Raw genomic sequence first — 72,089 nt, 5'->3', positions numbered from 1 at the left:
TTACACTTCTCAACAAATGAAAAAAATTCTCTGCATCTGGCATGTGAATAGGTGTTTTTGTCTAATTTAGGGCTGAGGATTTCAGAGGAAAAATCTGATTTTTCTATCACGTCACATTTATTAGATATACACAAATAACAATGCGGCAATATTTTTATCTCAAAAAAGTAAGATAAGTGAAAATTTCAATTAATCTCTATGGATTTGAAATATTAGCATCATATTTATTTATAAAATACTATTACAACTAGAGAAGGGCTTCAAAACTCCGGAAACTAAACTTCAGAACCTCTTAACAATCCAAATTAGCTGTAATTTAATTATTGATAAAAGATAAAATGTAAAGTCACTTTGCTTTAGGGAATAAGGATGTTGACGCTTTCCATTTGTACAGTGTCTCATTGATCTCTCTACAAAAGAACAAGCAGTAGTCATCATTGCAGGGTCCTAGCATCCTTGATAGCGATTCTCCATTGTCAGACTATCTTGGTGAAAATGTTCCTCCTGTTCATCACTTACACTACCCAGGTTATCAGGGAAAAGTCTAGATGAGAATATAATAAGTGATTTGTAAGTGACATTCTATAACCCATATTCTTGTAATTGTCCAATAGTTCATTCACAATGGACATGTACTTGGCTTTTTTCTGTTCTCTAAGAATACATGCACAGCAGCCTCGAAGGAGGACCCAGCAGTAGACTCAATTTCCATCATTTTAGCATTAAATATTTTATCAGTAAGTAGTCTTTTTGATTTGCTTCTCTTAACTTTGTAAACTTTGTAAACTTTTCCTATAGATAACTGAAAACCCTGAGCTTTCACAAAATTATTCATTATGCCCAACTTAATGTGACGCGAAAAGTAAAATGATTTTATTCGGCTCAACCAATGGATTGTACTTGACATTTTTCCCTGCAGCAAATTAAGTTTCTCTCTGGACACTTCTTTGTTATGTAGTGCTTTTTAGTGTCTCTGCTGTCCCAATAACACAGAAAACAACAGTACCTTGCGAACTACCTTTAAGGCACAACAAAGATTCTATTCATGATTCTCCACAGCAACACAGCCATACTTTCATACATTTCTATCATGTCCACTACATAGACCAGAGGCATTAAAGGAAGATCGTTCCTATTATTGAGTAACTCTGCTTTCAGACTACTCTTCGAGGACCCAGTTAATGGTCGCCACTCACTAGTACTGTGCTGAGCACCAAATCCAAATGAAACTGTTAACATCAGTACACATACTGTACATTGAATTTTCTTTTAAAAAAATGTGACCAAAGAAAATTTTCGTTTTCTAAAACTTGAAATTGTCGTACCTTGAGCCTTCCACTCAAACGTTTGGCTTGTTGTTTTGACAGTTTCAAGTCACAAACCAAATCATTTAATTCTTCCTGTTCAATTATTTGAGGTTATTTGTCTTGAGTTTTGGGGTGATACTCTGCTGTAATTTCTGTATCTGCTGACTCGCTGTCCTCCAATTCACTGGTATACACACAAGGTACAGGAACAGGCAGTTCGTCTCCATGAGGCACAGGTTTTCGCACTGAAGACACTTTGGGATATTTGATAGTGTGCTCAGTTTTACTGGACTAATAGTTAGACTAAAATAACAGTCAGTACAGTGGTCCTAATGCTCATGCCATACTATTGGGACAGCAAATGGTATCATACTGTAATTTCCATTCAACCATTCTGTCAGGTTATGCAAGAAATATGAGTTGCCCGGATTTGATCCTGGTCACCAAGAGCACAGTCAAAGTATATTTTCTAAGCTTTCCTTACCAAGGCGTTAATAGGCTTTCTTTGATTTTTTTGTGTGAACTTACCGCATACATAGCAAAAGTTATCAGGATGGTTTACATACCCACACATTTTAGCAGCTGCCATTACTTCATATGTACTTACAAACAGCATAAAAATATGCTCACCAAGATATGAAATAATGAACACAGAAAGAAAATTACATTTAAAATAGAGAAATGAAAACAACGGTAAAATCATCACTTGCACTGGTCACTTGCAGTGTCACTGTGTGAGGGCCACATATCTCCTTATAGTGATCAGCCATCAGGCAGAGTACTGGGACACAGAGAGGGAGGTTCCGTCATGAAGCAGCCCACTGTGAGAACACCCCTTGGTTATTGATGGTCACGATTAGAGATGAGCGGGTTCGGATCGTTGAGATCCGAACCCCCCCGAACTTCACCTATTTCACATGGGTCCGAGGCAGCCTCGGATCTTCCCGCCTTGCTCGGTTAACCCGAATGAGGCCGAACGTCATCATCCCGCTGTCGGAGTCTCGCGAGATTCGTATTCCATATAAAGAGCCACGTGTCGCTGACATTTTCACTTGTGCATTGGAGATTGAACGGAGAGGACGTGGCTACGTTCTCTTCCTGAAAAGCTCCGTATCTGTGCTCAGTGTGCTGCAAATATCTGTGCTCAGTGTGCTGCAAATATCTACGTTCTCTGCCTGAAAACGCTCCATATCTGTGCTCAGTGTGCTGCAAATATCTACTTTCTCTGCCTGAAAAGCTCCATATCTGTGCTCAGTGTGCTGCAAATATCTGTGCTCAGTGTGCTGCATTGTGGGGACCACCAGTATATAATTATAGTAGTACAGTACAGTAGGCCATTGCTGTATCTTGCAGCTCAGTGTCAGACTCAGTTCTAGATAGTATCCTGATCATCAGTGCTCAATATCTGCTGCATTGTTGTGTGACCAGTATACTATATATATATAGTAGTACAGTGCAGCATTTTGGCGACCACCAGTATAGTAGTACAGTACAGTAGTCCATTGCTGTATCTTGCAGCTCCGTATCACTGCAAGTATCCATATCTATGCTGCATTGTTGTGAGCAGTATATAGTAGGACAGTGCAGCATTTTGGTGACCACCAGTAGTAGTACAGTACAGTAGACCATTGTTGTATCTTGCAGCTCCGTGTTACTTTAAGTATCCATATCTGTGCTGCATTGTTGTGAGCAGTATATAGTAGGACATTGCAGTGTTTTGGTGACCAACAGTATATAGTTGTACAGTACAGTAGACCATTGCTGTATCTTGCAGCTCCGTATCACTTCAAGTATCCATATCTGTGCTGCATTGTTGTGAGCAATATATAGTAGGACAGTGCAGCATTTTGGTGACCAACAGTAGTAGTACAGTACAGTAGGCCATTGCTGTATCTTGCAGCTCTGTGTCACTTCAAGTATCCATATCTGTGCTGCATTGTTGTGAGCAGTATATAGTAGGACAGTGCAGCATTTTGGTGACCAACAGTATATAGTTGTACAGTACAGTAGTCCATTGCTGTATTTTGCAGTTCTGTGTCACTTCAAGTATCCATATCTGTGCTGCACTGTTGTGAGCAGTATATATAGTAATACAGTGCAGCATTTTGGTGACCAACAGTATATAGTTGTACAGTACAGTAGTCCATTGCTGTATCTTGCAGCTCTGTGTCTCTTCAAGTATCCATATCTGTGCTGCATTGTTGTGAGCAGTATATAGTAGGACAGTGCAGCATTTTGGTGACCAACAGTATATAGTTGTACAGTTCAGTAGTCCATTGCTGTATCTTGCAGCTCGGTATCACTTCAAGTATCCATATCTGTGCTGCATTGTTGTGAGCAGTATATAGTAGGACAGTACAGTAGGCCATTGCTATTGATATAATAATATTACTGACATATAATTCCACACATTAAAAAATGGAGAACAAAAATGTGGAGGGTAAAATAGGGAATGATCAAGATCCACTTCCACCTAGTGCTGAAGCTGCTGCCACTAGTCATGGCAGAGACGATGAAATGCCATCAACGTCGTCTGCCAAGGCCGATGCCCAATGTCATAGTAGAGAGCCTGTAAAATCCAAAAAACAAAAGTTCAGTAAATGATGACCCAAAAATCTAAATTAAAAGCGTCTGAGGACAAGCGTAAACTTGCCAATGTGCCATTTACGACACGTAGTGGCAAGGAACGGCTGAGGCCCTGGCCTGCGTTCATGGCTAGTGGTTCAGCTTCACATGAAGATGGAAGCACTCATCCTCCCGCTAGAAAAATGAAAAGAGTTAAGCTGGCAAAAGCACAGCACAGAACTGTGCGTTCTTCTAAATCACAAATCCCCAAGGAGAGTCCAATTGTGTCGGTTGCGATGCCTGACCTACTCAACACTGGACGGGAAGAGGTGGCTCCTTCCACCATTTGCACACCCCCTGGAAGTGCTGGAAGGATCACACACAGTCCAGTTCCTGATAGTCAAATTGAAGATGTCACTCTTGAAGTACACCAGAATGAGGATATGGGTGTTGCTGGCGCTGAGGAGGAAATTGACAAGGAGGATTCTGATGGTGAGGTGGTTTGTTTAAGTCAGGCACCTGGGAAACACCTGTTGTCCATGGGATGAATAAGGCCATTGATATGCCTGGTCAAAATACAAAAAAAATCACCTCTTCGGTGTGGAATTATTTCAACAGAAATGCGGACAACTGGTGTCAAGCCATGTGTTGCCTTTGTCAAGCTGTAATAAGTAGGGGTAAGGACGTTAACCACCTAGGAACATCCTCCCTTATACGTCACCTGATGCGCATTCATCAGAAGTCATTGACAAGTTCATAAAACTTTGGGTGACAGCGGAAGCAGTCCACTGACAACTAAATCCCTTCCTCTTGTACCCAAGCTCCTGCAAACCACACCACCAACTCCCTCAGTGTCAATTTCCTCCTTAGACAGGAAAGCCAATAGTCCTGCAGGCCATGTCACTGGCAAGTCTGACTAGTCCTCTCCTGACTGGGATTCCTCAGATGGATCCTTGAGTGTAACGTCTACTGCTGATTGGCGCTGCTGTTTTTGCAGCTGGGAGTCGATCATCATCCCAGAGGGGAAGTCGGAAGACCACTTGTACTACTTCCAGTAAGCAATTGACTGTCCAACAGTCCTTTGCGAGGAAGATGAAATATTACAGCAGTTATCCGGTTGCAAAGCGGATAACTCAGGCCTTGGCAGCTGTGTTGGTGTTAGAAGTGCGTCCAGCATCCGGCGTTAGTTCACAGGGGCTTAGAGAATTTCTTGAGGTAGTGTGTCCCCGGTACCAAATACCATCTAGTTTCCACTTCTCTAGGCAGGCGATACCGAGAATGTACACAAACGTCAGAAAAAGAGTCACCAATATCCTAAAAAATGCAGTTGTACCCAATGTCCACTTAACCACGGACATGTGGACAAGTGGAGCAGGGCAGACTCAGGACTATATGACTGTGACAGCCCACTGGGTAGATATATTGCCTCCAGCAGCAAGAACAGCAGCAGCGGCACCAGTAGCAGCATCTCACAAACGCCAACTCATTCCTAGGCAGGCTACACTTTATATCACCGCTTTCCATAAGAGGCACACAGCTGACAACCTCTTACGGAAACTGAGGAACATCATCGCAGATTGGCTCACCCCAATTGGACTCTCCTGGGCATTTGTGACATCTGACAACGCCACCAATATTGTGCGTGCATTACATGTGGGCAAATTCCAGCACATCCCATGTTTTGCATATACATTGAATTTGGTGGTGCAGAATTTTTTTTAAAATGACAGGGGCATGCAAGAGAAGCTGTCGGTGGCCTGAAGAATTGCGGGCCACTTTCGGCATTCAGCCACCGCGTGCCGAAGACTGGAGCACCAGCAAACACTCCTGAACCTGCCCTGCCATCATCTGAAGCAAGAGGTGGTAACGAGGTGGAATTCAACCCTCTATATGCTTCAGAGGATGGAGGAGCAGCAAAAGGCCATTCAAGCCTATACATCTGCCTACGATATAGGCAAAGGAAGGGGGAATGCACCTGACTCAAGCGCAGTGGAGAATGATTTCAACGTTGTGCAAGGTTCTGCAACCCTTTGAACTTGCCACACGTGAAGTCAGTTCAGACACTGCCAGCCTGAGTCAGGTCATTCCCCTTATCAGGCTTTTGCAGAAGCAGCTGGAGAGATTGAAGGAAGAGCTAAAACGGAGCGATTCCGCTAGGCATGTGGGACTTGTGGATGGAGCCCTTCATTCGCTTAACCAGGATTCACGGGTGGTCAATCTGTTGAAATCAGAGCACTACATTTTGACCACCGTGCTCGATCCTAGGTTTAAAGCCTACGTTGTATCTCTCTTTGCGGCAGACACAAGTCTGCACATGTTCAAAGACCTGCTGGTGAGACACTTGTCAAGTCAAGCGGAACGTGACCCGTCATCAGCTCCTCCTTCATTTTCTCCCGCCACTGGAGCTGCCAGGAAAAGGATTAGATATCCAAAACCACCCGCTGGCGGTGATGCAGGGCAGTCAGGAGCGAAAACTGACATCTGGTCCGGACTGAAGGACCTGCCAACAATTACTGACATGTCGTCTACTGTCACTGCATATGATTTTGTCACCATTGAAAGAATGGTGGAGGATTATATGAGTGACAGCATCCAAGTAGGCATGTCAGACAGTCCGTACGTATACTGACAGGAAAAAGAGGCAATTTGGAGGCCCTTGCACAAACTGGCTTTATTTTACCTAAGATGCCCCCACTCCAGTGTGTACTCCGAAAGAGTGTTTAGTGCAGCCGGTCACCTTGTCAGCGATCGGCGTACGAGGTTACTTCCACAAAATGTGGACAAGATGATGTTCATCAAAATGAATTATAATCAATTCCTCTGTGGAGACATTCACCAGCAATTGCCTCCAGAAAGTACACAGGGACCTGAGATGGTGGATTCCAGTGGGGACGAAGTAATACTCTGTGAGGAGGGGGATGTACACAGTGAAAGGGGTGAGGAATCGGAGGATGATGATGAGGTCGACATCTTGCCTCTGTAGAGCCAGTTTGATCAAGGAGAGTTGATTGCTTCTTTTTTTGGTGGGGGCCCAAACCAACCTGTCATTTCAGCCACAGTCATGTGGCAGACCCTGTTGCTGAAATGATGGGTTTGTTAAAGTGTGCATGTCCTGTTTATACAACATAAGGGTGGGTGGGAGGGCCCAAGGACAATTCCATCTTGCACCTCTTTTTTTATTTTATTTATCTTTGCATCATGGATGTAAGTGCCATCCTGTCTGCCACTGCAGTGCCACTCCTAGATGGGCCAGGAGTTTGTGCCGCCCACTTGGGTCGCTTAGCTTAGTCATCCAGCGACCTCGGTGCAAATTTTAGGACTAAAAATAATATTGTTAGGTGTGAGGTGTTCAGAATAGACTGGAAATGAGTGGGAATTATGGTTATTGAAGTTAATAATACTATAGGATCAAAATTATCCCCAAATTCTATGATTTAAGGAGTGGCACTGCAGTGTCAGACAGGATGGCACTTCAAAAAATTGGCCCCAAACAGCACATGATGCAAAGAAAAGAGAAAAAGAGGTGCACTGTGGTTGCTGGACGGCTAAGCTAAGTGACACAAACACCTCAATATCACAGGAATTATTCATTCTAATCAATGGTATTATTGGTCCAAATCACTGGAAGAAAATGACAAAATCACTGGAATTAAATGGCAGTAATGTCGGGAATTATATCAAATGGCAGTACCACTGGACATATACGGAAATGTGTCAGACAGGATGGCACTTAAAAAAATTGGCCCCAAACAGCACATGATGCAAAAAAAAGAGAAAAAGAGGTGCACTGTGGTAGCTGGATGGCTAAGCTAAGCAACACAAACATCTCAATATCACAGGAATTATTTGTTCTAATCAATTGTATTATTGGTCCAAATCACTGGAAGAAAATGACAAAATCACTGGAATTATTCGTAAACATTTGTAGAAAGTCGCTGCTTTCCGATTACAGAAATGCTCAGATATTCCTGCGAATCCACAATCCCTTCCCAGAGGTAAAAGAAATCGAGAAACCGTTGTTTGAGAACGTTTGTTCTCTTTCCCTTACAAAGGAACAAACCACTTTCCAAGAAGACTGACGTTTTTGGGATTATGGAGACATAATGTTTTTGAATATAAATCCTAAAGCAGGTGGTGTATTAGAGCAAAAGAGTGCAAGAGACCAGCCATGCAGTTTCTGAAATATTATGACAAAATGTTACTGTATTTCATAAGCACTCATTCCTAACTCTGCCAAGTACTGTTTGGTATACTGTATCTGGCTTCCATGAGGTAGTTGTCCATTATTTCAGCCTCCATTGACCTTTTTGAAAGTGGTAGAAGTTATCGATTCTTTTTTTTCTCCCCCCCCCCCCTATTTTTTTATTTTCTCCTGCATAGCCCAGTAAAATGTTGCAATGTTAAGTATTGACTTGTGCCTTCTGGGGGTCCACTTCTTCACCAAACCCAGCCAAATCTCATCCTAACCCTCTGTTCCACGTTCTCTATGTACCCCATCTGTGTCACCCATGTCTGTCTACCCCTCCCCTTTAGATTGTAAGCTCTCACAAGCAGGGCCCTCTTCCCTCATGTGCTTATCCTTTGTCTTACTTTAATAATCTTCAACTGTACCACATCCAGCAGTCTTCTGCCACCTGATACTTATTCCAGTGTCATCTGCTGATGTAACTATGTGTATTTGCCCTATACTGTCATCAACTGTAAGTTGCTGTTTTCCTGTTTGATTATTTATGTACTCTGTAATTGGGCGCTGCAGAACCCTTGTGGCGCCATATAAATAAAGGATAATAATAATAATAATATAGGGTGTATAATCCCCAGGTGTATCTCACACATCACACAGTACAGTATATAGGGTGTATAATCCCCAGGTGTATCTCACACATCGTTCAGTGCAGATTACAGGATGTATAATCACCAGGTGTATAACACACGTCGCACAGTACAGTATACATACTGGTCACAACAATGCAGCAGATATTGAGCACTGATCAGGATACTAGAAGTGACACAGAGCTGCAAGATACAGCAATGGCCTACTGTACTGTACTATATATGTATACTGCTGGTCACCAAAATGCTGCACTGTCCTACTATATACTGCTCACAATAATGCAGCACAGATATGGAATGGATACTTGCAGTGACACAGAGCTGCAAGATACAGAAAAGGCCTACTGTACTGTACAACTATATACTGTTGGGTCACCAAAATGCTGCACTGTAATACTATATATACTTCTCACAAAAATGCAGCACAGATATGGAATGGATACTTGCAGTGACACAGAGCTGCAAGATACAGCAATGGCCTACTGTACTGTACAACTATATACTATTGGGTCACCAAAATGCTGCACTGTAATACTATATATACTGCTCACAAAAATGCAGCACAGATATGGAATGGATACTTGCAGTAACACAGAGCTGCAAGATACAGCAATGGTCTACTGTACTGTACAAATATATACTGTTGGGTCATCAAAATGCTGCACTGTAATACTATATATACTGCTCACAAAAATGCAGCACAGATATGGAATGGATACTTGCAGTGACACAGAGCTGCAAGATACAGCAATGGCCTACTGTACACAACTATATACTGTTGGGTCACCAAAATGCTGCACTGTAATACTATGTATACTGCTCACAAAAATGCAGCACAGATATGGAATGGATACTTGCTGTTATGAGCCACGGCTGTGGCTCATTCCTGTTTTGCATTTTTGGTTATGTATTTTATGTTATACTTCTGTTCATGTTCCCCGTGGGTGTCATGGGGTGTTCGAAGTTCACCCTTAAGGAAAGGGTACTGTTATGAACCACAGGTAGTGGTTCATTCCTATTTTATGTTTATAGTTGTCTTGCAGGCCAGGTTTTCCCGTTGCTCTGGTTTAAGAATATTCTTGTTTGCTGCCAGTGGTGAGTCTGTGTAATTGCAGCTTGTTCCCATGTGTTCAGCCTCACCTGTCTGTTGATTGCACCTCTCAGTTGTGCAGCAGGGCAGCTGCACGACATAATTAATTAAGACTCTCTGTTATATGCTGGCTCAGTGCAATTCACAGATGCTGGTGATATTTCCAGGTTTCTAGACTTCCAGAGTTCTTGCGTTCTGATCTAGTCCCTGCCAGTTCCTGAGCTCCTGTCTAGCAGTGTCTGTCTAGCTGCTTCCAGTGTTGGTTCCTGTGTCGATTCCTGTGTCGGTTCCTATGTCCTGCCGTGAAGTGTTCCTGTCCAGAAGTCCTGTGGCTTTGTCTGTGCCTAGTCGAGTTTCTGGCTTCTTGGTGTCCACCGGTCTGTCGTTTGGGATTCTGCCTGTCCTCCGGTTCTGAGAGTCTGTGTCGGCTACATTGGGGGTTCCTGTCCGTTTGCCAGTGTTTGTACCGGTTCCATGAGTAGCGGCTTTGCCGCGTCCGTCGGCCTAGGCCGCAGTATTCTTTGGTTATATTTTGTTACTGGTGTTTTGCAGAGGGTTCTGCTTATGCTGTCACCGCCGGTACACAACAGTATTGTGTCGGCGAGTGGACAGCATTTCCTTGGTTGTTCTTTTCCTTTGGCGGCGTGCCGCACATATATTTAGTTTTAGGGTAGTTAGTAGCCCCTAGCTTTCTGTTGTTTTAGTCAGAGGTCCCCTTGTTATTATCCTGTCTCGGTTCACGCCTTGTCTCACGCTAAGACCTGGGGGCATCGGAGTTGGGCAGACATAATCCGCCCTTCAAACGCGGCTGCCGTGGGCCCAAGAAACCATAGTCACTCAGGCGTGAACTGACCACACGGGTAAAACAACGGAGGTAGGGTGCTAGGGGCTATTTCCACACCACACCTTATTTCAGCGTCACGTTCTGGTGCTCAGGACTCACTACGCAACATGTCCCTTGTTCTGAGCACCAGGAACCTAACATTATCACCAGCCATACAACAAAAAAGAAATAAAGCTTTTTCTTTTTTGGCCCAGTCCAATGTCTTGTCTAGAATCCAGTCCTGTCTAGAATTCAGTGTGCAGAATCCAGTCCGGTGTTTAAAAATCCAGTCCTGTCTAGAATTCAGTGTGCAGAATCCAGTCCGGAGTTTAAAAATCCAGTCCAGTCTTGTCTTGTCTAAGAATCTTGTCTTAGAATCTTGTCTTAGAATCTTGTCTTAGAATCGTGTCTTGAATCGTGTCTTGTCTTGTCTAGTTTGAAATCCTCCTATGCAAGCCCTGCAAGCATCTCTCTCAGCCCTGAACTCTGCTTTCAGTGCTTTGAAACCTGAGCGGCTGGAAGTTTTGCAGCAATCCTTAAAGCAACTGCAAAACCTTCTGACCAAAATTTTGCTTATTTTGCCAGAAGTTGTTGAGAGTTCATCCTATAAAGAGACTCTTGCTCACAGTATGGTGACAAGTGAATCCTCAGGTTTAATTAAAGAGAAAAGGTTTAAAAGTTTTCTGCGGCCCAGGCTCTCAGAAGAGGAGCATCTGCGTTGCAGAAACTTAGATCTATGTCTATATTGTGGGGGTTTAGGCCACTATCTGCAGACCTGTGAGTTGCGCAAGCCACAGTGTGGTGACAAGTCCTGCCCTCTGGCCAAGTTTAGTCAGGATACAAGACCTACTCCTGTCTCTACTGTGGCAGAGGTACTTGTCACACAACCCACACTAAAAAGCACTCTGTCCTATAATTGGGATCCTTGGGCTAGGGAGCCCCATTATAGATTCAGGAACCAAAGGAGAATGTTTCTCTCCTCTCTTGATTTTCCTGTTGAAGCAGAGTTGCAAGCCCCTGGAGCGGTGCCCGATGCCCGGGGTCCTGGAGTGGTGCCCGATGCCCAGGGTCCTGGAGTGGTGCCCGATGCCCAGAGTCCTGGAGCGGTACCCGATGCCCAGAGTCCTGGAGCGGTACCCGATGCCCAGAGTCCTGGAGCGGTACCCGATGCCCAGAGTCCTGGAGCGGTACCCAATGCCCAGAGTCCTGGAGCGGTACCCGATGCCCAGAGTCCTGGAGCGGTACCCGATGCTCTAGGTTATAGAGGGACATCGAATAGTATAGCTCAGGTGTCAATACCAGAAGGGGTCTCAGAAGCTGTTATCCCAGGTAGAGACTTGAAAAGCGCAACTCCAGAGAAGGTGTCTAAAACCATAGTTCTAGAAGGGAACTCGAGAAGCAAAACCCCAGAAGGGATCTTTGAAGTAATATCCCCAAGTGGGGTCTCGAGAAACAAAGCCCCAAAGAAGGGTCTAGAAGTCGCTTCCCCAGGAAAGGACTGAAGAGGCATAGCGTTAGTGGAGGTTCTGAAGGTTATAGCTTCAGCAAAAGTCCCGGAAGTCATAGTCCCGGGAGAAGTTTCGATAATTATCGACTCAGAGAGGGAGGCCGACGGTTTGGTCCCAGAGAGGGAGGCCGATGGCTCGGTCCCAGTGAGGGAGGCCGACGGCTCGGTCCCAGTGAGGGAGGCCGACGGCCCGGTCCCAGTGAGGGAGGCCGACAGCCCGGTCCCAGTAAAAGAATCCGAGGTTCTGGCCCCAGCGGGGTTCCCGGAGGCCACTGCCCCAGCGGGGTTCCCGGAGGCCACTGCCCCAGCGGGGTTCCCAGAGGCCACTGCCCCAGCGGGGTTCCCGGAGGCCACTGCCCCGGGTGGGGTTCAGAAAGTCACTGCCCCGGGTGGGGTTCAGAAAGTCACTGCCCCAGGTGGGGTTCCGAGGGCCACTGCCCCAGGTGGGGTTCCGAGGGTCACTGCCCCAGGTGGGGTTCAGAAAGTCTTAGCCTCGGGTAAGGTCAATAGTGACCAGGTCCTAGCAAAGCACTCTAGTCAGTCAGATGGGAAGGAAGCAGATCCTGATTCTGTTGATATCTCAACATCTATAATCTTTGATGGAACTTAGTCCAATTTCTGGCGCTTTACAAACACTATTACACCATTTTGTTGTTTAGACCATTTCTGGGCATCACTTCAGAGAACCTTGTGCTCTATCTGATATATTCCTTTAGAGGAGAGCCTTTTGAGTGGGCAACCAGCCTAATGAAAGCTGAAGATCCCATTCTTCAGGATCCCCCGGCATTCAGTGATGCAGTTATTAAGAGATATGGTTCCAAAGAAATTGGTTCAGGTTCCTCTAGGTCACCCATCTTATCTGCTGAGAGTTCACCGTATTCTGTAAATTCGGCACAAGAGTCTCAGCCCGCTGTTTTGACTGCAGGATGTGCTTTTCTCTCTTCTTCTAATAGTAGTACTTTGCCTGAAAGTTCAGCTCCCAAGGTTAAGAAACCAATCTCTGATTTGAACCCAGCCTTGCTGGGAGGTACCATCAGTTCAGACAATGTTTGGGGAATTACCTTGGTTAGACCTCAAGAACTTTGTAAAAAGAAGAAGAAGAAGAAGAAGAAGAAGAAGAAAAAGAAATGAATGGATACTTGCTGTTATGAGCCACGGCTGTGGCTCATTCCTGTTTTGCATTTTTGGTTATGTATTTTATGTTATACTTCTGTTCATGTTCCCCGTGGGTGTCATGGGGTGTTCGGAGTTCACCCTTAAGGAAAGGGTACTGTTATGAACCACAGGTAGTGGTTCATTCCTATTTTATGTTTATAGTTGTCTTGCAGGCCAGGTTTTCCCATTGCTCTGGTTTAAGAATATTCTTGTTTGCTGCCAGTGGTGAGTCTGTGTAATTGCAGCTTGTTCCCATGTGTTCAGCCTCACCTGTCTGTTGATTGCACCTCTCAGTTGTGCAGCAGGGCAGCTGCACGACATAATTAATTAAGACTCTCTGTTATATGCTGGCTCAGTGCAATTCACAGACGCTGGTGATATTTCCAGGTTTCTAGACTTCCAGAGTTCTTGCGTTCTGATCTAGTTCCTGCCAGTTCCTGAGCTCCTGTCTAGCAGTGTCTGTCTAGCTGCTTCCAGTGTTGGTTCCTGTGTCGATTCCTGTGTCGGTTCCTATGTCCTGCCGTGAAGTGTTCCTGCCCAGAAGTCCTGTGGCTTTGTCTGTGCCTAGTCAAGTTTCTGGCTTCTTGGTGTCCACCGGTCTGTCGTTTGGGATTCTGCCTGTCCTCCGGTTCTGAGAGTCTGTGTCGGCTACATTGGGGGTTCCTGTCCGTTTGCCAGTGTTTGTACCGGTTCCGTGAGTAGCGGCTTTGCCGCGTCCGTCGGCCTAGGCCGCAGTATTCTTTGGTTATATTTTGTTACTGGTGTTTTGCAGAGGGTTCTGCTTATGCTGTCACCGCCGGTACACAACAGTATTGTGTCGGCGAGTGGACAGCATTTCCTTGGCTGTTCTTTTCCTTTGGCGGCGTGCCGCACATATATTTAGTTTTAGGGTAGTTAGTAGCCCCTAGCTTTCTGTTGTTTTAGTCAGAGGTCCCCTTGTTATTATCTTGTCTCGGTTCACGCCTTGTCTCACGCTAAGACCTGGGGGCATCGGAGTTGAGAAGACATAATCCGCCCTTCATACGCAGCTGCCGTGGGCCCAAGAAACCATAGTCACTCAGGCGTGAACTGACCACACGGGTAAAACAACGGAGGTAGGGTGCTAGGGGCTATTTCCACACCACACCTTATTTCAGCGTCACGTTCTGGTGCTCAGGACTCACTACGCAACATCTCCCTTGTTCTGAGCACCAGGAACCTAACACTTGCAGTGACACAGAGCTGCAAGATACAGCAATGGCCTTCTGTACACAAATATATACTGTTGGTCACCAAAATGCTGCACTGTAATACTATATATACTGCTCACAAAAATGCTGCACAGATATGGAATGGATACTTGCAGTGACACAGAGCTGCAAGATACAGCAATGGCCTACTGTACTGTACTACTATAAGTATAATTATATACTGGTAGTCCCCACAATAAAGCCCACTAAGCACAGATATTTGCAGCACACTGAGCACAGATATGGAGCGTTTTCAGGCAGAGAACGTAGATATTTTCAGCACACTGAGCACAGATATTTGCAGCATACTGAGCACAGATTACAGAGCTTTTCAGGGAGAGAACGCAGCCACGTCCTCTCCGTTCAATCTCCAATGCACGAGTGAAAATGGCGGCGACGCGCGGCTCTTTATATAGAATACGAATCTCGTGAGAATCCGACAGCGGGAATGATGACGTTTGGGCGCGTTCGGGTTAACCGAGCAAGGCGGGAAGATTCGAGACTGCCTCTGAACCGTGTAAAATGGGTGAAGTGCGGGGGGGGTTCGGATCTCGGAGAACCGAACCCGCTCATCTCTAGTAAAAACTAGTCTAAAAACCAGTAAGAATATGGTTTACAGATAGTGGTAAGTCCAAGTGAGGATTTCTGCAGTTAAACACATAATAGGTGATGGGTATAATTGTATAATATTTTAATTTTGTTGGAATATCGATATTGACCATAATAACCTATCAGATATTTGCTAAATTAAAATAACCAGCAGTATAGTACTATTTAGACATGCTGCAGCATAATATCAATCAATTTAAAAATAAATGCACCACTATAGTAACATTTAGACATGCTGCACAATAATATCAATCAATTTACAATAAATGCACCTCTATATTACAATTTAGACATGCTGCACCATAATATCAATCAAATTAAAATAAATGCACCACTATAGTACCATTTAGACATGCTGCAAAATAATATCATTCAATTAAAATAAATGCACCACTATAGTACCATTTCGACATGCAGCACCATAATATCATTCAATTAAATAAATGCACCACTATAGGACAATTTAGACATGCTGCACCATAATATCATTAAATTTAAAATAAATGCACCACTATAGTACCATTTAGACATGCTGCACAATAATATCAATCAATTTACAATAAATGCACCAGTATAGTACCATTTAGACATGCTGCACAATTATCTCTATCAAATAAAAATATATGCACCACTATATTACCATTTAGACATGCTCCACCATAATATCAATCAATTTTAAATAATTGCACCACTATATTACCTTTTAGACATGCTGCACCATAATATCAATCATGTTAAAATAAATGCACCACTGTAGTACCATTTAGATATGCTGCAGGCACGGCGCTACCCGCTCAGCAAAGGGATGCAGTGCAGGTAGGCGCCGGGCAGGAGAGGCGCCTTCACTGCTCTGCATCCCAGCTGAAGCGCCGTCCTGTCCCCCCCTGCTGCTGCTGCTGCGCCTGCCCTGTCACACTGACAGGCAGCCGCAGCAGCGCGCTGCCTTCTCCTCTCTCCCCTGTGACAGGGAGAGGAGTGTCAGTGATCGTTCGTCCGGAAAGGGGCGGAGCTACACGGACCAAGGGGGCGGAGCTACACAGGATCATGCTATTGAAGATCTGGCCAGCACAACTGTGGTAAGTGGATGTAAAAAGAGTGAGAGAGAAAGTGTGTGTGTGTGTGTGTGTGTGTGTGTGTGTGTGTGTGTGTGTGTGTGTGTGTGTGTCTGGGTATGTGTATGTATGTGTGTGTTTGTATTTTTGTATATACTGTATTTATGTATGTGCTGTGTATCTGTATGCAGAGCCGTAATGTGTAAAAAGGGGACGCTGTCTGCCGTAATGTGTAATAAGGGGGATGCTGTCTGCCGTAATGTGTAATAAGGGGGACACTGGCCCTCATTCCGAGTTGTTCGCTCGCAAGGCGAATGTAGCAGAGTTACACACGCTAAGCCGCCGCCTACTGGGAGTGAATCTTAGCTTCTTAAAATTGTGACCGACGTACGCGCAATATTGCGATTACAAACGAGTTAGCAGTTTCTGAGTAGCTTCAGACTTACTCTGCCTGTGCGATCAGTTCAGTGCTTTTCGTTCCTGGCTGACGTCATAAACACACCCAGCGTTCGCCCAGGCACTCCCACCGTTTCTCCGGCCACTCCTGCGTTTTTTCCGGAAACGGTAGCGTTTCCATCCACACGCCCCTAAAACGCCGTGCATCCGCCCAGTAACACCCATTTCCTGTCAATCACAATGCGAACGTCGGAGCGATGAAAATGCCGTGAGTAAACTTACTTTCTTCATAGTAAAGTTACTTGGCGCAGTCGCAGTGCGAACATTGCGCATGCGCACTAAGAGAATTCTCACTGCGATGCGATGAAAAACTCCGAGCGAACAACTCGGAATGAGGGCCCCTGTCTGCCGTAATGTGTAAAAAAGGGACACTGTCCGCCGTAATGTGTAAAAAGGGGGACGCTGCCTGCCGTAATGTGTAAAAAGGGGACGCTGTCTGCCGTAGTGTGTAAGAAGGGGACGCTGTCTGCCGTAATGTGTAAAAAGGGGACACTGTCTGCCATAATGTGTAAAAAGAGGAATCTGTCCGCCGTAATGTGTAAAAAGGGGACGCTGTCTGCCGTAATGTGTAAAAAGGGGGACGCTGTCTGCCGTAATGTGTAAAAAGGGGACGCTGTCTGCTGTAATGTGTAAAAAGGGGACACTGTTTGCCGTAATGTGTAAAAAGGGGACACTGTCTGCCGTAATGTGTAAAAAGGGGACACTGTCTGCCGTAATGTGTAAAAAGGGGACACTGTTTGCCGTAATGTGTAAAAAGGGGACACTGTTTGCCGTAATGTGTAAAAAGGGGGATGCTGTCTGCCTTAATGTTAAAAAGGGGGGCGCTGTCTGCCATAATGTGTAAAAAGGGAAATCTGTCCTCCGTAATGTGTAAAAGGGGCTCTACCTGGTGTAGTGGCGCTGCTGTGCGGCGTAGTTTGAATAATGGAGACTACTATAATATGTAATATGAATTGGTATTATTTTGTGGCCACACCCCTTCCCCATGAAGCCACGCCCCTAATATTTTTGCGTGCGCCTGCGGCGCGCAGTGCCCCTGTTCTACATACAGGGAGGCCGCCAATGCCCTCTCTTGCACAAAGCGCTAAAATGTCTAGTTACGGCACTGTCTGTGTGTAGGGCCGTAACTAGCACTGCACAGGGTGTGTATGGGCAGAGAGTTCACATCCATAGGCTTACACGGATCTCCTGCAGCTCAGGGGCCCAAGAGGCCATGGTAACCCTCCGGCCCTGCATGTAAAGTATGGGAGGGCGCAAATGCAGGAGGGCGCCGAACACCCTAGCACCGGCCATGATATGCTGCACCATTATCTCTATCAAATAAAAATATATAAAAATATATGCACCACTATAGAACCATTTAGACATGCAGCACCATAATATCAATCAATTTAAAATAATTGCACCACTATGTTACCTTTCTGCTGCATGGTACACTGGGCTCCACAAGTCTGGACAATGGGTGTAGAGTAGGATCTTGATCCGAGGCACCAGCAGACTCAAAGCTTTGACTGTTTCCAGAATGCACAGCGCCGCCTCCTATATCACCCGCCTCCCAGCACAGGAGCTCAGTTTGTCAGTTGGTGCTGCAGTAAGCAGGCACTTTACAGAGGGGCTGCTCCAAGCAGCCCTGAGAAAAGCTTTTGATGAGGTAAAAAGTGAAGACTTCAAGGGCAGCAGCGGTGGTAAATGTTTTGTGACATTCACTGCTGCAGCTCCAGCTCTCCCCAGCGGCGCTGTACACTCCCGAACCCTGGTTGCCGGGTACCTACAGCGGAGGCTCCGGTTTTCTTCATGTTAGACACACACAGCTGGGGCTCTCCAGTATCGCGTGGCCGCGCTTCGGGAGGTGGTAAGTGGGTCCCGCTCGCGGGACCCGGTCTTTATCGGGATCCGGCGTGGTCAGTGGGAGGCGGGCCGCGCGCGCTGGCGATGGACACTGTGGCAGTACAGGGGATTCCACTAGATCACCAGGGCATGGGTGCAGGTCGGGTTTTCTCTTTAAACCACTTCTTATTTCGCCCACAGTGCCCGGTGGTTTTGCCAGCAAGGGGGCTAAGGCTTAGACCTGAAGCCCCTCCCCCAGCCCCAGGGCGCCATTTCCCGCAAATGTTCCTGCCCAGGAGCTGCATTTCTGTCTTTTCCTCACTCCCAGTCAGTGTCTGCGGCGCCATTATCCCTCAGCTCACTGTCCTTGGGACTGCTTGGGCAAATCCTCCTATGTAAAGCTGCCTGGTTGTCAGCGCTGTGCATTTACATGACACTTAAGTATTCTACCTGCCTTTTTAGACAGTGATAGTTAAGAAAGAGTGCATTTAGTCAGGGTTTTATAGTACAATTACCCTGTGATTTACATCCAGTTCTTACTGTGTACTGTCTATTGTCTGTAATAACCTCTGAATTGTACAAACTGTGACCTTCTGTGTGTGCATTTGATAGCTGAGTGTTGTCCATCTCATGTCTTTCACTCAACTTGCTATCCCTATATTCTATAACCTGAGGGGGCTTGGTGCGTCAGATGTTATCTAATATAGGATTTTCACAAAGATATACTGTATTACGTATTTTTCTCTGTGATTTGGTCACCATATCTCTCCTTTATCTCTGCTAGTTCTGACTACACTGCACAGGGGTTTGGGTTTGGGATATTGTGCTGCTGATAATTGTACTGTGTTACCTCATACTGCAAGTTATATCATGTCTGCTTCTGAGGGTAACGGTTCTGGGGTGGAACACACTGCTGGTGTTGCTGAAGCCACAGGCACATATGAGGAGAATATAGCAGCTGTGGGCTCTGGTTCTGGGGGCTCCTTGCCCCCCAGTGGGACTGTGGCAACGGAGGCACATACTGATCCACCGTGGGCTGCTTTTTCCACGCTTCTGCATACGCTAGTTCATAAACTAACACCCCTTATGGGACCCCCAATGCCGGTACAACCGTATGTGGGTCCTGCATCTAACCCGCTGTGGGCGGACGATTTATCTGCTCAATTAAAGAAATTGAACCAGTCCTTGACTACCAAAAAGTCTGACCTACGCTCGCCTAAGTCCAAGAGGTCCTCTAAGCGAGTGCTCGTCTCCTCACAATCCACTGCTGTCACTGACACCTCGTCTGATGAGGACGGCACTTACACTGACCCCACAGGTTCTGACTCAGATACGGCTGATGGGAGGGTAGTTTACATGTGGATGTTCCTGACCTTTTGGAGGCTATTAAGTTAATTCGGCAGATTACGGATGATCCCGAGCCATCCGTTCCTCCTAAGAAACCAGATAGGTTCAAGCATCAGAAGGTGGTTAAACAGGTTTTACCTCACTCTGATCACCTAGTGGATATACGTCAGGAACCCTGGGAAAACCCGGGTACGAAGTTTGTGCCTCAAAAGAGGATGCTGGCTCGCTATCCCCTCGCGCCAGAGCTAAGAATTGGGAAACGCCTCCTCCAGTGGACTCATATGTGGCTAGGATGGTGGTTTCCTCAGCTCTACCTGTCACTACCGTCATGTCTCTGAAAGAGCTTACGGATAAACGTGTGGAGGGTTGTCTAAAAGCGATTTACACCCTCACGGTGCTGCACAAAGGCCTACTATTGCAGCTTCATGGGCTGCTGAGGCTATATAAGCATGGGCCTTGGAGTTAGAAGCTGAAATCTCCTCTGACCATGCTAGACAATGCTTGTCATATATTGTCACAGCTTCTCGTTATATTAAAGAGGCGGCTTCTGATGCCAGTATTCTGGCAGCCAAGGCCTCTACTACGTCAGTCCTGGCTCGCCGGATATTGTGGCTGAGATCCTGGTTTGTGGATCTGGACTCTAGAAAAACCCTGGAGGTACTCCCTTTCAAGGGAGATATTCTGTTTGGGGAGGACTTAAATAAGATAGTGGCTGACTTGGCTACTGCCAAAACTGCCTGTCTACCTAATACCGCTCCTTCTATGTCGAAGGGTAAAGGTATGTCCTTTCGACCCTTTCGTCCTTCAGGTAAAGCAAAAGGTCAGGCGTACCATAAGCAGGCCCGCACTTCCAAACCTGGTAAACCGAAGCCCAAAAGAGCCTGGGCTGCCCGTCAGCCAGCTGCCAAGATGATAAGACTGCCGCATGACGGGGCGGGCCTACCCCTGGGGGATCCCAGGGTGGGAGGCCGGCTTCTAGGGTATACCCAGGAATGTTTGAAGACCACTTCAGATGCCTGGGTACGGGAAGTCGTCACTCGAGGTTACGCCATTGCCTTCAAAAACCGACCCCCTCATCGATTTTGCCAGACAGACGTCCCTTTGGACCGGACAAAGGCAAAAACTCTACACTCGGTGGTACAGACCCTCCTGGATACAGGAGTCGTAGTACAGGTGCCTCTTGCTCAGAGGGGCCGGGGGTACTATTCTCCGCTGTTTCTAGTCCCGAAACCGAATGGGTCCTCCCGGCCCATTCTCAACCTCAAGGCATTGAACAGGTTTGTGAATATTTCCACGTTCCGTATGGAAACCCTTCGCTCTATAGTTCTGGCCTTGGAACCTGGGGACTACATGGTCTCCTTGTACATACAGGATGCTTACCTGCATATTCCTATAGCAGTGTCACATCAACAATACCTGAGGTTTGCTATTGGCAACATCCATTACCAGTTTCGGGCGTTACCTTTTTGGTTTAACAACGGCTCCGCGAGTCTTCACCAAAGTTATGGCGGTGATGACGGTGGTACTCCGCCGTCAAGGGATTAGGATACTGCCGTATCTGGATGACTTGTTAATCCTGGCATATTCCCCAGATCTTCTCCTGTGTCATCTGGATATGACGGTCCAGTTTCTAAAAGCCCACGGGTGGCTCATCAACTGGAAGAAATCCTCCCTGGTCCCTGCTCAGAGCATGGTGCACCTGGGAGCGCTGTTAGACACTCACAACCAGAGGTTGTTCTTGTCTCAGGAGAAAGTCCTGAAGCTTCAGGACAGGATTCGTTGCTTCCTTTCTCGTCCGCAAGTGTCGATACATTCGGCTATACAGGTGCTGGGCCTCATGGTGTCAGCATTCGACATGGTGGAGTATGCTCAATCCCATTCTCGCCCCCTCCAGAAGCTGATTCTAGCCAAGTGGGACGGCCTGCCTCACTGGATCAGGTCTCACATGATCTCATTGACTCCGGAGGTCCGTCTGTTGCTGCTCTGGTGGCTCCAGGACCAACAATTGCGCAGGGGCCGTCCCTTCTGGATATCCAACTGGGTCCTGTTGACGACAGATGCCAGTCTAAGAGGTTGGGGCGCGGTGCTGGAGTAGCACTCCTTACAGGACCAAGGAGGAATCTCTCCTCTCGATCAACATTCTGGAGTTGCAGGCGGTCTTCAATGCATTGTACCTGGCTCAGCATTTAATTCAGTACCGTCCTGTTCAAGTACAGTCAGACAACGCCACCACAGTGGCTTACATAAATCATCAAGGCGGCACTCGAAGCCGTTTGGCAATGAAGTAAGCCTCACGGATTCTACAGTGGGCAGAACGCCATCTACCGGCAATATCGGCAATATTCATTCCGGGAGTCCTGAATTGGGAAGCGGACTTTCTCTGTCATTAGGACGTGCATGCCGGCGAGTGGGGCCTCCATCCAGAAGTGTTTCAACTCCTCGTGGAAAGGTGGGGTCTTCCAGATGTGGATCTGATGGCGTCTCGACACAATCACAAGGTTCCGGTCTTCGGAGCAAGGACAAGGGATCCTCAAGCAGCATTCATGGATGCGCTGGCGGTGCCGTGGAGGTTTCGGCTGCCGTACGTGTTCCCTCCGGTGTCACTCCTGCCCAGGGTAATTCGGAAGTTCAAGCAAGAAAAAGGAAATCTGCTTCTCATAGCTCCGGCGTGGCCCAGACGGCACTGGTTCGCAGACCTGCAAGGCCTATCGTCAGAGCGTCCACTTCTACTTCCACAATGCCCAGACCTCCTCGTTCAGGGCCGTTGTGTCTACCAGGACCTAGCCTGGCTATCTTTGACTGCGTGGCTCTTGAAGCTTCTGTCTTGAGGGCTAAGGGTTTTTCTGAAGAGGTCATTAAAACTATGTTGCGGGCCCGGAAACCGGCTTCTGCTCGGATTTACCATAGGGTCTGGCATTCATACTTTGTTTGGTGCGCATCTAACAATTATGATGCTTCCAAGTTTAGTACAGCCAAACTTTTGGCTTCTCTGCAGCAGGCCTAGATTTAGGCCTGCGTCTGGCCTCCCTCAAGGTTCATATTTCTGCCTTGTCGGTGTGGTTTTAGAGAAAAATTGCGACTTTACCTGATGTTCATACTTTCACTCAGGGTGTGTTGCATATCCAACCTCCCTATGTCCCGCCTGTGGCTCCTTGGGACTTGTCGGTGGTTTTGGAGGCGTTGCAGGAGCCTCCATTTGAACCTCTTGGTTCAGCTGACCTTAAGTGGCTTTCCCTTAAGGTGGTGTTCTTGCTGGCTATTGCCTCTGCTAGAAGAGTGTCGGATCTGGGTGCCTTGTCTTGTATCTCCCCATATCTGATTTTTCACCGTGACCGGGCGGTTCTTAGGACTCGTTCCGGATATTTACCTAAGGTGGTTTCTTCGTTCCACCTTAATCAGGAGATTGTGGTTCCAGCCTTTGTCTCTCCTGATTTTTCTCGCAAAGAGCGGTCTTTGGATGTGGTACGGGCTCTCCGTATCTATGTGAAGAGAACTGCTTCTATTCGAAAACCTGATTCTCTCTTTGTTTTGTTTGGATTTCACAAACATGGCTGGCCTGCTCACAAGCAGACCTTGGCCAGATGGATTAGAATGGTGATTGCACATGCTTATGTGAAGGCTGGTCTGTCAGCTACTGCTCACATTACAGCCCATTCTACTCAGTCTGTTGGACCTTCTTGGGCGGCCCACCGTGGTGCGACCCTTGATCAATTGTGCAAGGCGGCTACGTGGTCCTCCGGGAACACGTTCATAAGGTTCTATGCCTTCGATACTGTTGCTTCCCAGGATGCTTCCTTTGGACGCCGGGTTCTTGTGCCCACTACAGTGCGTCCCCTGCCATAAGGAACTACTTTAGGACATCCCCATTGTCCAGACTTGTGGAGCCCAGTGTACCCTGCAGCAGAAAACGAGTTTTATGGTAAGAACTTACCTTTGTTAAAACTCTTTCTGCGAGGTACACTGGGCTCCACAAGGCGCCCACCCTGACGCACTTAGCTTCTTTGGGTTGATATGGCATTAGCCGCTGACACTTCTCCTGTCGTGAGAGTGTGGTATATGTGGCTACTAACCGTAATCGTCTCTTTTCCTGCTACTGCATTGGGCTGGTTAACTAAAACTGAGCTCCTGTGCTAGGAGGCGGCGCTGTGCATTCTGGGAACAGTCAAAGCTTTGAGTCTGTTGGTGCCTCGGATCAAGATCCTACTCTACACCCATTGTCCAGACTTGTGGAGCCCAGTGTACCTCGCAGAAAGAGTTTTAATAAAGGTAAGTTCTTACCATAAAACTCATTTTTAGACATGCTGCACCTAGAGATGAGCGGGTTCGGTTCCTCGGAATCCGAACCCCCCCGAACTTCAGCCTTTTTACACGGGTCCGAGGCAGACTCGGATCTTCCCGCCTTGCTCGGTTAACCCGAGCGCGCCCGAACGTCATCATCCCGCTGTCGGATTCTCGCGAGGCTCGTATTCTATCGCGAGACTCGGATTCTATATAAGGAGCCGCGCGTCGCCGCCATTTTCACACGTGCATTGAGATTGATAGGGAGAGGACGTGGCTGGCGTCCTCTCCGTTTAGATAGAGAGTGAGACACTTGATTTACTAGTAATTTAATTTTAGTAATTTTGGGGAGCATTAGGACTGGAGTACTCAGAGAGTGCAGAGTTTTGCTGATAGTTATACTAGTGACCACCAGTTTTATTTATTATTTAAAATCCGTTCTCTGCCTGAAAAAAAACGATACACAGTCACATACCATATCTGTGCTCAGCCTCAGTGTGCTGCATGATAATATCATCTATGTATATCTGACTGTGCTGAGTGCTCACTGCTCACACAGCTTAATTGTGGGGGAGACTGGGGAGCAGTTATAGCAGGAGTACATAACAGTGCACACTTTTGCTGCCAGTGTGACTGACCAGTGACCACCAGTATATTGTCTGCCTGAAAAAGTTAAACACTCCTGTGGTGTTTTTTTTTTTATTCTATAAACGCATTCTGCTGACAGACAGTGTCCAGCAGGTCCGTCATTCATTATATTATAATATATACCTGCAGTAGTGATATATATATATATTTTTTATATCATTATCATCCAGTCTATACTAGCAGACGCAGTACGGTAGTCCACGGCTGTAGCTACCTCTGTGTCGGCAGTGCTCGTCCATAACCTGTGGTGGTTTTTTTTTTCTATCTTCTTCATACTAGTAGTTTAGGAGTCTGCTGACAGTGTCCAGCAGGTCCGTCATTATATAATATATACCTGTCCTGCAGTAGTGATATATATATATTTTTTATATCATTATCATCCAGTCTATACTAGCAGACGCAGTACGGTAGTCCACGGCTGTAGCTACCTCTGTGTCGGCAGTCGCTCGTCCATAATTGTATACCTACCTGTGGTGGTTTTTTTTTTCTATCTTCTTCATACTAGTAGTTTAGGAGTCTGCTGACAGTGTCCAGCAGGTCCGTCATTATATAATATATACCTGTCCTGCAGTAGTGATATATATATATATTTTTATATCATTATCATCCAGTCTATACTAGCAGACGCAGTACGGTAGTCCACGGCTGTAGTTACCTCTGTGTCGGCAGTCACTCGTCATCCATAAGTATACTAGTATCCATCCATCTCCATTGTTTACCTGAGGTGCCTTTTAGTTGTGCCTATTAAAATATGGAGAACAAAAATGTTGAGGTTCCAAAAATAGGGAAAGATCAAGATCGACTTCCACCTCGTGCTGAAGCTGCTGCCACTAGTCATGGCCGAGACGATGAAATGCCATCAACGTCGTCTGCCAAGGCCGATGCCCAATGTCATAGTACAGAGCATGTAAAATCCAAAACACCAAATATCAGTAAAAAAAGGACTCAAAAATCTAAAATAAAATCGGAGGAGGAGAAGCGTAAACTTGCCAATATGCCATTTACCACACGGAGTGGCAAGGAACGGCTGAGGCCCTGGTCTATGTTCATGGCTAGTGGTTCAGCTTCACATGAGGATGGAAGCACTCAGCCTCTCGCTAGAAAAATGAAAAGACTTAAGCTGGAAAAAGCACAGCAAAGAACTGTGCGTTCTTCGAAATCACAAATCCACAAGGAGAGTCCAATTGTGTCGGTTGCGATGCCTGACCTTCCCAACACTGGACGTGAAGAGCAGGCGCTTTCCACCACTTGCACGCCCTCTGCAAGTGCTGGAAGGAGCACCCGCAGTCCAGTTCCTGATAGTCAGATTGAAGATGTCAGTGTTGAAGTACACTAGGATGAGGAGTATATGGGTGTTGCTGGCGCTGGGGAGGAAATTGACCAGGAGGATTCTGATGGTGAGGTGAGACACCTGTTGTCCGTGGGAGGAATATGGCCATTGACATGCCTGGTGAAAATACCAAAAAAATCAGCTCTTCGGTGTGGAAGTATTTCAACAGAAATGCGGACAACATTTGTCAAGCCGTGTGTTGCCTTTGTCAAGCTGTAATAAGTAGGGGTAAGGACGTTAACCACCTCGGAACATCCTCCCTTATACGTCACCTGCAGCGCATTCCTCATAAGTCAGTGACAAGTTCAAAAACTTTGGGCGACAGCGGAAGCAGTCCACTGACCAGTAAATCCCTTCCTCTTGTAACCAAGCTCACGCAAACCACCCCACCAACTCCCTCAGTGTCAATTTCCTCCTTCCCCAGGAATGCCAATAGTCCTGCAGGCCATGTCACTGGCAATTCTGACGAGTCCTCTCCTGCCTGGGATTCCTCCGATGCATCCTTGCGTGTAACGCCTACTGCTGCTGGCGCTGCTGTTGTTGCTGCTGGGAGTCGATGGTCATCCCAGAGGGGAAGTCGTAAGACGACTTTTACTACTTTCACCAAGCAATTGACTGTTCAACAGTCCTTTGCGAGGAAGATGAAATATCACAGCAGTCATCCTGCTGCAAAGCGGATAACTGAGGCCTTGGCATCCTGGGCGGTGAGAAACGTGGTTCCGGTATCCATCATTACTGCAGAGCCAACTATAGACTTGTTTGAGGTACTGTGTCCCCGGTACCAAAAACCATCTAGGTTCCATTTCTCTAGGCAGGCGATACCGAAAATGTACACAGACCTCAGAAAAAGACTCACCAGTGTCCTAAAAAATGCAGTTGTACCCAATGTCCACTTAACCACGGACATGTGGACAAGTGGAGCAGGGCAGACTCAGGACTATATGACTGTGACAGCCCACTGGGTAGATGTATTGACTCCCGCCGCAAGAACAGCAGCGGCGGCACCAGTAGCAGCATCTCGCAAACGCCAACTCTTTCCTAGGCAGGCAACGCTTTGTATCACCGCTTTCCAGAATATGCACATAGCTGAAAACCTCTTACAGCAACTGAGGAAGATCATCGCAGAATGGCTTACCCCAATTGGACTCTCCTGTGGATTTGTGGCATCGGACAACGCCAGCAATATTGTGCGTGCATTATATCTGGGCAAATTCCAGCTCGTCCCATGTTTTGCACATACCTTGAATTTGGTGGTGCAGAATTATTTAAAAAACGACAGGGGCGTGCAAGAGATGCTGTCGGTGGCCAGAAGAATTGCGGGACACTTTCGGCGTACAGGCACCACGTACAGAAGACTGGAGCAACACCAAAAACGCCTGAACCTGCCCTGCCATCATCTGAAGCAAGAAGTGGTAACGAGGTGGAATTCAACACTCTATATGCTTCAGAGGATGGAGGAGCAGCAAAAGGCCATTCAAGCCTATACATCTGACCACGATATAGGAGGTGGAATGCACCTGTCTCAAGCGCAGTGGAGAATGATTTCAACGTTGTGCAAGGTTCTACAACCTTTTGAACTTGCCACACGTGAAGTCAGTTCAGACACTGCCAGCCTGAGTCAGGTCATTCCGCTCATCAGGCTTTTGCAGAAGAAGCTGGAGGCATTGAAGGAGGAGCTAAAACAGAGCGATTCCGCTAGGCATGTGGGACTTGTGGATGGAGCCCTTCATTCGCTTAACCAGGATTCACGGGTGGTCAATCTGTTGAAATCAGAGCACTACATTTTGACCACCGTGCTCGATCCTAGATTTAAAACCTACCTTGGATCTCTCTTTCCGGCAGACACAAGTCTGCAGGGGTTCAAAGAACTGCTGGTGAGAAAATTGTCAAGTCAAGCGGAACACGACCTGTCAACATCTCCTCCTTCACATTCTCCCGCAACTGGGGGTGCGAGGAAAAGGCTACGAATTCCGAGCCCACCCGCTGGCGGTGATACAGGGCAGTCTGGAGCGACTGCTGATGCTGACATCTGGTCCGGACTGAAGGACCTGCCAACGATTACTGACATGTCGTCTACTGTCACTGCATATGATTCTCTCACCATTGAAAGAATGGTGGAGGATTATATGAGTGACCGCATCCAAGTAGGCACGTCAGACAGTCCGTATGTATACTGGCAGGAAAAAGAGGCAATTTGGAGGCCCTTGCACAAACTGGCTTTATTCTACCTAAGTTGCCCTCCCACAAGTGTGTACTCCGAAAGAGTGTTTAGTGCCGCCGCTCACCTTGTCAGCAATCGGCGTACGAGGTTACTTCCAGAAAATGTGGAGAAGATGATGTTCATTAAAATGAATTATAATCAATTCCTCCGTGGAGACATTCAACAGCAGCAATTGCCTCCAGAAAGTACACAGGGAGCTGTGATGGTGGATTCCAGTGGGGACGAATTGATAATCTGTGAGGAGGGGGATGTACACGGTGATGAATCGGAGGATGATGATGAGGTGGACATCTTGCCTCTGTAGAGCCAGTTTGTGCAAGGAGAGATTAATTGCTTCTTTTTTGGTGGGGGTCCAAACCAACCCGTCATTTCAGTCACAGTCGTGTGGCAGACCCTGTCACTGAAATGATGGGTTGGTTAAAGTGTGCATGTCCTGTTTATACAACATAAGGGTGGGTGGGAGGGCCCAAGGACAATTCCATCTTGCACCTCTTTTTTTCTTTCATTTTTCTTTGCATCATGTGCTGTTTGGGGACTATTTTTTGAAGTGCCATCCTGTCTGACACTGCAGTGCCACTCCTAGATGGGCCAGGTGTTTGTGTCGGCCACTTGGGTCGCTGAGCTTAGTCACACAGCTACCTCATTGCGCCTCTTTTTTTCTTTGCGTCATGTGCTGTTTGGGGAGTGTTTTTTGGAAGGGCCATCCTGCGTGACACTGCAGTGCCACTCCTAGATGGGCCAGGTGTTTGTGTCGGCCACTTGGGTCGCTGAGCTTAGTCACACAGCTACCTCATTGCGCCTCTTTTTTTCTTTGCGTCATGTGCTGTTTGGGGAGTGTTTTTTGGAAGGGCCATCCTGCGTGACACTGCAGTGCCACTCCTAGATGGGCCAGGTGTTTGTGTCGGCCACTAGGGTCGCTGAGCTTAGTCACACAGCTACCTCATTGCGCCTCTTTTTTTCTTTGCGTCATGTGCTGTTTGGGGAGTGTTTTTTGGAAGGGCCATCCTGCGTGACACTGCAGTGCCACTCCTAGATGGGCCAGGTGTTTGTGTCGGCCACTTGGGTCGCTGAGCTTAGTCATCCAGCGACCTCGGTGCAAATTTTAGGACTAAAAATAATATTGTGAGGTGTGAGGTGTTCAGAATAGACTGAAAATGAGTGTAAATTATGGTTATTGAGGTTAATAATACTATAAGATCAAAATGACCCCCAAATTCAATGATTTAAGCTGTTTTTTAGGGTTTTTTGAAAAAAACACCCGAATCCAAAACACACCCGAATCCGACAAAAAAAATTCGGTGAGGTTTTGCCAAAACGCGTTTGAACCCAAAACACGGCCGCGGAACCGAACCCAAAACCAAAACACAAAACCCGAAAAATTTCCGGTGCACATCTCTAGCTGCACCATTAAATCTGTCATTATAAAAAAAAACACCAATAGTACCAATTATAAATTCAGCAACTTTATATCTAGCAATTTACTTTAAAAACACCACTACAGTACTATTTAGACATGTTGCACCATAAGTTTCTTTCATTTTTATTAAAAAGCACCATTATACTAGCACAGGGGTGGCCAACCAGTCAGTGACAAAGAGCCAAAAAACCTTGTTAGGTACGTGAAAGAGCCGACATTGAGCCGAAGGCACACATGCAAATATGGAATGTGGCCTTGTGCCTGCTAGACCACGCCCCTGGTATAAAATACATTGAAAAAGCCAGAACGACATAAAATAAATTTTTTAACACCGGATCCATTGAAAAAGTCAGATTCATATAATAAACTTCAGCTCCCCTATGTGTCACTCCAGCCAACACCCTGCTGTCACTCCAGCCAGTTCCCCCATGTGTCACTCCTGCTAGCAACCTCCTATGTCACTCCAGCCAGCTCCCCCATGTATCACTCCTGCTAGCACCCTCCTATGTCACTCAAGCCAACTCCCCGTGAGTCACTACTGCCAGGACCCTGCTGTGTCACCTCAGCTAGCTCTCCCATGTGTCACTCCTGCTACCACCCTCCTATGTCACTACAACCAGTTCTTCCACGTGTCACTACTTCCAGCACCCTCCTGCGTCACTCCAGTCAGCTCCCCATGTTACACTCCTGCCATGACCCTCCTGTGTCATTCCAGCCAGCTCCACCTTGTGTCACTCTAGCCCACCCTCGAGTATCACTACAGCCTCCCCACCAACTTGTGCCATTGCAGCAGCCACTTATATGTCCTCTGTTTTCCAGTGGGTGTCTCACCTCTAGTATCTGGCTCCTTCAGTTTTCAGTTTGTAGTGCTGCTGTGTGTCTGGCTGGAGTCAAGTGCAGTGGTTTCTGTATCTGTTGTGGTCACCGTCACATGCTTTAGAGTGTTGGGAGCCACATTTGAATAAAGAAAGAGCCGCATGCGGCTCAAGAGCCACTGGTTGGCCACCACTGTACTAGCAGTTATACAATCAGCACCATTATAGTAACCGATGTAAATGCTGCTCCAATATCATTCAAACTCCTATTACCTTCACAGGTAATCTACATAACAGTTGAGATTAGCATGATAAATCCGAAACATGTCAATCAGAGATTTAAGTATGAAAGACAGATGAGGCTGTATAAAGTGTTTTAAAAGTGACACTAAAGAGATATATAGACAAATGCATACTTACATTAGAATGGGCTTTGAATTTTCAAAAAAGGTTCTTTCTAAAATCTTCTTTTCAGGAACAGTGAAATAAACACTGAAGAATGTAGATCACAGGTGGTCAAGGTTGACGATCAAACAGCAGCCGGTCATCAGCGGGGTGCCTCAGACAGCAATCTATTCTCATCAGCCAGAAGCCAATTCCAAAACTCTGCCACGCTCAATGTCAGGGGACGGAAATTGGCTCCACAGGAAGTGGTCAGGAAATTTCACAGGAAGAATATTGATCAGAGGAAATATGTCTACAGAGGGGTGTGAACATTTGATATTCAAACTTTATTGCAGTGATTCATGGGTAAATAAAATATGGACTATGTGAGTATCGGTACGGTGTTCGGCGGTATATTAACTAGCGCTACCGTCTAAACATAGACGCCCCTCCTCGTTGATACACCAGAGTCTAGCCCAGGATGCCCCCCCCCCTGTACACCCATTGTATCTGTCACCCGCCGTGGGGATGCGCCCAGGTCTAGACGTGCGGCGAGGTCTGGGTGCAGGTGGGTAGTCCTGTCGAACTACAAGTGTCAGCAGAAGTACACTCATCTCTAGAGTCCTATACAATTCACAGGCAACTTGTTTTTTTTTTTGCTGCAGAACTGACATGGGGGGTCATTCCGAGTTGTTCGCTCGCAAGCTGCTTTTAGCAGCTTTGCACACGCTAAGCCGCCGCCTACTGGGAGTGAATCTTAGCTTATCAAAATTGCGAACGAAAGATTAGCAGAATTGCGAATAGACACTTCTTAGCAGTTTCTGAGTAGCTTCAGACTTACTCGGCATCTGCGATCAGTTCAGTGCTGGTCGTTCCTGGTTTGACGTCACAAACACACCCAGCGTTCGCCCAGACACTCCTCCGTTTCTCCAGCCACTCCCGCGTTTTTCCCAGAAACGGCAGCGTTTTTCACACACACCCATAAAACGGCCAGTTTCCGCCCAGAAACACCCACTTCCTGTCAATCACACTCCGATCAGCAGAACGAAGAAAAAACCTCGTAATGCCGTGAGTAAAATACCTAACTGCATAGCAAATTTACTTGGCGCAGTCGCACTGCGGACATTGCGCATGCGCATTAGCGACTAATCGCTCCGTTGCGAGAAAAAAAATAAGAATTTACTTACCGATAATTCTATTTCTCATAGTCCGTAGTGGATGCTGGGGACTCCGTCAGGACCATGGGGAATAGCGGCTCCGCAGGAGACTGGGCACATCTAAAGAAAGCTTTAGGACTATCTGGTGTGCACTGGCTCCTCCCCCTATGACCCTCCTCCAAGCCTCAGTTAGGATACTGTGCCCGGACGAGCGTACACAATAAGGAAGGATTTTGAATCCCGGGTAAGACTCATACCAGCCACACCAATCACACCGTACAACTTGTGATCTGAACCCAGTTAACAGCATGATAACAGAGGAGCCTCTAGAAAAGATGGCTCACTACAGCAATAACCCGATTTTTTTGGTAACAATAACTATGTACCAGTATTGCAGACAATCCGCACTTGGGATGGGCGCCCAGCATCCACTACGGACTATGAGAAATAGAATTATCGGTAAGTAAATTTTTATTTTCTCTAACGTCCTAAGTGGATGCTGGGGACTCCGTAAGGACCATGGGGATTATACCAAAGCTCCCAAACGGGCGGGAGAGTGCGGATGACTCTGCAGCACCAAATGAGAGAACTCCAGGTCCTCCTCAGCCAGGATATCAATTTTGTAGAATTATACAAACGTATTTGCTCCTGACCAAGTAGCTGCTCGGCAAAGTTGTAAAGCCGAGACCCCTCGGGCAGCCGCCCAAGATGAGCCCACCTTCCTTGTGGAGTGGGCATTTACAGATTTTTGGCTGTGGCAGGCCTGCCACAGAATGTGCAAGCTGAATTGTACTACAAATCCAACGAGCAATAGTCTGCTTAGAAGCAGGAGCACCCAGCTTGTTGGGTGCATACAGGATAAACAGCGAGTCAGATTTCCTGACTCCAGCCGTCCTGGAAACATATATTTTCAGGGCCCTGACAACGTCTAGCAACTTGGAGTCCTCCAAGTCCCTAGTAGCCGCAGGCACCACAAATAGGTTGGTTCAGGTGAAACGCTGAAACCACCTTAGGGAGAAACTGAGGACGAGTCCTCAATTCCGCCCTGTCCGAATGGAAAATCAGATAAGGGCTTTTTTCAGGATAAAGCCGCCAATTCTGACACGCGCCTGGCCCAGGCCAGGGCCAGCAGCATGACCACTTTCCATGTGAGATATTTTAACTCCACAGATTTAAGTGGTTCAAACCAATGTGACTTTTGGAACCCAAAACTACATTGAGATCCCAAAGTGCCACTGGAGGCACAAAAGGAGGCTGTATATGCAGTACCCCTTTTACAAATGTCTGAACTTCAGGGACTGAAGCTAGTTCTTTTTGGAAGAAAATTGACAGATCCGAAATTTGAACCTTAATGGACCCCAATTTCAGGCCCATAGACACTCCTGTTTGCAGGAAATGTAGGAATCGACCCAGTTGAATTTCCTCCGTCGGGCCTTACTGGCCTCGCACCACGCAACATATTTTCGCCAATTGCGGTGATAATGTTTTTGCGGTTACATCCTTCCTGGCTTTGATCAGGATAGGGATGACTTCATCCGGAATGCCTTTTTTCCTTCAGGATCCGGCGTTCAACCGCCATGCCGTCAAACGCAGCCGCGGTAAGTCTTGGAACAGACAGGGTCCTTGCTGGAGCAGGTCCCTTCTTAGAGGTAGAGGCCACGGATCCTCCGTGAGCATCTCTTGAAGTTCCGGTTACCAAGTCCTTCTTGGCCAATCCGGAGCCACGAATATAGTGCTTACTCCTCTCCATCTTATCAATCTCAGTACCTTGGGTATGAGAGGCAGAGGAGGGAACACATACCCTGACTGGTACACCCACGGTGTTACCAGAGCGTCTACAGCTATTGCCTGAGGGTCCCTGGACCTGGCGCAATACCTGTCGAGTTTTTCCCAACGGTTTATAATCATGTGGAAGACTTCTGGATGAAGTCCCCACTCTCCCGGGTGGAGGTCGTGCTGAGGAAGTCTGCTTCCCAGTTGTCCACTCCCGGAATGAATACTGCCGACAGTGCTATCACATGATTTTCCGCCCAGCGAAGAATCCTTGCAGCTTCTGCCATTGCCCTCCTGCTTCTTGTGCCACCCTGTCTGTTTACGTGGGTGACTGCAGTGATGTTGTCCGACTGGATCAACACCGGCTGACCTTGAAGCAGAGGTCTTGCTAAGCTTAGAGCATTGTAAATGTCCCTTAGCTTCAGGATATTTATGTGAAGTGATGTCTCCAGGCTTGACCATAAGCCCTGGATATTCCTTCCCTGTGTGACTGCTCCCCAGCCTCGCAGGCTGGCATCCGTGGTCACCAGGACCCAGTCCTGAATGCCGAATCTACGGCCCTCTAGAAGATGAGCACTCTGCAACCACCATAGGAGGGACACCCTTGTCCTTGGTGACAGGGTTATCCGCTGATGCATCTGAAGATGCGACCCGGACCATTTGTCCAGCAGGTCCCACCGGAAAGTTCTTGCGTGGAATCTGCCGAATGGGATTGCTTCGTAGGAAGCCACCATTTTACCCAGAACCCTTGTGCATTGATGCACTGAGACTTGGCTCGGTTTTAGGAGGTTCCTGACTAGCTCGGATAACTCCCTGGCTTTCTCCTCCGGGAGAAACACCTTTTTCTGGACTGTGTCCAGGATCATCCCTAGGAACAGAAGACAAGTCGTCGGAACCAGCTGCGATTTTGGAATATTGAGAATCCAATCGTGCTGCCGCAACACTACCTGAGATAGTGCTACACCGACCTCCAACTGTTCCCTGGATCTTACCCTTATCAGGGAATTGTCCAAGTAAGGGATAACTAAAATTCCCTTCCTTCGAAGGAATATCATCCTTTCGGCCATTACCTTGGTAAAGACCCGGGGTGCCGTGGACCATCCATACGGCAGCGTCTGAACTGATAGTGACAGTTCTGTACCATAAACCTGAGGTACCCTTGGTGAGAAGGGTAAATTTTGACATGAAGGTAAGCATCCTTGATGTCCCGAGACATCATGTAGTCCCCTTCTTCCAGGTTCGCAATCACTGCTCTGAGTGACTCAATCTTGAATTTGAACCTCTGTATGTAAGTGTTCAAAGATTTTAGATTTAGAATCGGTCTCACCGAGCCGTCCGGCTTCGGTACCACAACAGTGTGGAATAATACCCCGTTCCCTGTTGCAGGAGGGGTATCTTGATTATCACCTGCTGGGAATACAGCTTGTGAATGGCTTCCAAAACTGTCTCCCTGTCAGAAGGAGACATCGGTAAAGCCGACTTTAGGAAACGGCGAGGGGGAGACGTCTCAAATTCTAATTTGTACCCCTGAGATATCACCTGAAGGATCCAGGGGTCTACTTGCGAGTGAGCCCACTGCGCGCTGAAATTCATTGAGACGGGCCCCCCACCGTGCCTGATTCTGCTTGTAAAGCCCCAGCGTATACTGAGGGCTTGGCAGAGGCGGGAGAGGGTTTCTGTTCCTGGGAACTGGCTGATTTCTGCAGCCTTTTTCCTCTCCCTCTGTCATGGGGCAGAAATGAGGAACCTTTTGCCCGCTTGTCCATGAAAAGACTGCGCCTGATAATACGGCGTCTTCTCATGTTGAGAGGCGACCTGGGGTACAAACGTGGATTTCCCAGCTGTTGCCGTGGCCACCAGGTCTGAAAGACCGACCCCAAATAACTCCTCCCCTTAATAAGGCAATACTTCCAAATGCGGTTTGGAATACGCATCACCTGACCACTGACGTGTCCATAACCCTCTACTGGTAGAAATGGACAACGCACTTAGACTTGATGCCAGTCGGCAAATATTCCGCTGTGCATCACGCATATATAGAAATGCATCTTTTAAATGCTCTATAGGCAAAAATATACTGTCCCTATCTAGGGTATCAATATTTTCAGTCAGGGAATCCGACCACGCCAACCCAGCACTGCACATCCAGGCTGAGGCGATTGCTGGTCGCAGTATAACACCAGTATGTGTGTAAATACATTTTAGGATACCCTCCTGCTTTCTATCAGCAGGATCCTTAAGTGCGGCCATCTCAGGAGAGGGTAGAGCCCTTACAAGCGTGTGAGCGCTTTATCCACCCTAGGGGGTGTTTCCCAACGCACCCTAACCTCTGGCGGGAAAGGATATAATGCCAATAACATTTCAGAAATTATCAGTTGTTATCGGGGGAAAACCACGCATCATCACACACCTCATTTAATTTCTCAGATTCAGGAAAACTACAGGTAGTTTTTCCTCACCGAACATAATACCCCTTTTTGGTGGTACTCGTATTATCAGAAATGTGTAAAACATTTTTCATTGCCTCAATCATGTAACGTGTGGCCCTACTGGAAGTCACATTTGTCTCTTCACCGTCGACACTGGAGTCAGTATCCGTGTCGGCGTCTATATCTGCCATCTGAGGTAACGGGCGCTTTAGAGACCCTGACGGCCTATGAGACGTCTGGACAGACACAAGCTGAGTAGCCGGCTGTCTCATGTCAACCACTGTCTTTTATACAGAGCTGACACTGTCACGTAATTTCTTCCAACAGTTCATCCACTCAGGTGTCGACCCCCTAGGGGGTGACATCACTATTACCGGCAATCTGCTCCGTCTCCACATCATTTTTCTCCTCATACATGTCGACACAAAAGTACCGACATACAGCACACACACAGGGAATGCTCTGATAGAGGACAGGACCCCACTAGCCCTTTGGGGAGACAGAGGGAGAGTTTGCCAGCACACACCAGAGCGCTATATATATACAGGGATAACCTTATATAAGTGTTTTTCCCCTTATAGCTGCTGTATAGTTAATACTGCGCCTAATTTGTGCCCCCCTCTCTTTTTTAACCCTTTCTGTAGTGTAGTGACTGCAGGGGAGAGCCAGGGAGCTTCCCTCCAACGGAGCTGTGAGGGAAAATGGCGCCAGTGTGCTGAGGAGATAGGCTCCGCCCCCTTATCGGCGGCCTTATCTCCCGTTTTTCTATGTATTCTGGCAGGGGTTAAATGCATCCATATAGCCCAGGAGCTATATGTGATTTATTTATTTTTGCCATCCAAGGTGTTTTTATTGCGTCTCAGGGCGCCCCCGCCCCAGCGCCCTGCACCCTCAGTGACTGGAGTGTGAAGTGTGCTGAGAGCAATGGCGCACAGCTGCAGTGCTGTGCGCTACCTTGTTGAAGACAGGACGTCTTCTGCCGACGATTTTCCGGACCTCTTCTGCCTTCCGGCTCTGTAAGGGGGCCGGCGGCGCGGCTCTGGGACCCATCCAAGCTGGGCCTGTGATCGTCCCTCTGGAGCTAATGTCCAGTAGCCTAAGAAGCCCAATCCACTCTGCACGCAGGTGAGTTCGCTTCTTCTCCCCTTAGTCCCTCGATGCAGTGAGCCTGTTGCCAGCAGGTCTCACTGAAAATAAAAAACCTAAACTAAAACTTTCACTAAGAAGCTCAGGAGAGCCCCTAGTGTGCACCCTTCTCGTTCGGGCACAGAGATCTAACTGAGGCTTGGAGGAGGGTCATAGGGGGAGGAGCCAGTGCACACCAGATAGTCCTAAAGCTTTCTTTAGATGTGCCCAGTCTCCTGCGGAGCCGCTATTCCCCATGGTCCTTACGGAGTCCCCAGCATCCACTTAGGACGTTAGAGAAATAACGAGCAAACAACTCGGAATGACCCCCATTATCCATGCTTCCCTCCCTGTGTACACCCGTCAAATTACTAGGAGTCTAGCACTGGACGTCCCCCGTACCCCCGTTGTAGCTGTCACCCACCATAGGGATGTACCCAGGGCTAGACGTGCGGCGAGGTCTGGGTGTAGGTGGGTAGTCTTGTCGAACTACAAGTGTCAGTAGAAGCACACTCATCTCCAGAGTCCTATACAATGCAGAGACAACCTGTTTGTTTTTGTGCTGCAGAACTGACATTATCCTTCTTCCCCCCGCATTTGCTGGAGCGCTGTGAGGGAGTGAGGAGCAGGCTGGTACCTGTAGTGCCATGGCTTCAGGTTGCGGCGGGGGGTGCGCTATTGGCAGGGAGCGTCTTAAATTAGACCTGTATGTATTAATGGGGTGAGGAGGCGCCTAGGTCTAGGCATCTAGAATTAGCGGGTAGGGGTGCCAGGAGAAGAGGGGGTGCTGGTCTGGGATTGGGGGTGGCCACCTCCTCAGGTGTATGACTGCAGGGTGGCTGGTGGGCCTGGCATTTGCTGGAGTGCTGTGAGGTAGTGAGGGGCAGGTGTGACCTGTATTGCCATGGCTTAAAGTAGCGGTGGGGGGTGCGCTATTGGATGGGGTGAGGAGGCGCCTATGTCTATGCGTCTAAATTTAGCAGGTAGGGGGGCTGGGAGAAGAGGGGGTGCAGGGCTGGGATTGGGGGTGGCCACCTCCTCAGGTGTATGACTGCATGGTGGCTGATGGGCCTGGCATTTGCATGAGCACTGTGAGGTAGTGAGGGGCAGGTGTGACCTGTATTGCCATGGTTTAAAGTAGCGGTGGGGGGTGCGCTATTGGATGGGGTGAGGAGGCGCCCATGTCTATGCGTCTAGAATTAGTGGGTAGGGGGGCTGGGAGAAGAGGGGGTGCAGGTCTGGGATTGGGGGTGGCCACCTCCTCAGGTGTATGACTGCATGGTGGCTGGTGGGCCTGGCATTTGCTGGAGTGCTGTGAGGTAGTGAGGGGCAGGTGTGACCTGTATTGCCATGGCTTAAAGTAGCGGTGGGGGGTGCGCTATTGGATGGGGTGAGGAGGCGCCTATGTCTATGCGTCTAAATTTAGCAGGTAGGGGGGCTGGGAGAAGAGGGGGTGCAGGGCTGGGATTGGGGGTGGCCACCTCCTCAGGTGTATGACTGCATGGTGGCTGATGGGCCTGGCATTTGCATGAGCACTGTGAGGTAGTGAGGGGCAGGTGTGACCTGTATTGCCATGGTTTAAAGTAGCGGTGGGGGGTGCGCTATTGGATGGGGTGAGGAGGCGCCCATGTCTATGCGTCTAGAATTAGTGGGTAGGGGGGCTGGGAGAAGAGGGGGTGCAGGTCTGGGATTGGGGGTGGCCACCTCCTCAGGTGTATGACTGCATGGTGGCTGGTGGGCCTGGCATTTGCTGGAGCACTGTGAGGTAGTGAGGGGCAGGTGTGACCTGTATTGCCATGGTTTAAAGTAGCGGTGGGGGGTGCGCTATTGGATGGGGTGAGGAGGCGCCCATGTCTATGCGTCTAGAATTAGTGGGTAGGGGGGCTGGGAGAAGAGGGGGTGCAGGTCTGGGATTGGGGGTGGCCACCTCCTCAGGTGTATGACTGCAGGGTGGCTGATGGGCCTGGCATTTGCTGGAGTGCTGTGAGGGGCAGGCTGGGACCTGTAGTGCCACGGCATCAAGTAGCAGCGGGTTTTGGGGTATTAGCGGTCAGCGTCTGTGATATACCAGATATTGTCGACCTATTCAGTTTCGATCTAACTTGTGTCGGACATTTACCTTGCCGATCTAGTTGCTGTAGACCTATGATTATTCGATATAGGACATATCGATGTATTGTTACTGTCGACCATTACATTGTCTAACTGTTACATGTCTATGTCTATATTATCGATATAAAATACCTGTCTATGGGGTCTATTTACTAAGCCTTGGATGGAGATAAAGTTGCTGGAGATAAAGTCCCAGCCAATCAGCTCCTAACTGACATTTTTCAAACACAGCCTGTAACATGTCAGTTAGGAGCTGATTGGCTGGGAATTTATCTCCGGCGACTTTATCTCCATCCAAGGCTTAGTAAATAGACCCCTTAGTTATTTGATGTATTTCATGTCAATCTGTTGCCGTGTTTGTAAAATGTGCCGATCTAAAGCCTCTGTCTAACTAACATTGTCGACCTCATGTTTGTCGATGTACATACTGTACGTCCGATCTTACCACACCCCCATACACTACAGTAGTTTCATTCAAATATGGACATACACGATATACATATACAGTATGTACTGATTCATTGGAATTAGGTCCAAAGATAAACTGTTGTTCTGGAGTGTCTTATTAACTAAATAGGAGTACCTGAAAACACTTAAATAATCAGCTACAGTGATATGAACCATTTGCTTATGAGGTTACAACTGTAAAAAATATATATTTGTATCTCCATAAGACACTGCTATTGTTCAGTCTGAATTATGATTACATTACTGATATTTAGTGGACACTCAGTTCTTGGGGAAGGACAATGACATTTCTTTATTCTATTTAGCATCAGCAATGAAAGAGCCATCTCTATGCATAAGCAGTATAGGTAAATGCTTAGGGGCCTCTGGGCAGCTGGACATCTAAGCTCCGCTGCATCAGCTCCAGATTTTAGAAGTCTCGGCTAACAGATGCTGTTTGGGATGTACAAGATTTCTGGCATATTATATGGCAGGCAGCAGTAGAAAGTCTGTACAGCCAAGTGCCGATCACATAGCTTCTGCAGCATCCATCAGCATGTCGCTGTCATGTCAGTATTATTTACAGCAGAGAGTGTGTCACAGAGGAGAGAAATAGAGGGTAAAGGTAAGTAAATTATAAGAGCATGTTAAAGAGAAAGGTTGGAGATTGGATTGGAGATAAACAAGAGGGAGAGACTTGATGGCTGGAGATACAAGGTGGGGGGAGACTTGATGGCTGGAGACGCTAGAGGTTATAATTGACCTCTAGTGTCTATGCGGCGCTGCTATGGGAGAGACGTCATGAGGTCTCTCCCATAGAGAGGAGCGGGCGGACACAGACGGAGGGTTTGTAAGCGGCACAGCTGCTGGGGGCACAGCTGCTGGGGGCACAGCTGCTGGGGGCAAATCTACTGGGAGCACAGCTATAGGGGGCACAGCTACTGGGGGCACAGTTACTGGGGGCAAATCTACTGGGGGCACAGCTACTGGGAGCACAGCTATAAGGGGCACAGCTATAAGGGTCACAGCTACTGGGGGCACAGCTACAGGGGGCACAATAACTGGGGGCACAGCTACAAGTGGCACAATTACTGAGGGCAAATCTACCGGGGGCACAGCTACAGGGGGCACAACTACTGAACTGGGGGCACAGCTACAAGTGGCACAACTACTGGGGACAAATCTACCCGGGGCACAGCTGAAGGGGGCACAGCTACAGGGGGCACAGCTACAGGGGGCACAGCTGCTGGGGACACAGCTACTGGGGGCAAATCTACTGGGAGCACAGCTATAGGGGTCACAGCTATAGGGGTCACAGCTTCAGGTGGCACAGCTTCAGGTGGCACAGCTTCAGGTGGCACAGCTTCTGGGGGTAAATCTACTGGGGGCACAGCTACTGGGAGCACAGCTATAGGGGTCACAGCTATAGGGGTCACAGCTACAGGTGGCACAGCTACTGGGGGCACATCTACTGGAGACACAGCTACAGGGGGCACAATAACTGGGGGCACAGCTACAAGTGGCACAACTTCTGGGGGCAAATCTACTGGGGTCACAGCTACAGGGGGCACAACTACTGAACTGGGGGCACAGCTACAAGTGGCACAACTACTGGGGGCAAATCTACCAGGGGCACAGCTGCAGGGGGCACAGCTACAGGGGGCACATCTACTGGGGGCACAGCTACTTGGGGCACAACTGCAGGAGGCATAACTGTGGCCACACCCCTATTTCTGGCACGCACCAACTCTGTTTTACCTGTCGGGGGAGGGCACCACAAGGTCTAGAACCGGCCCTAAGCTTAGTCACCCACTGTCATAAGGCCACAGCCATTCGGTGAGGCCACACCCCTTCACAGAAGTAACATATGGGGATGGGGGCACAAGACTGACCTAGGGCATCAAATTGATTAGGGCCATACCTAAGTAATGGGTGTCAGCAGGCTTCCTTCGTTGTTATTAAATGTTATAGTTCGGGGAATGTATTGTTAGTGTCTCCAAACCGTAACAATTTCACACAGTAAATCCAGCTATTATTTTTTTGACAATCGGAGTTTTCTTATATTGGAAACTTCGTTTGACTACTATTTGCAAAGCAAGCATAATTTGTAAATATTATCAGCCTCAAGTGCAGATTTGAGATTCTGAGAACACTCAATTATAGATAAGGGGTACCTAATGATATTGACATTATAATAACACGTTTTATAGATAAGATAGGCCAGGCAGTTTTTGGGTATATAAACGAGTAAAGGCAGTGCAATACACAGGTATCCAGTAGAAGGTGATCTTCAACATGAAGTGCCTAATTCTTGCTCTCGTTTGTCTCCAGCTCTCAGAGGGGATTATTAAGTGAGTATATACATTAATAATTTTGAAGCAAGCTTGACTATTGCTAAACAAGCAAACCATTGGCATTTTTGCTCATTTTTACAGAATATTGTCATTATTGCTAAAATGAAGGCTACAGTATATATGGTTTTACCTTGTAGTAAGAATGAGCTGGAGGGGTGCAGCACCACTTAAGAGGATAGAACACTTTAGAAAGATGGGCAGTAAGGCTATGGAAACACCTGTCATATTAGTTGGAGGCTCAGTTTACCGGTACATAGGGATGTTGTTTTCCGCAAACCAAAGACTTGGTATAAGAAAGTGCACAAGTATCAATGTAGTCAAAATATTCACATGTACAATTGTGACAAGTTTTGGAGTGAGCCTTGGTGTTCTTCCATAAAGTCTGTTCCAATGTTGATAATGAAGGTAGGCCAAGGACTGAAAGACCCAGATACGGAAACAGATAACCAACAGATGGGTGAAGTCTGGGAACAAATGATAAGACATTACAGCAGCTGTGATAATTGGGCTATAGTGTTCAAAACTACATTCATATTAGTAGTTTCACTTTTTCAGGTTGAGTAACTAGTACCAGGGATCAGGCGAAGGGAGTATGGACTGTTTATTATTTATTACCAGTTATTTATATAGCACACACATATTCCGTAGCGCTTTACAGAGAATATTTGGCCATTCACATCAGTCCCTGCCCCAGTGAAGCTTACAGCCTATATTCCATACCACATATACATGCACACATTCACGTTAGGGTTCATTTTGTTGGGAACCAAATAACCTACCAGTATATTTTTGGATTGTGGGAGGAAACCGGAGCACCTGGAGGAAACCCACGCAGGTACGGGGAGAATATACAAACTCCACACAGTTAGGGCCATGGTGGGAATCAAACCCATGACCTCAGTAATGCTAGGTCATGCTAACCATTACACCGTTTGTGCTGCCACTGTTTACTGTAATATGCAAGTATGCATAACACTTAGCAGCAGACAAGACATTGTTCAACCCTGAAATACAGGAGCCCATGCCTGTGTTGTTTACCGGTTGTTTAGCATGGACCTTGGATAATTAGATCAATACAGTTTTGCCAAATTCCTCACTGTTCCGTAACGCGTTTTGCCAGTCCTATCAGAAAATGACGGAAGAAATGAAAACTTGGAATGTAAATATAAACCTCCAAATTGTACTTAAATACTGTCCATACTCATCATATGACTTGTACTATGCTTAATACTTATGCTGTCAACAGTACTTGATGATCAGTCTGTTACAAATATTTATAAACAAAAGAAAAAATGGTGAACCAGGTACCACTGGCGCTTAATCCGTAAAGATGTATATATAATAGACCCTGGCATGGGCTACCACAAGCACAATAGTAGGGGATACTACCCCTTGCTGGGGGTTAGTACCCTGGATAGATGTGCAAACCAACAGAATAAAAACTGGGTATAAAATCACAAATAAACATTTATTGATTAAAACATACAATACATATTGGCTGCCAGTGCAATGGGACTCCAAAGGTGACTAGTGCAATTATATTGTCGACAAAGAAGCTCTCACCCTTTTTCTGTATTGCGGTGGGCTAGCTCAAACAAGAGCTGGTGTGGTCCTGGGCTGATATAGCCAAGCACCACCGCAAAAAACTTATCAGCAATAGGTCACCTCCAGTCCAAAAGTGTAGATCCTCAATCCAAAGCAACGCGTTTCGGTTCTCAGGGAACCTTTCTCATTTCTTGAGTCCCACTAGTCACCTTTGGAGTCCCATTGCACTGGCAGCCAATATGTATTGTATGTTTTAATCAATAAATGTTTATTTGTGATTTTATACCCAGTTTTTATTCTGTTGGTTTGCACATCTATCCAGGGTACTAACCCCCAGCAAGGGGTAGTATCCCCTACTATTGTGCTTGTGGTAGCCCATGCCAGGGTCTATTATATATACATCTTTACGGATTAAGCGCCAGTGGTACCTGGATCACCATTTTTTCTTTTGTTTACATTTGTTGGGAATTGGTGTTTTTTCCCCCAATTTGAACCTAGTATCAGGGCAGCTGTATTTGTTTTACTGCGCAATTCTGAGACTGTATATCTCTTCCCCATTTGTTACAAATATTTAAACAGGGTAATCATAAACCAAATAACCCAATCATTAACTATAAATAATTTTTATTTGATCTTTAACAATATAATAAAAACTGTTATGTTTAATGTTGCTATGAATTTATTTTTAGTTTTCAGACTGATTATGATGCGTTGTATCATTGAAAAAACACTTGTTTGCAAAACAAATCAGTCCTCTTAATTAGTTTTACAGAAGTGAGCATACTGTGGTAGATATTTATATGTCACAGTCTGCTCCAAAGTCATTGCCATGCACACATATTTAAAGCTGGGCTTTATACTTAACGATTGTAAACCTGACTATCCCACCAATTTTAATTGTAATGGATATAAAACTTCCTATTGTTCATCATAAAAGTATGATAACCTGAAAGTTCTATAAAAATAAAAACAACAATATCATTGCAAGCTACATAGAACATATTGGGGGTAATTCCAAGTTGATCGCAGCAGGAAATTTATTAGCAGCTGGCCAAAACCATGTGCACTGCAGGGGGTGCAGATATAACATTTGCAGAGAGAGTTAGATTTGAGTGGGTTATATTGTTTCTGTGCAGGGTAAATACTGGCTGCTTTATTTTTACACTGCAATTTAGATTGCAGATTGAACACACCACACCCAAATCTAACTCTCTCTGCACATGTTATATCTGCCTCCCCTGCAGTGCACATGGTTTTGCCCAACTGCTAAAAAATTTCCTGCTGCGATCAACTTGGAATTACCCCTATTATGAACAAACCACTATGGAGTAAATTTACTAAGGTGGGAGTATTTTTAGAACTGGTGATGTTGCCTATAGCAACCAATCAGAGTCTACCTAACATTTATCTAGCTGATTCTAGAATATAATAGATAGAATCTGATTGGTTCCTATGGGCAACATCACCATTTCTAAAAAATTCCCACCTTAGTAAACTTACCCTATGTCAGAAAATTTAGCGTGAGTTCTAATATATAGTGATCAAAAATCTGTTTGATCTAAATACCAAACTAATCTAATAAAACACAACATTTAATTAAATTCCAGTTTATGCCCTATAAAAAACTAAAATCTACAATAAAACCATCTTGGCATCAAAACCTACAAGCACTAACAACCCATAATGAACTGCAATATGTTTATTGGTTGGTAAGGGGAAATGGTTGAAGATACATGACATATGTCAAGAACATGACATATAAACATCATTTGGATTCAGGATTCAACATGTACCTTGTATTTCATATATATATTAGATTATGCCCCTGGCCTCACAGTCTAGAACCTGAATTTAATACGAGTGTCTCTCAGTGTCAAAGTATAAACCCAGCAAGGCAAGAGGTTATGTCAGTTTATCATGACGATGAAACTTAGCTAGGGCAAGTCTGTGTATCGAAACTAGTCTGTCATCTTGTAAAATTTGTGCCTGTACAAATGTGCTACATTAATTGCCTATACATATTATGTCATGGAACATAACAAAACTTAATTAAAAACATTTTGGTATTGTTGGTGATGTACACAGTTTACTGAGATTCTCTATAGAACATTATAGCACAACGCCATTAGATCCACTCATAAGGGGTAATTCGGACCTGATCGTAGCAGCAAATTTGTTAGCAGTTGGGCAAAACCATGTGCACTGCAGGAGGGGGGGGGGGGTCAGCTATAACATGTGCAGAGAGAGTAGATTTGGGTGTGGTGTGTTCAATCTGAAATCTAAATTGCAGTTTAAAAATGAAGCAGCCAGTATTTACCCTGCACAGAAACAAAAAAAAACCACCAAAATATAACTCTTTCTGCAAATGTTATATCTGCCACACCTGCAGTGCACATGGTTTTGCCCAACTGCTAACAAATTTGTTGCTACGATCAGGTATGAATTGCCCCCATAGTGGGTTTTTTTGCCAAGGTGACTAAAGCTGACTATACAGTACACTAGACCAACTTTCATCCAACCATACAACTATTTGGTTGGTTAGAATGAAATTCTGGTAATGGATGGGAGCAAACGACAATTAGCAATTTGCTCAAAACCCACAAAAACAGACAAAAATAATTGTTCAGACAAGTTAAATTGGTTTCATTTAAAATACTTGTGTGAAAGATAGTTTTTGCCCATTTTCCTGGGTATGGGAGCAAATTGTTGATTGTGATTTACTACCATCCATTACTATTTTTTCTTTCCAACTAACTAGTTGGATGAAATTGGTTTAGTGAATGGCCAGCTTCAGGCACCCTGACTGTTTAGAGATGTCACAGAAGTGATTGCCACCCAAGAGCTCTCAAGTTATTGATACATTTTTTTGTGCGGGGTCCCACACCTATGACTATTGATCCCTCAGAAAATTAGATTTAAAGAAAAAAACTGGATTGTAAAGCCTAATTAACAACATCTGGTTAACACAGCAAAGACATCTGGTTAGGTTGGGCCACGATACTCAATTGCCCTACAGCATAAACATTTACAATTTACAATGTTGGCTCATTGCTTCTATGTCTCCAGAAATAGAATGTAAAAATAAATTGTGTCTATATTCCCTGCAGGGTTCCCCTGAAGAGGTTTAAGCCCATGAGGGAGGTGATGAAGGAGCATGGTATCAAAGCCCCAGTTGTTGATCCAGCTACAAAATATTTCAGCAAATATGCAACTGCTTTTGAGCCTTTGGCTAACTACATGGATGTGAGTTGCAAGAAACAATGGTCAAAATGTACCTGTATGTAAAGTAACTTTCATCAATAAAAAAAACATTTACCTACTGCATAGGTTCTCAAACTCAGTCCTTAGGATGCCAAACAGTTCATGTATTCCAGAATCACAAGTGACATAATTAGCTCCACCTGTGGATCTATTAAAATTGTCAGTGAGTAATGAATACACCTGTACACCTGCTGGGTGATGTGGAAAACATAAACTTTATGTGGTCCTGAGAACCAAGTTTGAGAACCATTACTTAAGTTATCCATCGAATAATAACAGACACAGATGTGTGGTGACTGTAGGTCCTCTTAAGCCTTGTGCAAAATGTCCTGTGTGCAGGGGATTCTTACCTGGAGATTCTTAGTTATATCCATGTTATTATAAGTTGTGCAACTGTAACATACAGTATTTATCATTAATAACAAAGCACATGGCCTGGGTTCTCAAAGACAAGTAATCGGATTCATATGTTTATGATTTCCTTTGTGAAGGATATTAATAAATTACTGGGCTATTGCGCTATAATAACTATACAAAATGTGCTCATAAATACATACAGTATATCGTGCCTAAAGCACACAAGTGAAGGCAATAGTATAAAGCTCTTTATTACAACCAAACCAATATCTAATAAAAATATTCTAAAGCACTTGGTTTTGCTGTATATAGTTCCTGAGTCTAGGAGAAGGTACTCAGCATGGAGAGCTTATACTTTATCATATAAAAGCCAAGGAAATAACTGGAATGCATGCCTAGGTAACATAATATATATGTGTAAAGTCATATTTTCAGTTAGTATTTCCAACATTCATTGTTAAAATAAATGTTTATAGCGTCCTCGTTTTTCCTATTCTGACAGATGTCCTACTACGGAGAGATCAGTATAGGAACACCACCTCAGAACTTCCTGGTCCTGTTTGACACTGGATCTTCCAACTTGTGGGTGGCCTCAACCTACTGTCAAAGCCAGGCATGCAGTGAGTAATTTATGCATCCAGTATAATTCATTTTGTTGTCCCTAAGGTGATAATGCCTCCAAAAGTGTTTCCCAGTAGTGTTTTCAGTGACTTTTATTAGCCACCTGCAATCTGTGGTACAATCTACCACACACAATCTACCATACATAATCTACTACACATAATCTACAACACATAATCTACCACACATAAGGTAGCGTTTCTTACCTGCATGTTACACAGTGTTTAAGGTACAGGAAATTACAAACTACCTTCAATCATTAGTCTTTATTCTTATGCTTGTTTTTTGTCCTCTTTGTCCTATGTTAGGTGTGTGTATATTTACCAGAGTATGAACAATGTGGGTGCCTTGACCTCATATAGAATTAGGAGTAAAACAAGGTTTAAAGTGCAATTTTCCACTTTACAGAAGGCCTGATTCAGATATGGATGGAGTTGCTATCACTGCTGCTTACATGGAAGCAGCAGCAGTGATAGCACTAATATGGTGATGCAGCAGGAGGAGGCATCATGCGTTCTACATGCATTAGTGATGCGAGCTGTGTCCTAGGACGCAGCATCGAATCATCTGCAAAACCATCGGCCAGCTGCACTACCAAGAGGCCAGGAAATCTCATTCCTCCGACAGAGATTCTGGCCTCAATCTTCCCCCATAACAGCAGCATCATGCCTTTGTTTAAGAAACTGAGACCATCACTGACTTCTCCCCACCTTCAAATAGCATCATACTGTCAATCACTGATGCCTTACTGCTACATCTGGCGCATGCACAAGGTACTGAACATCTGGTCCGGCGCATGCACAAGGTACTGAACATCTGGTCCGGCGCATGCACAAGGTACTGAACATCTGGTCCGGCGCATGCACAAGGTACTGAACATCTGGTCCGGCGCATGCACAAGGTACTGAACATCTGGTCTGGCGCATGCACAAGGTACTGAACATCTGGTCCGGCGCATGCACAAGTTACTGAACATCTGGTCCGGCGCATGCACAAGGTACTGAACTTCTGGTCTGGCGCATGCACAAGGTACTGAACATCTGGTCCGGCGCATGCACAAGGTACTGAACATCTGGTCCGGCGCATGCACAAGGTACTGAACATCTGGTCTGGCGCATGCACAAGGTACTGAACTTCTGGTCTGGCGCATGCACAAGGTACTGAACATCTGGTCTGGCGCATGCACAAGGTACTGAACATCTGGTCCGGCGCATGCACAAGGTACTGAACATCTGGTCCGGTGCATGCACAAGGTACTGAACATCTGGTCTTGCGCATGCACAAGGTACTGAACTTCTGGTCTGGCGCATGCACAAGGTACTGAACATCTGGTCTGGCGCATGCACAAGGTACTGAACATCTGGTCCGGCGCATGCACAAGGTACTGAACATCTGGTCCGGCGCATGCACAAGTACTGAACATCTGTACTTTGCAGCATTTGCCACTACAGTGTAGGGACCTGAATCAGGCCCAGGGTGTGGTATAATGTGCAGGCAGATTTATTGTTCAGGGTAACTGCGTTAGGCTTATTCTAAATTAAAGTGTTAAGTAAATCTGTGCACAATATAACATCTCAGTGTTTTATTGCCGCTATATTAATGTCTACATTGTTATTGTGATACTGTAATTAAAGAATCTAAAATTTTCTGTTTTGCCACAACATTTTTAATTAGTGGTTCTTAGCGTACGTTACATAGGGATGCGGTTATGTGACCAACCCCTGGTCACTATACCGATGACGGAATCCCACCCAGTTGAAAGCCCAACTGTCCGCATGCCGACTGACAGGGACTATTCCCACTCAAGGGTGTCCACGACACCCACAGAGTGGGAATAGAACTTGTGGCGAGCACATTGAGCCACCGAGACCACAAGGGGCTTTGTTTTGCTCCCCCCCCTCCCGCCGGCAATCTTAACACCAGGATCCCGGCGTCGGTATGTTGACCGACCACCGGTTACCCATATCCAACCCGTTCTATATAATGACAATATTTGGGGTAAGCAATATTATGCAGTTGTTTATATTATTTTGTGTAAGGAATTAGAAAAGTGTAATATTATTTACTAGATAATCTCTGCGCTGACTTTACTGTATATAAATGTACATATATTAGTATGGCCAGAACATTGGCTGTCTAATGAACAACCCCCCTTTTTTACTCACTTTATGTGAGATGTGCACACAACAAAAGGAGAGTTGTCCACTCTAATAGTTTAAGGGGGATATCCAATTATCCCCGTTAAAACATTGGGTCTGAAAAACGGACGTTTTCAGCCGTTTTGGACTTTTTTCCGATGTTTCACCAATTTTTTTTTTTTACAGGCTTTCCAGATGGATCGCCTGTAAAAAAATACCCCCTTTCTCCCGAAAACGGTATCCGTTTGATAGATAGACAGTGTCTAGTTAGACAGTCAATAGATAGACACCATATGTTATACAGACATTAGGTCGACAGGGTCAAAAGATCGACAGGGTCAAAAGGTCAACATGAAAAAGGTAGACAGTACAAAAGGTCGACAGGTCAAAAGGTCGACAGGTCAAAAGGTCGACATAAAAAAGATAGACAATTTTTTTTAAATGTAACATGTTTTTGAACTATTTCATACTTTCTGTATCCATGTCGGCATAGAGTTGGTTATAAACCTTGTGGCGAGCACAGCAAGCCACCGTGCCCGAAGCGTGGCGAGCTAAGTGAGCCCCGCGAGGGTATGCCTTTCTACAATTGGGGGTCCCAGATGACAAAACTATCCACACAAACCACAAAAATGCAAAAAACATGGTGTCTACCTTTTTCATGTCGACCGTTTTCATGTTGACCTTTTGACCCTGTCGACCTTTTAACCTGTCAACCTTGTTCATGTCGACATTTTGACCCTGTCGACCTTTTGACCCTGTCGACCTACTATCTGTCTAACATATGGTGTCTATCTATTGACTGTCTAACTAGACACTATCTATCTTTCATACCGGAACCCCCGAAAACATACAGGTTCAGTGAAACCTGTGTGTTTTCGTTTGAAACAGCCACGTTTTCGGATGAAAATGGGGCTATTTCCGGGGATTCTGCTTCGCCTGCCGGAGGCAGGTGAAACAAAATCCCTGATAAGCCGCAGCACGCGCCGGCTTATCTTGGCTAATTAGATAGCCCCCAGCGGGACAATTAGCTCCGGTAAAACACCGGGGCTAATTGGCTATCCCCCTTTGTGTGAAAAAAAAAATATTTTTTAATTATTCTGTATATAAGATACAAATACTTCTTGAAACTCGTCAGTTCCTATAACAGACAATGACTAATTTAATAAAACAAAATAAAATACTTTTAACTCAGCTGTTGGCAGTAAAATGACAGATACATAATACAAACACACTGCCTGAGGAGGCTGATGAGCATGTTACAAGATTCCAAATACTCATTCTGTTTTATTATTTTATGTTTTTTTTCTTTTAATTGATTTGCATTTTTAAGTGTTTATATTCATTATCTGACTGTTACTGCCAACTGCCTAGTTAAATATATTTTATTTTGCAAGCACAGTATCATTTTGCAATTTTACTATAAGCAAACTGGTTTATGCTGTGAAAGCATACATAAAGGGAGCTACAGTATGTAGCATAAAAAACCTACTGTATCACATACTTACCTACTCTCTCGAAAAGATGGAAGTTGGCAAGTCTCCTGCATCCCGCTCTCCTCCACCACACCCCCCTCTCACTGCCACCCGCTCCCTGCGACAACCCATTACACAGGAGATGCGGGCAGGGCAAATTGCACTAAACTGCGTCATCGTAGCCCTGCCCCCGCTTTACAATGTTGTAATGTGTGCATTGTAAAGCAGGGGGCAGGGCTACAATCACATGATTGCATCACCACTCTCCCGTACCGCCTCCTTCAAGCCAAAAAGTTGGCAGCTTTTCATATCAATTATTTTTTTTTGTTCAATACAGTGTCATTTTCCTCCACTGTCAAATCAAAACTGTCATGTTCATTTCAACCAGATTAATTTAAGTACCTATTTTAAATACATGAAAGCTGCTTTTCACCATCTTTTAGGTTTTATAATTTGTAAGCTAAATTAGGCAAACAACAAAAACAGTTTTATTTATTTTTTCCTATGGAAATTACAGCAAGAGACTAGTGATTTGCTGTTTATGACTGATATATTCATTCCTCCAGTTACTAATCCACTAAAAGGGACATTTACTATGCAGTGATAATTGCGGAGAAGTAAGCCAGTGGAGAAATTGCCCCATCAACCAATCAGCAACTCTGTATAATTTTATAGTATGCAAATTATAGATGTTACTTCAGTACTGATTTGTTGCCATGGGAAACTTCTCCACTGGCTCACTTCTCTGCTCTTTTCACTGCTTAGTAAATGTCCCCCTAAATCACACATCAGTGACTCCAAGATAAACACAGATCACCTGGGAAACTACTAGCCCATAAAACACTTCTCTTGTGATAATGTATTTTATGGCTTGAAGGAATCACTGGTCTGTTTATTCTAATATTCTTTTAGTGTCCTGCATGTTTACTTGCTCATGTTTTTATTTCTCTAGCAAACCACCCAGTGTTTAACCCCAGCCAGTCTTCCACCTATACCTCCAACCAGCAGCAGTTCTCTCTACAGTACGGGACTGGCAGTCTGACTGGAATCCTAGGATATGACACTGTGACTGTACGTGTATATTTACATTCTGGAAAACTAGTTAGAGGGTACATGATCATGCAGCCTTCAGGAGCTGTGGGATTTGTAGTTCCTGTCACACACTAGAGCTGGAGGTGTGCACAAACTTTTCACTTCTGAGGCATTTAGTTGTGACAAGGAAACAGCGTTTCCAATTCAGTCTTACGTGTTAATGGGAAGATTTATCAAAGCTTGGAGAGAGATAAAGTATCACTGATTGGATGGTACTTTAGCTCCCTCTACTTTATCTCTCACCAAGTTTTGATACATTTACCTAAAAGGTAGGGTTTTTTTTCCCTTTCTGAAGGACACATTTTTACTGGAAAATTTTAGTAGTAAAAAAAACCCTGGTGCAACACATGTTAATCTGTGAAAAGTTTTTGCAAATTTTTTTTTCTACAATTTTGGAAATTATGTCAGTACCAGTTTGAGTTCTAAAAGCATTGTTGAACTGTATATTCTGTGGAGCAGATAAAAAAAGACATCACAGCTAATTTTTTTAGGTAATTCGGTTACAAGTTACATGGGAGCTCACGCAATTAGAAAAAGCAATTTCCTTTGAAAAGGCTTTGTGTGCTTTCATGTAATTGTCATCATACTCTGTTATTATTAGTGATAAACTGTGATGCAATTTGACTGCCGAACTTTTTTAATTGACACTGCAATGTTTACTGAAATTCAATAGTCGATATCAGAGCCGCATTAATGAAATGTAAAGGAATGACCAAAAAGCAGACAATAAGGTAATAAGGTAATAAGCTGTGGTCTTCACCTAGAAGTGTGTATACCCCTTTCAGACCACCTGACGTGAGTCGCACCCGGGAGCCTGACATGGGAGCCGCCTTTGTATGCATATTGCCGGGTTGGTGACCTCAGCGGAGACGCGGCGGGGGTGGCGCTTGAAGATCACATGATCTCCCAGTGCCGTTCGTCCGCACAGTGTGAATGGGAAATGGGTCGTATCAACCCGGCTCCCGTTCACACCGTATATAGCGAGCAAGGTTGAATACGAGTTCAAGCTCGCTCGCTACCAGGGTGGAAATACCGGGTAGTTCGACCTGGAATATTTCTCTTGACACCTTTCAGACCGCACAGGAACACAGGTAATGCGCGCTCATGTGCCAATAACCAGTGTTCAAAGCTGGCGGTCTGAAAGGGGTACTATTTAGTTTTGTATTGCACTACAGAGCACTTTCAGCCTGATTAAAGCTATATACTTGACAAGACATACGGTACCCACAAAACTCATCTGTGTATTCTCAAAAATGCATTTAAAGCTGAACTATGACCTAGGAAACAATTTAGCCATTTTCGCCATGGACTGACACATGCAGTCATTTTTAAATGTATAATGGCTCTACCAATTCTATGACACAGAACTGGCAGGGCTGATAATCTCTCCCCCCACCCTTCCACCTCTGTTGTCTTCACAGTTTGTGGCACCTGCTGTAAAGGATTCTGGGTATAGGGGGGAGGTTGAGGAGTTACAGGGATCTATGTACTACGCCTTGGCAAGTGATAAAGGAGAGAGAGCTAGGAGCTGATTGGTTGGAACTTTACGAGCCATTTTTTAAACACAGCCTGTATTATGGCACTTAGGAGCTGATTTGCTGGTACTTTATCTCCGTCCACTTCATTTCTCTTCAAAGCTTTGTACATGGACCCCTGTGGGAGAAAAGGTTATATGTAGAGGCTCTAACTAGAGGGAGTAGTGTGGGTACTATGAGAGAAAAGACCAGATGTGGGGTCTGTGGTTGGGGAAGGAGATGTTAGTAAAGTTTTTTTTTAGCAGGTGTTAGTGCAAATGTAATTATAAAAATGTAACTCACTTCAATTTTTATAAAAACATAGACAGCCAGCTGAAACATTAATAACATCCAGTTCCTAGATATTCTCAGTTCACAGATTTTCCTTTCTCCATTTATACAGATCCAAAATGTAGCTATTTCACAGCAAGAGTTTGGCTTGAGTGAGACTGAGCCTGGAACCAACTTTGTGTATGCCCAGTTTGATGGTATCTTGGGTCTGGCCTATCCATCCATTGCTGAAGGAGGCGCTACCACTGTGATGCAGAATATGATTCAACAGGGCCTTCTCAATCAGCCTTTATTTGGATTCTACCTTAGTGGGTAAGATTAATAGTTTTGTTCACTTTGTCTTCAGTTATTCTATGTTACTTTTTTAATATGAGTATTTCTGCTTTGCAATAATTGCGTGTTTGTGAATTTCAGTCAGGAGAGCTCTCAGAATGGCGGAGAAGTAGCTTTTGGAGGCGTTGACCAAAACTACTATTCAGGACAAATTTACTGGACCCCTGTCACATCTGAAACATATTGGCAAATTGGAATCCAAGGGTACAGTAGTTCCTCCAAACATATTTATTTAAGCGTGCCTTGTGGACATATACAGTATGGATGTGATGCTGTCCTCTGTACTATTTCTATTTCAACATGTTATATCAACAGTTCAGTGCTTGATCATACAATTTGTATGCTTTACTTGTATATTTGAAAAATATATTAATGTTTATTATTGAGTAATGAATTTGCTTATGTTTTCCTTTCAGGTTCGCCATTAACGGACAAGCAACTGGGTGGTGTAGTCAAGGATGCCAGGGTATTGTGGATACTGGAACTTCTCTGCTGACTGCTCCTCAGCAAATCTTCTCCTCACTTATGCAATCCATTGGTGCCCAGCAAGATCAGAATGGACAGGTACTGTATGTGTGGAGAATCCTGGAACCGCAGTGACAAGCAAAGGGACTTTCTGGAGGAGTCTCTAATTATGACTTGTAGTAAAATGCCACTGTAAAGTCAGTCCATTTCTTTATTTCTTTACTCCCATACTCCCTCTTCTTAGTTCATTTTAAAAAAGGATATAAACAAGTATAATATAGGCTCTACTTCCTTTTCATAGATGTGTAAGCAAATATAATGATTCCTGCAGAACTTGATTTCAAGGTTAGGGTAGCATTACTTATGCTTTTTTTAAAGAAAATGTTCAATGTCCCAGTGAATGAGTTGCCCTTTTCTCTCTTTCCCTTTTATTACCATTTGCTAATAAAGTACTCACACAGGTGCCAATGGCTACACATAGGTGGACAACTAAATCCAGTCCTTTGGCTTCTCGGGCTAAGCAAGTAGATTACTTCCATCATCTCTTGTGCTTGTTAATTTGGTGTGACCAGCCTTCCAACATTTATTATTATTATTATTATTATTATTATTATCCGTTATTTTTAGTACATAAACAAATAAGCAAAAACAAGAAAACAGTGACATACAATTCAATACAATACAATATAGGACAAGTACAGGTTATATAAGCATGGCTGCGTCAGCTGACAACACTGAAATAAATATCAGGGTGGCAGAAAACTGAGAGTTTTGGTGCCGTCAAAAGGAGGATTGAATAGAAGAAAGGTTAAGTAAGAGACACAAAAGCACATTAGGGAAGAGGGTCCTGCTCGTGAAAGCTTAAAAGGGAGGGGCACACAGACAGGGGTGACACAGTTGGGGTAGAAAGTGAGCGTATACAACAGAGGGTTTAGGATGAGAGTCAGCTGGGTTTCTTAAATCATATTATTCATTTTTATGTAAATGTTGGGTATTGTCCATTTAAGTCCACAAAAACTGCAACATCGGTTGGCAACTGTGGCCAGCATTACAACCACATTTAGGGGCTTATTCTGGGTTGCACACACTGCCAATGTCAGGCACAAAGGAGCAATATTTGAATACTCTGCATATGTCTAGGTCATACTACTGATTCAGAAGCACAGTGTCTGAAATGTAGTGGAATGTATTGGGCGTTCGTGGGTGATGACATGGGGGAGGCTAATCAGATGTATATAGATACTGCTTCTAATGGGAGTGTCGCTGACAGTGGTTGTGTACAAAGATGCTTTATCGCTCACACTGGAGGAAGTACTCTGACGGAGAATCTGCACCTAGCATAGGGCTTATGCAAGTCTCGATGGCGGCCTTTGAGTGTCTAAAGTGGACGCCTCAATTCTTGCACATTCAGACGCATGGCTGTACACCAGAGAGAGGTTCTGTAGCTGCATTGGCATAAAGTCACAGGTGCTACATTGGCAAAAGACGAAGTCCCGTGGGTGCGTCCTACTCAATCAGTACCATAGGGTCTTATTCAGATTTACCTTTGGAGTAACAGCAAAAAAAGGTAAAAACATATTGCACTGCTGGTGGGACAGATTTAAACTATGCAGAGAGAGTTATATATAGGGCCTTTTCCTAGCTTAATTCTAAATGTTGCTATACAAGCAAATGTATTTCCCCTGCAGGTAAAAAGAAAAAAAAGCACCCTTGTAATGCAACATGGATTATTCCAGGGACAAACTCCTAACTCTGAGTACATCCCAGGTTGACTAGATCAAGATAAAACTAAAGAAAACAAAATATATAAAGGGTCACTAAATGTAATGCAAATTTCCTTATTTAAAAGAGATATTCCTGACAATAACAACTTTATAAGTAAAAGCCCCATAATGTGACAGAACTAGCTCTCTGACTGAATCCTAGCTATTGTGTTGCTTTATCAGCCATATTTGGTTAATAGTGGCTAAGAGAAGCTCACTGTATTGTCCTCCAGTGGAATTATTGGCAGGAAGACCGCTGTATGAAGTAAAATATCGCCCTCCCACAATAAAAGCTTATCTGAGTTCTGGTAAACTGTCTTACTGTATACAGTATATTTGTAAATGTAATCTGTATCTCTTTTATACTGTATATGCCAGTTTGTATTTTACGTTTTCTAGTCCTTAAGATGCAATGGAACCTACTCAAGTAATGAAAGTGTCCCTTCGAAAATACATTAGGATTTTGTGATTTATTGATGATGATCGCAGTTTGGTGAATCATATACTGTATCCTCTAGAGAAATGAAGAATAGCAAATGGATCAGTAAATAAGTTGTTTTACATATTGGGTGAGATTTAGCTCTGTTAATCCTTTTCTTTTTCTTATGACAGTATGCTGTGAGCTGTGGTAACATCCAGAGTCTTCCTACTCTTAGCTTCACCATCAGTGGAACTTCTTTCCCCCTTCCTCCATCTGCATACATTCTTCAGGTAGGTTATCTTCTTCTACTACTGACATAATATACTTCCTTCAGGAGACCCCTCACTTTCTCCTACTCACAATCTGTAAACTGAGACCTACCATAACTGAATTAAAAATAAATATTTGAAAATCCCTTTCATAAAAAAATGCAAACCACCATAAACCTTAATTCCTTTGACACATTTACTGTATGCTGTGTTTTCTTTATATAGCAAAATGGATACTGCACCGTTGGTATCATGCCAACTTACCTGCCCTCTCAAAGTGGACAGCCTCTCTGGATCCTGGGAGATGTCTTCCTTCGGCAGTACTATTCTGTCTATGATTTGGGAAACAACCAAGTTGGGTTTGCTTCTGCTGCATAGACCTACTGGCTGACCTAGATGCCAGCTTCATCCAATCTCCATGTGATCATCCAATAGAAATACCTGCATGTCATTATTTCATAATGTTCACATGACAAGTCTAATTTGGTAAATGCTTTAGATATCTGATGCTTTGCCATTAATAAAAGTAGTGTAATCAACTTCATGTGTCCACTGAGTTTGTTTACATATTTTTTCTCTGTTTGTTTACATCATTTGCATTTATCTGTGCTCCTAAAATTCCCTATAACTCAAAGTAGAATATCTGGAATCCCTGACTGCAAAGCAATTCCTTTTATGGAAGGCCTTTCTGTTGCAGGTTTTGGACATTATGGAGTATTAATAAGATGAGTACCATTAAAAAGATAAGGCGAAAAGCAATCTTTTTTATGAACAAACCAGGATAATAGTTATGCTGACTGTTAATAAGTCCATGAGGCACAACTGACCAATCAAAATAACCCTATATAAATGAGCCTTGTCAGTTGAATAATGTACCACATACAGGAAATTATTACAGATATTAGAAGTCACCACAGAAACCTGTACCAATATAAAATACCTAAATTCTCAATATCCTCATAGTAGTGACATAATCCCATACATGTAATGCTGAAGTTTATGGTATCCAGATAGACAGAAAAGTTTTAGATGCAATAGATATGCAGAAATGAAATAGTTTACAGTACTTCTTTTTTATAACAGGACTTAAAGCACAAACCAAAACCGGTGTGTTATAAAGACGATAACATATAGTGGAATTAACACAACATCCTTTTGTGCAGAGAACATGTGGTGATCAACAAGAGAGAAATTATGAAGAGGGTGGTGTCACAATATTCTGGGAAAAGGATGCTTTTGTGTCCAAATATAGTGATGCCCCTTTCAGCATTTGCTTACTGAGTTGGACCCTAACATATAAGGGCTGAGTATCTATCAGCAGTTTAGAGACAATAGTTTGTGCTGAAAGCGCTGAACAATAATAAACTTGATAGCAGTCATATAAGATGGCAATCATTAAATGTCACACTTATAGGAATAACACACAGAATAACCAAGTTGCTTTGTCATAGCTTCTCCCTATTAAGTGGAGATATTAATATTTGCACATGTTGGGTGTGGTATTATATGTCAGCAGTCATAATATCGATATTCCTAATGTAGACATGATAATGTTGACATGATAATGTTGACATAGTAATAATATCCACCAGAAGCCTCAAAAGTTTCTTTCCCCAAGCTGTCCGCCTGCTGAACTCCTGAACATTGACTGACTAGACGTACATGTAACTCACTTGTGTCCCTACGGTATACCTATCTGTGTAGCTTTACTTGCCCACACACACACACACACACACACACACACACACCTGCTTACCTGTTACCTACTTGGCTGTTGTATAGCAAACCGAAGACAAATTCCTAGTATACGTAAGTATACCTGGCCAATAAAGCTGATTCTGATTCTGATTCTGATCAACATTGACCATGTTGACATTCTTGATGTAGACAACTTCAGTACACAAATAGCCTGTATGCGCACCCTCTACGATATCAGGGATTATTGTCCTCTCAACGTACAAAAAGGCCTTTCACAGGTGACGTTAATTCATCCAACGACTTTGGATATGGAATTCCTTTCTCCAATACTCCCTCTAACGGTGATAGAGATCTGTCTTCCTCCACGGGTATTCACCAAAATACAAAGAGAATATATATAGTGCAGCAATGTATATTTATTTATTCAACTCGCTTTAAAACATTAAGTTAAAAAGCTTTAACATTTATATAAGTATAATCCACCATACAATCAGGCAGCTGTGCATACCAGAAACAGTGGGGTGTCAATGCGTGCCCACCCTATGTAGCATGTGATGTTAAACAGGTACCTCCCGGGTGATTTGGAGCGGTTTTTTTAAAGTTTTTCTCATTTGTAGATTCTTCATGTAGACACTGATGAAATGTTGGCATGTTAGAATGACTGTGAGGCAGCTTGCTGACCTCCTACCACCCTATAATGGACTACTACCACACAGATCTGGGCCATGACAGGCTGGATATTCAGAGCAGAATCCCAAATTTGTTTTTGATGATAGCAACATTGACATCAAGTGTGGTCCAGCAGTTTCTGAAAATGGCAATACCCTCAAAATATGCATGGGTAAATTCCATCTGTTGAAAAGCGTTGGGTGCAATTTCCATATCACCTATACATGCAAAAGTAGATACATTTTTTTTGCCTTAAGGGAAAATACTATTTGCAGCCCTAGTTTGACTAAGTGCCATTTAGCTGCATCTGTCCTACTGTAGATGCAAATGCAGCTTCACATGCATGTAAATCCCAATGCAATAAGTACATTAAAATTTACAAATGTGAGTATGATATCCATAAATGAGTCTGTAATGAGTAGATTTTGTAGAGACGAGTGTAAAAGTTTTTACTAGTTAAAGGGGTGGTTGAAAAGTTAGAGTAGCCAGGATATTAAAAAGACTGAAATCTCGTAAACTGTGGCAAAATATTTCCCAAGCAAGGGGTCAGATATCAATCATGTTCATGATGTGCAAATAAACACATTTTTGAATGAGCCTAAAGTCCTTGTGATGTCCACGTAAAAAACTGAATAAAAGAGATAGATTGAGAGATCCACATAGTCATTTGTGATTTCACAAGGATGTAAATGATGTAAAAAATTTGTAATGTATTAATTTAGTTTACAAACCGTATATACGAAACGTATAATAAAAAGGCTGCCCTGAAAACATAAGAATGTTTAACAGTCTACACCAGACATGGCTCAACAACAGAATAAAATAAATAATGGGAACAAGTAGTTAACTTTCCTTTGTGGCCCATCATTATCCCAATTGCTCTTGTCCATTTTGCATCCCTTCACAGCCAGTGAAAACATGTTCCACTTTCATTACTATGATAACCTCCTTTTTTTGTACCTGGATCCATTTAATACTCTTTCATCACACTGGACCCATATTAGCCTCTACCACTTCTTCTTAACCACTTATTCTACTTTCCTACAAATTCCTTCTTTCTCACCCAAGGGCACTTTTTAATTATATTTCATCATATCTATAGCCTACCATCAGGGACTGGTTGGCATATTTGAGCATGGAGGGCATACACAAGCCAGTGACCCCGGCGTTCCTACCAGGAAATTGCAATAGAAAAAAGGACATGTCAAAAACCTTGTAGTCATGGCTTGTCTAATGTTGGTGTGGTTTAAATATAACACTGGTGAGTCCCATCTGACAATATAAAAACTATTCTAGTAACTACTGTTCAATAGAGAGATCATTACCTCTTTACAGTATTCAGTGCTTCTATTGACTTATATACAATACATAGCACATTCTAGTGACCAATATACAATATACAAACAATTCTAATGACCAATGGCCCTCATTCCGAGTTGTTCGCTCGCAAGGCGAATGTAGCAGAGTTACACACGCTAAGCCGCCGCCTACTGGGAGTGAATCTTAGCTTCTTAAAATTGCGACCGACGTACGCGCAATATTGCGATTACAAACGAGTTAGCAGTTTCTGAGTAGCTTCAGACTTACTCTGCCTGTGCGATCAGTTCAGTGCTTTTCGTTCCTGGCTGACGTCATAAACACACCCAGCGTTCGCCCAGGCACTCCCACCGTTTCTCCGGCCACTCCTGCGTTTTTTCCAGAAACGGTAGCGTTTGCAGCCACACGCCCCTAAAACGCCGTGCATCCGCCCAGTAAAACCCATTTCCTGTCAATCACAATGCGAACGTCGGAGCGATGAAAATGCCGTGAGTAAACTTACTTTCATCATAGTAAAGTTACTTGGCGCAGTCGCAGTGCGAACATTGCGCATGCGCACTAAGAGAATTCTCACTGCGATGCGATGAAAATCTCCGAGCGAACAACTCGGAATGAGGGCCAATATGCAATACAGGGACCTTTCTAGTGATCAATACACAATACAGGGGCAATCCTACTGACCAATATGCAATTTAGGGATCATCCTAGTGCTATATACAATACAGGTACCATCCTGGTAATCATGATAAATCATAAAATATATAATTAATAAATACAGTTAGTAAAGTCCCACTTTCTATGTTAAAAAAATATTACTTACATGGCATAAAACAGTTTGCCCCATATACAAATAAAAAAAGAAGTACTTGTTCAAGCCCACAACAAATATAGTATAGGACATATATTTATAGTTACAAGAGCTGCTCTAGCCCAATATTGGAAAAAAAGCAGATCCTCTTCGTATGTCGAAAATTATTTCAAACATCCAGCATAGTTTTGAAATGGAGACTATTGGGTTTAAATACTCTACGACCTCCTCTTCCCCATTGATTAAGTGGCAATCTTAGTTAGTCTACTATGCTACTTATGTGACTCCAACTAATATCTCAGGCAAATGTAGCCTTGGGTAACACATCTCTTTAACTAATGTCTTGTCTCAACTTATAAAACAGGTGATAACTTGGTTTATGTTGTTGACATTAAAAAGTCCGTAAACGATGTCATAAGGTACACACACATATTCTCTTCTCTGTTCCAAGGGGCACACCCTACATTCTGGCATTGCAAATAGGCAAATCCACAAGCCCTTGCTTGCCACTGTCTCCCATTGTTACTAGTTCTTAACCTGCATACCAGCTTTCCTATCTTCACAGCCACAAAAATAGGATTGTGAGAAAGCCAAATAGGTTACTTTCATACCTTTGCTGACCTATGACTATCAGGGAGAGGGAAGCTTGTTGAACCTAATCACTCTCACTTTCCTACTCCACAGTCTTAAACTCACTTCAGGTGCCCTGCATTTCATGGCTCCAGGATGTCTGCAGGAGAAACTCAGAGGGATGCATGCTGCCGATATATAACTGCAGAACTTAAGCAGGCCATAAACCTAAAGATTTATTGTCCGATCTGGCAGGTTGGAATGGAAATCTGGTAATGTATGGGAGCAAAAGACAATTGACCATTTGCTCTGAAATGCCGGAAAACTGACAAAAATGGTCGTTCAGATGAATTGGTTAAATCAAATGGATTTAATCAATTTGTCTGATTGACCATTTTTGTCTGTTTTTCAGTGTCTGGGAGCAAATTGTCAATTGTCATTTGCTCTCATACATTACCAGATTTTATTCCAACCAGCCAGAACGGACAATAAATCTTTAGGTATATGGGTAGCTTAACAGCATACAAACAAACGGGATGTTTACAAAATAGTAGCAGCGTGCATGACATTTAAGAATTATATGTTATAAATGTAAATGCTGGTTTACGTATAGGAGTAAAGCAACACTTTAAAAAGACATTTCATACACTTTAAATGAAGCCGCTGCGGCCGCTATACTTAATCCACAACCTACGTACCTATTACACCATTAGCGTGCAGAGTCCCATACCGTATACGGACTTTGCGTACAAACGCCGCGCTAACTGTACAAAGTGCACGCAGCGCGTACACACCCAAAGATACACCGTGAACCCTTAACAACTATGCATGCAATAGTAATACACTTTAAACCTTAGCAGGGAAAGGAAAAACACGACACCAGACTGTATTTAAACTGCTGGGTTCCGACACGACAACATATTATTACTGAAAGGGGGTTACAATCACAAAGCAATACAATACAAAAGATTAATGGCTACAGTCAATGGTACATACTTTTGGTTTCGCCTGCGCTTCCCGGTCCGGTCCTCAGTCATCAAGGGTAGATCAGAACATAATACAATAGACACTGTGTGCTCTTCTTCCATTGGTTCGGGGGTGGGACATATCCTGTGCACCAGGGATCATTGGTCAGCTCAAGAAGTGGGCGATGGCTAAGACTTGAGATGTGATTTCTGTTGTTTGCATCTCTCTGCTATTCAGGCACGAGGAGGTCACAGACACTACTGAGCCTCTTTTGACTTGTTTTAAGGACATTACATCAAAGTTGGATCAGCCTGTAGTGTGTTTTTCCACTTTAATTTTGAGGGTGACTCAAAATCCAGACCTCCATGGGTTAATAAATTTGATTTCCATTGATAATTTTTGTGTGATTTTATTGTCAGCACATTCAACTATGTAAAGAACAAAGTATTTAATAAGAATATTTAATTCATTCAGATCTAGGATGTGTTATTTTAGTGTTCCCTTTATTTTTTTGAGCAGTGTATAACATCACCATATTACAAATTTTCCAAGTAAAGAAACCAATCCCAAATTCTCCCATCTGCTCAGTACAAGTATCGGGCTGGATGATATGAGCACAATACCCTGACGATACTTTTCCAACCCACATGGTCTTGCTTCCACGAGTATACCTATACCGGAAATACCTCCCACTGTTGGCTATTTGGCGTACAAGTTCAGAGTCTATGGGTATCCTATCAGCTCTGTATGAAAAGGTCATTGTCTGGTTATTCCACGTCACTTCCCAATTTCCCGGTTTTCGGTAATTGGAAATATTAAAACACAATAAGGACCTGTCTACATGATACTGGTGGAGCTTCAAACTAGGGGGCCTAGAGATATTGAATTTCTTGTCCACCGGTCTCCCACCCCGCAATTCGAGTACCTCATCTATTGCTAAAGGGTATGGTACTAATCCTGACTTACTCTGACCTTGAGGTACCTGTGAGCACACCCAGCATTCTGTCTGGTTTAAGACCTTACCCACTAGTGAGTGGTAATCACTCAACGGATGGCGGTCCATGTCGATATTAAGGTTGGACTGACATCTCTGGATGCACCCATCCTCTACTATATTCTCACAATTCCTACAAATACAATATTCATCATACAATAACCCCTCACAGTGCCTCCAAGCTCCCTGACTACCAGAGCGCTTACTGATGCCAGCCTTTACTAATGTGATGTGCTGCTCCTGAGATCCTACAAATTCATACTCGCCATCAGAACCCATTCCAGATCCCTGCTCGACCTCTCTGGGACCCTCACCAAAACAAACTGTCCTGATCAAAACCAGAATTACTAACAGAACCCGAAACGCAGTCTCTTGTGATCGATCCATTTTGTTAGGGGAAAGAAGGAAAATAAGAAGGAGAAAAGAAAGGAAAATGCAGGGGGAGGTGAAAAAAGAAAAATGGTGCGATAACCATTCTAGATCTTGTTACTCTCTGTGCTCAGATGCCCTTCAACAGTCCTGCCTCTCAACTTTCCCGGAACAAACACTCCAGTGATACGAGATTCTCTATACTCTGCTCTTTGTCACGAGTTCTCTCCGGGTCAGCGACCTTCTTGCAGTGGGACGAGTGGACCCAAGTCTCTCTTTCGGCGACCTTCAATGCTGTCATGCTGGTTAACAAGACTTGGTATGGTCCTTCCCACCTGTCTATGAGGCAACCGTGTCCACCTGTCCACAGTCCTGAGGACTCCTGGCCATACCCCTTTGTCCTCCAGACTGCCTCTTCCTGTAGGGAACACAAATTTTTTCATTTTAATTTACTATCGTGTGTTATCAGTTTTGTGAAGTAAACTATCTCTGGATGAGAGGAGAGAGAGGAAAAAAATAGTAAATAAAAAAAATTAAATGTCAGGTTTGGAAATGTCAGGTTTGGCATTCACCAACAGGCTGTCACAACATCACGCATATCGGTGTCTGTACACAGTCTCCCTTCAGCAGTATTCTCATTCTCCACCCTTTGTGCATGACCAGGCACACTGCATTAATACTGGTGTCCATATGTCCTTATGCTGGTGAGATATATTGGATTTGGGCAGAGCTCTAAAGGACCGATTAGGCATGTAGCGTTTGAACTGTGATCGGGTCCATATATTGTACCATCCTGTCGGTGAATGTAAGAAATGAGGCTGAAACTTTGAAGGAAAATCACATAGATGTTAGTAACAGATACGTTTGTAGAGGCAAAGAGGATTTTATAAAATTTGACAACTGGATTGTGCACTATGGGGAAGTGATTCTCTACTGTCTATACCCCTAAAAAAAATTCTGTGTGTCTTATCTCTACTGGGACTATCCCAGCTATCAATCCAGTGTCCTGTCCATCCTAAGTTCATAGGGAACCCGGTATCTGTGAGATAATTTTCTCTACCTGTAATGGACATTCATCTAGAACAGTGAAATGCAACATTAGTCTTCGTGGGTATCCAACATACTTTGTGCTTCCTGGGCGGGAGCACAGTATATGTATATCATCTCTAACAAAACTCCTGTTATGTTAATCAGGGGCTATTTCTGCTAGAGAAAGAAGCAAAAGTTTAGAGGTCCCATCTTAACCCCAGCAAGTTCTATCAAAAGGGTAAAGTTGCATTTATTCTGTTCTTCCCATTAACCAAATCTGTGTTTTCTATATGGCTCGTGATTCCTTACTATATGTCCCTTGATCCCATCTATGTGTTTAATACTGTGGCTTGTTTTCTCTGTCTAGGGGTCTATATTGACTATGTGTTCTACTATATCTACAATCTCTGGCAAAATGCCCTTCCTTCCTACAAGTGTAACATATCCTAGGTCTTTTCTTACTATCCGAGTTTTGGGGTTTAGGTTGATGAGACTTTGCTGCAAGAGCCTGTAGACTTATTGTCATCAGCTTCTCCTCCTGTTGTTTTCTACACCTAGCAATATGCTTATGATGTTCAATTGCGCACGCTCTAAGACAAGCTACTGTGGCCCCTCTCCAATTAGGCAAAGATGCTTGTACCCTGTCCCTAACTGCCTTATTGAGTCTGTCCATTAGCACAGAGACAGCCATCTCCCTGTAATTCGCATCGTTCCCTGTATCTGATACCCCAATGTATCTATCCATTATTTGCAGGGCCCGATGGAAATATTCAGATGCCATTTAATTTTCCCTCTGTTTTATGGAGAAAATTCTTCTCCACTTAACAGTAATTGGGAAACACGACTCTAGTTGCCTATTAATTCGTTCTATATTTTCCTGATTGTTTCCTTCAGTCATAGGACTATCCGACTCTAACCTACAATCAGTGATACATTTTTGGGTGTCAATATTAGGGGGTAGGCACGCTTTTAAAAGTATCCGCCAATCTTTATTAGTTGGTTCATAAGCATTACCCAGATCTCTGATAAACTTTTGACATCTGGCTAAATACTCCCGGGGATCGGGGAATTCTGAAATGATCGACCGCAGCTCAGCTCTGGACCACGGGCAATTCATTGCATTATTCCTGGTGAGGATTACTCCCTGACTATCGGTTCCCCCATTGGGAGTTACTATTTCCAAGACAGGATGTAATCCTACAATTCCGTTTCTAATCTGTTTACTGTAGGGTGTTGTTGTCTCTGTGCAATGACCCGTCTCACACTTACCGGTAGTTGTGACCTCACCAGTTCTTTCAGTGGGGAACACTGGTACTGCTCTAACTGGGTGGACAGGCCCCACCTGAGTTTCCTGCAAAGCGACTGCCTGAACGAGAGCTGTGATTTGGCTTGATCCTTCATCTTCCTGTGACCTATGACCTTGAAAAGACTTCAAAACAGGATACAACTTGCAAAGGTTAGGGTTAATACATTGCTCTTGCATACTACTATCATTTACAGATGTACCATTGATTGCAGCCATCTTATTCCCTTCGACCTGTGTCGGTAATGGTGAGTTCGTGTCTCCATTCCTGCTAGGTTTGGAACCTGCTTTACGAGTTTGTTCCCTTTGCATCTCCCCATCTTGCTGCCATAAATTTAAACAATCTTTATGTCTAATCCTTTGTTTTCTGGATTTAAGAAGACATATTTTACTGCTTACATTCTGCAGTACCTCGGGTTCAAAGCTGCCCACCCTAGGGAATGGTACCCTATCTTTGTCAGTCATACGTAACCATTCATTGCAAAAAGCCTCCGTGTGTGAACCATCATTTTCACACATCATAAACCTTGCTGACCCTCTCGGTCGCAATTCTGACCTTTTCGGTCCCACTTCTTCAGCCTGAGCCCTAGCTACTAAACGCCCACTGCTTGTGCAATTGGATCCCATTGCGGACTTTTTGCCAATAAACGCAATCCCCAATGCACACCGCAGATAGACGGTGAAAGACACCTAGCGCTTTCACTCGCTCCTTCTCTGCTGAGTACCACGACTCACTCCAATAGTGAACACCGCGTACCCAGTGAGGCCCTATTGGTTTCTATTTACTGGAAGTGTTAGGAGTAACTTACCTTTTCCAGTAAATATCCGCCGCTAGAGATTTTCCTGAGAGAGACCAGCGAAAACTCCCTATACACTTATACACAAATCACGCTTGCGTATTCTCTATACAGCGCTAATGATACCGCGATTCTACGCAAAAGCTCGTAAAAGGGTATCAAGTTGCCCTATATATCACACCCACAAACGCGCGGTCCAATCGCACAGCGTATAGGTATTTGTTACCTATCTGCCGTACAACCACGGGTCGATGTACAAACTGTGACCCTCAGCTCGGAGCATAACAAAAAACCTTTTTACTTCAATACTACACAATGTACAATTCCCTATTACGCTCCTCTGCAAATCTCCTCACGATTTGCGTATTTCAATCTATATTAACGTGAGTCAGCCGCCTCACGCCACCAAGCCTTCACTTACTTGGTGTACCATGGGATCCGATTTCAGGGGTTCAAATCCACATTCGCTCACTCAAATACACTTTGGTTTTTCTGTACAGAAAATTTAAATTCATTCAGATAGGCAGCTTTACCCCTGAGGCAATACAGCTTAAACAAAAGTTTTAGTCTTATGGCAACAATGTGAGAGGATATGCAAAGTATGGGTGTCTTTTGTGTACGCTTTTTGGCGCCAAAAAAAATTCACAGAGTTTTAAATAGCTTTTTTCCTGTTGTTTTACGGGTTCTACCAGCACCTCTGCAAACCATACAGAGCAGACGTCATCTATTCAGCACACAAGTAGGGTTTTCAGTGTATCCATCGACCACGAAAAGGTTACGTAGGATACTTTCTGTCCACCCTTTTGCTGATAGATTAAGTCTGCTATGATCTGTTAGGCTGTGAGTATGTGGAAATCGGATGACCCCCAATTGTAAACGCTGGTTTACGTACAGGACTAAAGCAACACTTTAAAAAGACATTTCATACACTTTAAATGAAGCCACTGCAGCCGCTATACTTAATCCACAACCTACGTACCTATTACACCATTAGCGTACAGAGTCCCGTACCGTGTACGGACTTTGCGTACAAACGCCGCGCTGACTGTACAAAGTACACGCAGCGCGTACACACCCAAAGATACACTGTGAACCCTTAACAACTATGCATGCGATAGTAATACACTTTAAACCTTAGCAGGGAAAGGAAAAACACGACACCAGACTGTATTTAAACTGCTGGGTTCTGACACGACAACATATTAGACTGAAAGAGGGTTACAATCACAAAGCAATACAATACAAAAGAATTGGTACATACTTTTGGTTTCGCCTGTGCTTCCCAGTCTGGTCCTCAGTCATCAAGACACTGTGTGCTCTTCTTCCATTGGTTCGGGGGTGGGACATATCCTGTGCACCAGGGATCATTGGTCAGCTCAAGAAGTGGGCGATGGCTAAGACTTGAGATGTGATTTCTGTTGTTTGCATCTGAGTTCCCACCCCCTGACCAGTTAAACCCATCACATTAATTATACATAAATCTGGTATTATTAATACCTTAATGTGGTAATATATAATAATATTCTTAATCCCACCAGATTAATGTTTACATGACTCTGAACAATATGATCCCACACATGATATGATTATCTATTTCCATCCTCAAGAGATACATATATCCACATATATCCATATACTCATATATATATATATATATATATATACATACTCCTGCTATTACAATTTGTTAGAAATTTTATAAATATATATATATATATATATATATATATATAAACATATACATCTTCAAGAGTTTAGACTGTGAATGTTAATATCTCAGATTTCTAAATGTCTGGTTTGTATTTTTGTTAGCTATTTCTAATTGAGTTTCTCTCAACCTAGGTTCCTGGGTATTGTCTCTTTATTTGTTTTGTCTTCAGGTAAGACAATGACAATCCAGCACTTATTGCTTTCAATAGAAACTCGGCTACCCTAGTAAACACAGGTGTTGCCTTCTTCATAGAATTTCAAAGTTTAGTGTAAATATGGCCATTGTATTTTAGTCTCTGGGAGTTTAATTTATTATGTGTGACCGATCTTCATGCTATTTAGAAGAGGAAGCAGACAGTGTGGGATTTATGCAATGTATAGATTAGATTTATTATATGTCTTTGTGGCTTTTCCATGCGAGTACAAATTCCACTGTAATTACTCATACCACGCTCTAATGCGTAGGACCGCGGGAGCGAACATACGCAACTTGCAAATATGTGCACGCACAGCCAAATACGTACGCACATGGAGGCCATCTATGTGGTGTTTGTACATAATGTGTGTGTTGTGCTATTTTCTGACTTCGACATAAAATATGTACATTTATGTGTAACAATCAATACAATGAAGATAAAGTCCTTTCTGGTGCAGATTCCCCCAAAAGTCTATGATATTTTTCTCTGATGATTGATATCTTAAAGTTTGGGATAAAAATAGCGCAGTTTATTCCTTGCAGAGTGCCAGCATTTATCCTGCTTCCTGTTAGGCATTCACATGGGAAGCAGTTAAAATACTGCTAATCAGGATCCTGGTGGTCACAGTGCTGATGCCGAGATCCCGACTAGCAGTGAAATGCTGCCACTGTAATACTGGCAACACAGGCTATTCATCCTCTGTGGGTGTCCAAGACACCCCCAGAGGGAGAATAGAACCTGTGGCGAGCACAGTGAGACACTGTGCCCGCAAGGGTCTTTCTAGCACTCACCCCGCTGCCAGCATTACGTTGGATGGGACCCCGCTGTTGTGATATCCCATTAAAATTAGAGATGAGCGCCGGAAATTTTTCGGGTTTTGTGTTTTGGTTTTGGGTTCGGTTCCGCGGCCGTGTTTTGGGTTCGACCGCGTTTTGGCAAAACCTCACCGAATTTTTTTTGTCGGATTCGGGTGTGTTTTGGATTCGGGTGTTTTTTTCAAAAAACACTAAAAAACAGCTTAAATCATAGAATTTGGGGGTCATTTTGATCCCAAAGTATTATTAACCTCAAAAACCATAATTTAGACTCATTTTCAGTCTATTCTGAATACCTCACACCTCACAATATTATTTTTAGTCCTAAAATTTGCACCTAGGTCGCTGGATGACTAAGCTAAGCGACCCTAGTGGCCGACACAAACACCGGGCCCATCTAGGAGTGTCACTGCAGTGTCACGCAGGATGTCCCTTCCAAAAAACCCTCCCCAAACAGCACATGACGCAAAGAAAAAAAGAGGCGCAATGAGGTAGCTGTGTGAGTAAGATAAGCGACCCTAGTGGCCGACACAAACACCGGGCCCATCTAGGAGTGTCACTGCAGTGTCACGCAGGATGTCCCTTCCAAAAAACCCTCCCCAAACAGCACATGACGCAAAGAAAAAAAGAGGCGCAATGAGGTAGCTGTGTGAGTAAGATAAGCGACCCTAGTGGCCGACACAAACACCGGGCCCATCTAGGAGTGTCACTGCAGTGTCACGCAGGATGTCCCTTCCAAAAAACCCTCCCCAAACAGCACATGACGCAAAGAAAAAAAGAGGCGCAATGAGGTAGCTGTGTGAGTAAGATAAGCGACCCTAGTGGCCGACACAAACACCGGGCCCATCTAGGAGTGTCACTGCAGTGTCACGCAGGATGTCCCTTCCAAAAAACCCTCCCCAAACAGCACATGACGCAAAGAAAAAAAGAGGCGCAATGAGGTAGCTGTGTGAGTAAGATAAGCGACCCTAGTGGCCGACACAAACACCGGGCCCATCTAGGAGTGTCACTGCAG

The 72,089-nt window shown here is 44.6% G+C and overlaps 1 protein-coding gene across 1 annotated transcript; it reads left to right on the top strand.

The window, feature by feature from the left end:
- Positions 1-46,946: 46,946 nt before the first annotated feature.
- LOC135051068 (gastricsin-like) lies at positions 46,947-58,271 on the top strand. Its single transcript, XM_063957248.1, has 8 exons — positions 46,947-47,078; positions 47,956-48,073; positions 52,637-52,755; positions 54,694-54,893; positions 54,996-55,118; positions 55,331-55,478; positions 57,755-57,853; positions 58,058-58,271. The coding sequence occupies exons 1-8, from the start codon at positions 46,968-46,970 to the stop codon at positions 58,208-58,210; spliced, it is 1,071 nt and encodes a 356-aa protein (XP_063813318.1). The 5' UTR covers positions 46,947-46,967; the 3' UTR covers positions 58,211-58,271.
- The last annotated feature ends 13,818 nt before the right edge of the window (positions 58,272-72,089 follow it).

The sequence above is a fragment of the Pseudophryne corroboree genome, chromosome 2 (assembly GCF_028390025.1).
Source record: "Pseudophryne corroboree isolate aPseCor3 chromosome 2, aPseCor3.hap2, whole genome shotgun sequence".
NCBI classification, from domain to species: Eukaryota; Metazoa; Chordata; class Amphibia; order Anura; family Myobatrachidae; genus Pseudophryne; species Pseudophryne corroboree.
This window is presented reverse-complemented; position numbering and strand designations above follow the sequence as displayed.

Bases quoted from the DNA above. Each gene is read 5' to 3' on its own strand.
- LOC135051068 (XM_063957248.1), top strand. From the start codon at position 46,968: ATGAGGGAGGTGATGAAGGAGCATGGTATCAAAGCCCCAGTTGTTGAT. The intron at 47,079-47,955 runs GTGAGTTGCAAG...CTATTCTGACAG, and splicing joins CTTTGGCTAACTACATGGAT to ATGTCCTACTACGGAGAGAT. The intron at 52,756-54,693 runs GTACGTGTATAT...CCATTTATACAG, and splicing joins TAGGATATGACACTGTGACT to ATCCAAAATGTAGCTATTTC.